The sequence below is a fragment of the Pseudorasbora parva genome, chromosome 14 (assembly GCF_024679245.1).
Source record: "Pseudorasbora parva isolate DD20220531a chromosome 14, ASM2467924v1, whole genome shotgun sequence".
NCBI classification, from domain to species: Eukaryota; Metazoa; Chordata; class Actinopteri; order Cypriniformes; family Gobionidae; genus Pseudorasbora; species Pseudorasbora parva.
In genome coordinates this window covers 5,708,117-5,780,205 of record NC_090185.1, presented here as the reverse complement: position 1 = coordinate 5,780,205, position 72,089 = coordinate 5,708,117, and the positions used below count along the sequence as shown (strand labels likewise).

General features: G+C 43.0%; 2 protein-coding genes across 5 annotated transcripts; both read left to right on the top strand.

Annotated features, from left to right (window-relative positions):
* The first annotated feature begins 4,508 nt into the window (after positions 1–4,508).
* Positions 4,509–9,119, top strand: LOC137040809 (uncharacterized). The gene is made up of 6 exons (XM_067416579.1): positions 4,509–4,530; positions 6,956–7,309; positions 7,520–7,810; positions 8,053–8,346; positions 8,585–8,881; positions 8,974–9,119. The coding sequence occupies exons 1-6, from the start codon at positions 4,509–4,511 to the stop codon at positions 9,117–9,119; spliced, it is 1,404 nt and encodes a 467-aa protein (XP_067272680.1).
* A 25,312-nt stretch (positions 9,120–34,431) lies between these two features.
* On the top strand, positions 34,432–71,239 carry LOC137039949 (uncharacterized). Of its 4 annotated transcripts, XM_067415305.1 has the most exons (6): positions 34,432–34,714; positions 36,040–36,366; positions 36,538–36,828; positions 69,711–69,995; positions 70,231–70,324; positions 70,361–71,239. In XM_067415305.1, exons 1-6 carry the CDS (start codon positions 34,657–34,659, stop codon positions 70,407–70,409), a joined length of 1,104 nt encoding a protein of 367 aa, XP_067271406.1. In that variant the 5' UTR covers positions 34,432–34,656; the 3' UTR covers positions 70,410–71,239. The 4 variants fall into 4 exon arrangements, with proteins under 4 accessions (XP_067271406.1, XP_067271405.1, XP_067271408.1 ...); XM_067415304.1 differs by having other exon boundaries at positions 34,443–34,714; positions 70,231–71,239; XM_067415307.1 differs by lacking the exons at positions 69,711–69,995; positions 70,231–70,324; positions 70,361–71,239 and adding exons at positions 42,142–42,438; positions 42,667–42,935 and having other exon boundaries at positions 34,522–34,714.
* Positions 71,240–72,089: the final 850 nt, after the last annotated feature.

The following is a 72,089-nucleotide window of genomic DNA, read 5'->3' as shown; positions in this document are numbered from 1 at the left end:
TGCACGGGATGGAGCTTTTCCCGAAAGCTCAGGACAGGAAACTCTGAAATGGCCCAACTGACCACAGTACAGGCAGCGGCGCTCCTTCATGCGCCGATCACGTTCAGAAAGTGACAGCCTGGACGTGGATAGGCTCTGGGGTTTCTTGGGAAGCTTGGGTTGGGAGTTGTGCAGGTATGAGGGTGGAAGATTTACGAGCACAGTCTCTCTCTCTAATTCTATTGTCCAAGCGGATCGCCACCTCAATTAGAGTCTCGAGAGTACCAACAGGATCTTTGGTAGCAAGCTCATCCTGGATGGTCTCTGAGAGACCGTTCTGGAAACATACAATGAGAGCCTCTTGATCCCAACCACTAGCTGCTGCAACAGTGCGGAACTGGATGGCATAGTCCGCCACGCTGCGTTTACCTTGTTGGATGGATAACAGCCTTTTTGAGGCCTCACGTCCCTGGAGGGGATGATTGAATACGCGTTTGAACTCCTCCACAAAGGCAGAGTAACGGTTACAGAAGGGACTTCGGGCCTCCCAGATGGCTGTGGCCCAAGAGAGGGCTGTTCCAGAGAGAAGGGTGATAATATAGGCTATCTTAGCCCTGTCTGAAGGGAAGGATGATGGTTGTAACTCAAAAGTGAGAGCACACTGTGTCAGGAAGCCGTTGCAGGCACTAGGGTCTCCTGAAAAGCGCTGAGGAGGAGGTAGCCGGGGTTCAGATAACAGGTTAGCGGTAGGAGGTGCTGGCTGAGGTACTTGGGCTGGAGCTATGGCTGGATCGGCTGGTAGGCGACGAAAAATCTCTTGGAGGGATGTGAGAATGTCAGATAGCAGGCTATCGTGTTTTGCCATCAAGGTCTCATGTTGGGCTAAGGCAGCCTCCTGACGAGCAACTGCACCACGAAGGTCCTGTGCCTGGGATGAATCTGCTGGGTCCATGTCTCGCTCAGTGTTTCTATCAGGATCCCGGGAACAGGAGTAGTGTGAGAACTGAAACAGTCAAAAAGAGGTGAACACAAATGCAGAAAGCTAGATGACAATTCTCGGGGGAATGTTAGCGAATCTTTATTTTGACGAAAAGGCAAGTCCAAAACATTCCAAAAAATATAGCCTCCAAAAAAAATCCCAATAAGGTATTAGGCATACAAAAAGTTCTCAGGAGGGGGGAAAAAATGCAAAAAGTAAAGAGCAATGTCAATAGTTCCAAAAGTTAAATCCCAAAAGTTCACAATGCACATCCAAAAGGCATTCCAAAAAGTTAACCAAAAGATCGTTGAGTAATTGCCAAAGTTTCAAAGAAAAATTGTAAATCAAAATAAAGCAGAAGAACCATACCAGATACAAAATGTAGTTTCTTCAGATCATCAAGAAAGCACAGCATGAAAGTGACCTAGACTTGGTCATGACACAGGAAACACTGAGCAGAGTACTCAAGACCAAGGTGACTTAAATACACAAACAGGAAACAAGGCACAGGTGAAAACAATCTGACATAATGACAGTGACTGAACAACAAGAAGAGATGCAATGGGGGCCTCTAGTGGCTAAAAATGTCCATAACCCTGACATATTCTTAATACAGTCAAACTCTCCACTATACAGGACACAAATCTCTTTTAAAACCCAAGATCTCTGGGTAGAGTAAGGTATGCCATGCTTTTTAAAGTACTGTGGACCAATAACTGACCTGTACAGTAAGCTGTTTAAAATGTGCATTCTCCCAATCAACTTTGAGCATCTGGATGGCGAAATCAAACATGTCTTGTGGAGTATGCATTCATTTGTAATTTTAACTCTTGGAAACGGAGCATGTGTATCAGGAAATGGCTTATCTTTAGGGCCAGAATTCATTTGAAAATGTAAGATCAGCAAAAACTTGTTTCATGATGCTAAAGGAGATGTGTGAGCGGAAACTAACTGAGGTTGGGGGAGGATTCACACTTAACCTGATAAATATCACAGTTAATTTGTGTATTAGATCAATCTTTCAGACATTTGAAGAGTCACTATTGTGGGCTTTTAAGTGAACCGATGAAGAAAATGTTTCTCAGATTAGTTTTGCTCTGTTCGTGTTTGTGGCGTCTGGATGGTGAGTTTTAAATGTGTTTTTATGGCTTCAGTTGTTTCTGTTCTGGTATCATGTGATAAATTACTGGTTAAATGAGTTAGAGAAGATTAACATTCACTGTTAGTGTCAGCAAAGGTGGCTGTATAGAAGCGTACGACTCAGGAAATAACTCAAAGAACAGTCTTTACTCAAATAATCCACACAATACACAGGAGAATCATGTGGAGAAACACAAGCACATAACGTAGACGATACCGGACGATGAGCTGAACAGAACTCAGGGTTTAAATAACAGGGAGATCATGGGAAGAACAGAAACAGGTCTAGGATTAATGAACTAATGATAGAGAACACAGGCCAATGGAAACAGAGAGAAAACTAAACCAGGGGCTCGTTCTGCGTACGTCACCATCTCAGTTAGCTGGATTTGATTGTTGACGATTTAGCACAATCTTGTATGGTTTGGTTCTTCGATGCTCATCCTGGGCTTGCTGTCATAGCAATAGGTCCGTAAACTTAAACAAGCTCAGGAGCTTATTTCATGTAAACAGGATTAGATTGTATTTTTTTAAGCAGCATTGATAGTTAAAATCTGTCCTAGCCACTGCTGCGTTATTACAAGATTTCCTTACTGAACTAGGGGCAATAATCATTTAATAATAATAATAATAATAATATAATAATAATAATAATAATAATAATAATAATAATAATAATAATAATAATTCATTAAAAAAATATATTATATTATTATAAAATATTGTATTATATTGACATCATATTGTAATGTCTAAAGAATGACAGACAAGGAAGGCTCTGTTCTTGAACTTTAATCGGAACGAAGAAAAACACAGTCACACACAAGCGCACCCATCTAACTCTCTCGCTTTTGTTCCCACCCCTCTGAACTCTCGGTGTTAACCTCATCGCTGCCGGTGAAAAACAATACAGCAATTTTACAACTATGAAGAGTATGTGCGCTACAATATAATGTTGTGTAGTCTATAATATAGACACAGCCACTTGATGGATATATTTATTTTTGGTGGAATCATTACTGTAGTCAGGTTCGTGGTTTTTAACTTTCTTGTGGGGAAGGAAGAAGGCGGGGTCGGTATGACTGGGACTAGTAACACTTTTATTTCTCAAACACAACAGGTAAACACAAACACGCACGAGGGCTTAAAACTCTGTCTCTCCAACACAATCTCACAACTTGTAAACTCTTCAATATATCGTCTCAGGCTCAGGGTGATCAACTAATCCCAGTCCAAACTCTCTCTCTCTTCCTCTCCTCCCGCAGCGGCTTTTGTGCTGTCTCTCCAAGGCAATTACTGCAATTAGACACAGGTGTTATTCATTTGCACTTGACCAACTTACTCCCCGCTCTGGCCCGTACCTTCTCTCCCGCTACAGACCTCGTGAAACCACGCCCCCTCCGCCACAATTACTTTATAATTTTGTTGGAGTCTACAGTTAATCTGAGCCGTGCATTCATTTGAGTGCTTATAGATATTATGGTATGGCTTGATGCAGGTAACTTGATCGTGACCCTTAAGAAACTTTGATAAACGTAACAAATCTGCTTCAAATATAAAATTTATATAAATTATTGGGAATCATATTTTAAAACGGTACACATTTCATTTATCTATTATAACTGGGGTAGTTTTGGTTGCTTGGCTGTTTCCTTATAAAGGTCCAACAGTTTGGTCAAGTTTTTCACCAGGTGTCTTTTTTTAAGTGGTGGTAAAACACATTCTTTCAAAGGCTATATTGTGTTTGTGGGGTGCACTGTAACGTGTTCATGCTTCGGTTTTAAACAATTGCATTATTTTTCATTTTTTACCTTTATTCTACAATGCTCTGTCCCTCCTTGTAAAAATGGTCTGATGGTTTCTGGGTTCTATGAAGCCAGTCCCTCAAAAATACGCAATGGGCTCAGATTGGTTAGCTGGCCCAACTGTGTTCTGATTCGCTAACCGGCTAGTGCAAGTGTTAGTTGATCGGTAAGTTATCACGAGCTGTGGGCGGGAAGCCGCCATTGCATGTTTTCAACACTTACAGAGACTCGAAGCCTGCGTGATTTACAACACAAGATCATCCACTTCACCTGATATACACTCACCTAACGGATTTTTAGGAACACCATACTAATACTGTGTTTGACCCCCTTTCGCCAGAACTTAATGCCTTAATTCTACGTGGCATTGATTCAACAAGGTGCTGAAAGCATTCTTTAGAAATGTTGACCCATATTGATAGGAGAGCACCTTACAGTTGATGGAGATTTGTGGGATGCACATCCAGGGCACGAAGCTCCCGTTCATCCCAAATCCCAAAGATGCTCTATTGGGTTGAGATCTGGTGACTGTGGGGGCCATTTTAGGACAGTGAACTCATTGTCATGTTCAAGAAACCTATTTGAAATGATTAAAGCTTTGTGACATGGTGCATTATCCTGCTGGAAGTATCCATCAGAGGTCATAAAGGATGGACATGGTCCGAAACAATGCTCAGGTAGGCCGTGGCATTTAAGTGATGCCCAATTGGCACTAAGGGGCCTAAAGTATGCTAAAAAAAAACATCCCCCACACCATTACACCACCACCACCAGCCTGCACAGTGGTAACAAGGCATGATGGATCCATGTTCTCATTCTGTTTATGCCAAATTCTGACTCTACCATCTGAATGTATCAACAGAAATCGAAACTCATCAGACCAGGCAACATTTTTCCAGTCTTCAACTGTCCATTTTTTTGTGAGCTCATGCAAATTGTCGCCTCTTTTTCCGATTTGTAGTGGAGATGAGGTATCCAGTGGGGTCTTCTGCTGTCGTAGCCCATCCGCCTCAAGGTTGTGCGTGTTGTGGCTTCACAAATGTTTGCTCCATACCTCGGTTGTAACGTTATTTTAGTAAAAGTTGCTCTTTTATCAGCTTGAATCAGTCGGCCCATTCTCCTCTGACCTCTAGCATCATCAAGGCATTTTCTCCCACAGGACTGCTGCATACTGGATGACCCTTTTCACACCATTCTTTGTAAACCCTAGAAATGGTTGTGTGTGAAAATCCCAGTAACTGAGCAGATTGTGAAATACTCAGACCGGCCTGTCTGGCACCAACAACCATGCCACGCTCAAAATAGCTAAATCACCTTTCTTTCCCATTCTGACATTCAGTTTGGAGTTCAGATTGTCTTGACCAGGACCCCACCCCTAAATGCATTGAAGCAACTGCCATGTGGTTGGTTTTTTAGATAATTGCATTAATGAGAAATTGAACTGGTGTTCATAATAATCCTTTAGGTGAGTGCATGTAATGTGACATTATGTGAGGGAACAGGGTCGAAAATGGTTGTGTTAGTTGATCGGTAAAGTTATCACGGGCTGTGGGTGTCCGCTCCACCATTATATTAGAACACTGACAGAGCCTGCTGGATTTTCAAGACAAGATCATCCACTTCACATCCAGTTCAAGGTGATTGGGACACTCTTTGGCATTGAGATGACTTGGGAAAAGTGTCCCAATCACCCTGAATCCACCTTATGTGACATTTCGTGAGGGAACATGGTAGAAAATGATTGTGTTACTTAATCGGTAAAGTTATCACAGGCTGTGGGCCTCCGCGCCGCCGTTATATGTTTAAACACAGTCAACGTGCTAAAACAATTGATCCCTAACTCCCCTGTCCCTTGGAAGGCTGAACAAAGTGGACCTGCAATCCGGATAAAAATAACAGCATTTCGCCGTGGTTCCCTACCGGCCATTTGCTGTAGACCTTAGAAAATGATTTCTTTGAAAGCAAATATCTCCCTTTGCTTTAAACTTTGAACGTTGTAACTTTGCAGATGTTGTTTATGCTGAAACAGCAACATTACACACTAGCTAAAGTTAGAAAAGTGAAATCGTGTTTTACCACCCTTTTAGTTATATGATTGTGGCAAAGGGGGCGTGGTTCTGCGAGGTCTGCAGCGGGAGAGAGAGCTCAGAGCGGAGCGGCAGGTAAGTAGGTCAAGCACAGATGACGAACACCTGTTTCTGATTGCAGTAATTGGCAGGGAGAGAGCGCATTTAAGCCGCAGCCGGGAGAGAGCTGGGGGAGAGTGTTGGACTGGGACTTCGCATGCACAGCAGAGAAACTGAGAGACTGACACAGAGTGTCTGATTAAGAAGGAGAGATCCATATCGGGGAGAAACTGAGTTATCACACACACACATGTGTGTTTGTTTTTGTTTTGAAAAGACTTAATAAAGATAGCGAGTCCCAGTCAAAGCCGACCCCTGTCTTCTTCCTTCCATATACAACGAACTTTACTACAATGATGTTATTTCGTTGCTGTCTTGCCGCCAGTCAGTTGCTGCATTGCTGAACGTGGTTTCGAGTATCGATCATCTGCCCTCTTTAGAGAACATGAGACCACGCAGTAATCTCAGATAACTTAATCCAGATATGTTAATCCAATCCACAAATTAGTTTGAAGAACCAAATTAGCCAGAGATCATTTATCAGAATTAAAAGATCTGGGATCTGTCAAATCATCTCAGATGTTTTAGGTGACGTACGAAGAACTGACCCTGAACAGAACAAACACGTTACAGTTCGTCTCATATAGAAATAATTCAATCGTTATTTTACTGTCAGATCAAATTAAATCTCATTAAATAAAGTAATATAAATATGAAGTTCAGATACTCGACAGCATTAGTCTGAGTGTGACATTAAACATTAAAGTAAAAGTGTCTTTAGTTATTGTTCCATATATAAATCTATTTCTCTTTTCATTCATCATCTTTTGTCTTTGTGCTGCTGCAGAATATCATAATCTTCACATTTAAATGAAAAAAAGTATTTTAGTGAATCTTCATCAAACCAATATCAAGTGATTTTAAAGCTTTATTCTGTGAAAAAAACATTTCAGAAGTGTTCGGTAGTGATCATGTTCATTCAGTGTCCGGGAAAAGAGGAGATTCAGTCACTCTAGACTCTGATCTCACTGAAATGAAGGATTATGATCTGATTGAGTGGTGGTTTGAATACGCTTTAATCGCTGAAATCAATAAACGGGCCGACAGCTTCTCTGTATATGATGATGTTCTTGATGGGAGATTCAGAGACAGACTGAAGCTGGACAATCAAACTGGATCTCTGACCATCACAAACACCAAAACTGAACATGATGGACATTATAAAGTACAGATGAGCGGTGTGAGGGAGAGGTTGAAGAATTTCCATCTCACTGTCTTTGGTGAGTTAAATATCAGATTCTCCTGTTTTAGATTTGAATCAGCACAAAGATTTAATTATTAATCCAAACTCTATTTTGCTTCTGTTGTTTAATGATGATGTTCATGTAAAATTTTGTTTTTGTTTGTTTTCCGCGTGTGTGTGTGTGTGTGTGTGTGTGTGTGTGTCCGTGTGTGTCCGTGTGTGTGTGTGTGTGCGTTTGATGATACAGTACAAATATCAGTGAATGAGGGAGATTCAGTCACTCTAGACTCTGATCTCACTGAACTGAAGGATGATGATCTGATTCAGTGGAGATTTAACACTTTAATCGCTGAAATCAATAAACGGACCGACCGCTTCACTGTATCTGATGATGATCTTGATGGGAGATTCAGAGACAGACTGAAGCTGGACAATCAAACTGGATCTCTGACCATCACAAACGTCACAATGAAACATGCTGGAGAATATTATCTAAAGATCAACAGAGTGAGGGTTAAATTCTATCTCACTGTCATTGGTGAGTTCAAAAACATTTACACCTGTTTTTTAATGACAAAAGTTAAATTAACTGAAACAAGATTTTGCTTCTTTTTTGTTTGTTTTACAATATTATTTCAAATGTATGTTAAACTATTTAATTTAATAAACCATTATAATCTGTTTATCTGACTCTCTCTCTCTCTCTCTCTCTCTCTCTCTCTCTCTCTCTCTCTCTCTCTCTCTCTCTCTCTCTGTGTGTGTGTGTGTTTCGTGATTCAGTGTCAGTGATGGAGGGAGATTCAGTCAATCTAGACTCTGAGCTCACTGAATTAAAGAATAATGTGATTCAGTGGAGATTTGGAGATCATAACACTGTAATCGCTCAAATCAATTATTGGACTGACAGAGTCTCTGTATATAATGATGATCTTGATGGGAGATTCAGAGACAGACTGAAGCTGGACAATCAAACTGGATCTCTGACCATCACAAACATCACAACTGAACATGCTGGAGATTATAAACTAGAGATCAGCTGGAGACGGCGTTCTTATTTTCGTTTCACTGTCTATGGTGAGTTAAATATCAGTTTAATTTTTTTATTTTTGTTTATTTATATAACTAGATCTAAAGAAGCATCTTATCGTGACTAATTCCTTTTTTACATTAACATCAGGTTTATATTTCACTTTCTCTATCAGAGTTTTAAATGCTCTACTTTTGATCAGTTTTGTTCCTCTCGATGTTTCTTCCTCGTCTGCTTGAATATCTTCATTCATCCTCATTTCTCTTTATTCTCTCATGTTTTCAGCTCGTCTGCCTGTTCCTGTCATCAGCAGTAACTCTTCAAACTGTTCTTCATCTTCATCATCCTCATATTGTTCACTGGTGTGTTCATCAGTGGTGAATGTGAGTCATGTGACTCTCTCCTGGTTCAAAGGAAACAGTTTATTGTCCAGCATTAGTGCGTCTGATCTCAGCATCAGTCTCTCTCTACCTCTGGAGGTGGAATATCAGGATAAAAACACCTACAGCTGTGTGCTGAACAATCCCATCAGCAACCAGACTCAACATCTGGACATCACTCAACTCTGTCACACATGTGCAGGTACGACAGCACGGCTGATATTAGTTGATGTCAGCGCTGATATTAGCGTTTATTGATTGAGCTGATCTCAGTTTGATGTTTTTATTCCTCAGTCCACTGCTGTGGTCCCACTGAAGCTGTGATCCGATTGGTCCTCTCTGCTCTGGTGGGCGTGGCTACTGTCATGCTTGTGGTTTATGAGATCAGATCCAGAAGAGCTGAACGAGATCAAGCTCATATTCACACATCAGGTTCATGATTGATTTGTCATTTCTCACAATCTGAATATTTTAATATTTGTGAGATTTTATTATTTTAAGGATAATCTTTTTCAGGAAGTACTGAAATCTAAAGCAGAAAGCTGAACTTGAAAGATTCTTCAAGTGTGTTTTTGTCATAATAAATACTGATGATTATTTCTGCTCTCTTTAAGTCTTAGATTTGTAAATATAAAAACTGATGTTAATATTTCTCTCATATAAGAGTCACACAGATCTCACTTCTACTTCTGTATATCTGTCATATATTTGCTTGCCTTTATCAATAAAGTTTTCTCACTCTGAGGTTCAAGAGTCTCTCCATGTTTTATTACATTTATTATGTCGAGCGGCTCCTGCAGGAATACAGACTTGATGTGTATTCTAACAATTTCAGCAGTGCCCCATATAAGCTTTACATTATAAAAATAATCGTTTAACTGAAAACGAAGAATGGAATAAAGACCAAGCTCAGATGATCTAAGGGGCCGGGCAAAGCAGTAGGAGTAGAGTAGATCAGACCATTTCAATACAGTGTAGCTCCCGCGTCATCTTCACACACGTGTTGCGGTGCTCACGTGAACAGCCTCGGCTGCCATGGGACGGAAAGCGCTTGCGCCGTTTAAAGCGGAAACTGATACCCCTTTCCACCAAGGGACCAATCGATCTGGAGTCACAATGTTACATTTAAAAGAACTGTATGTAAGAAATGTATTTTAATTAATCATAAAATGGCCCTGAGATGTCACTAGACATTAAGAAATCATGTTAATTTCAAATACTTATATCACTGACAACAGTAGTCCGGCCAGAGTATTGTTATCTAAAAGTTGTTGTTGCAGCCCTCAACTGATGTTGATGTTGACATGTTGTGTTTTGGCCTGAAGCTCCGCCCTCAACCTATGGACCAATCATGAAGTCAGTAGTGTTTGGACATCCGGGTTGCCAGATCTTCTCTAGTTAACACAGCTGCAGATCTACAAATGTTCCTGCTGATCCTGCAGCCAATCTGGCAACCTCGAGTAAGGGGGAGGGGGTGATTGCAGTACCAGTTTTTGGCCACAATCTTACATACACTTCCTTTAAGTGGCACAGTACTGATGGCAACACGTTCACTTTGAAACACCACACCTGGCAAAGGTTAACGTTGATTGAATAGCTTGTGACATCAACTGGACATTTTGTCATCCTTTGTTTCCTTTTATGTGAATGGTTGAAGCCGTTTCTGTCGCCACTAGAGTAAAAAAAAACGAAATGGAAAAAATAAATGTTGTTTTTCTGCTGCAGCACATTCGCATTCAGTCTGGAAGCACTCATTACACAAACAGCTGATCAAAAAATAAAACCATTACGCAAATTATTAGCACATCAAAATGGCCTTAAGTCTTATTTCCTCTACCTGTTCAATAGGCACACTCTTTACAGACAGATATAACTTAGGTTTACATTTGATCCAAACATAATACTTTTGGTTTTTGTCAAGTTTAAAACATACTTATTAATCCATACCCACTCTATGACACGCTACCCAACTGTAATTGTCATTAATTGACACTCATCATAAATTGATCATATATTCATCAAATATTGATTCAGGCCTTGACACTTCTCTGTTTCTTAAGAAGAAAAGACCAAGGTAAACTCACATGTTTTAACTAGACTCTCGAAAGAGTTGCTTTACTCAGAGTTGCCAAAATACCAAGGTCTGCGCTCACAAAAACACCCCACCCCACTCCTCGCCCTTGTCCCACTCCTCGGTTTTATTTTTTGATGGAACTTGTTATAAACACAAGTTCTGCCAGAAAGACTCGGGAGAATTAATGCTGTAACAATAAAAAAAATTTAGGAGCTCAGCAAGCAATCAAGTTCTTTGGCGTAGGCCCCATTTGTGATTCGCATTCCGAGGGTACAGAATCTGCGTAGCCCGCCTGAATACAGAGGCAGGGGCGCAACCCCCACCCCCCGAAGGGAAGGGGGCCATCTGGTGGTGGTGGGGTGGATGGAGGGAGAGACATCCTGAAGTCTTCAGGGTAGAGGGGAGATCCCGTCTGGTGGTGTTGAGGATGATATGAAAGCTTGGATGGTTGTGTAGGGGGGGATGGAGGAAAGGTCCCATTATGGTGGTGGTTGGGAGGATGGTGGTGCTGAAGCAATAGTCTCTGCGAACTCAAACATGAGTAAGTACAAACTTTATATGCTCCGGTAAAGGATGTGATTTGATAGATGAGAAGGCAATTAGTGACGTAACAATTGAGTCTTCCTGGCAGAACTTGCGCTGGCTTCATTTCCACAAGTTGTTATAAACACAGATTGCCCAAACACCAAATCTCTCTGGTAACCACATGCAAACTTCTCTAAAAATGAACTTTTACAGGTTACTGTGTTTTCTCATTAACATTGACTGATGAATTTTGTTTTAATAATATAAGCAAACACAAATGTTATTCACTGTTTTTGGTGTCAAAATAGTTGTTGCAGTATTTTTCTTTGTGTTATCTGCAGAGAAATGTGGTTTGATCTGTTGGGTGGATAAACAGCTTCTGCTGGATGTTTAGGAGAATTTAGATAAACTCCTGCACATGACTTTAAGAGTGCATGCTTTCACTGCCTGATTATAATGCGTTTTGAATCTTCCACAGCAAAAAGATATGATCAAATCTGATTTTTTTTTTACTTATGTTGCAAGAGTGCCGTTTTTCTGAACATCAGCATGATTGCAAATGTGATAATGATTTTATGCAACAGTTCAACAAACAAAAAGTTAACACTGAGTTACATTTAGACACAATATTGCCTGTTCCCTTTCGAAAGGGAACTCGCGCTGCATCAGCTGACGCTACGGGGAACGCCTTCAGCGTGACAGGTGTCTGAAATCGCTATCAAATCACAATCCTACTGACCGTCGGCAGCTGGTGATGTCATCACCGTGCGACCAGGAAGTATAAAAAGGCACCGTGCCAACATGACAACATCCTTTCGTCTTCAGGGACTGTTTTGTCTGGTTCGCTGGAAAGTCGTAAAATGAAGTGCACACGCAAGGTTAAGGGAGCGTACAGGAAGTGCGCTGATTCGTGTCCCAGGTTTCTTACGCCTGAGGACACACACACCCTTTGTGTGCTCTGCCTGGGGGAAGAGCACGCGAGGGAGGTTCTCGAGGGGGCCTCCTGCGCGAACTGCGAGCGTTTTCCAATGAGGACGCTCCGCTCTCGCCTGGCCTTCTTCTCGAGGGAAGAAGAGCCAGCTTCTGGGAGCGGCCCCGCTCAAGCTGAGGCTGAGCGGTGCCGTCTGTTCTGGGGCTCCCAGATGGACCTGGCTCATCGTCTGGAGAGTACAGTTCTCGCGGATGATCAGCCAGGTCGCGAGAGCAGGCTGACGGAGGAGGAGTCGGATGGAGACTCCTCCTCGTCGTCAGCCCATGCTCTTCCGGTCGATCAAAGGATGGCTGTGGATGAGGGGGAAAATGAAGCTGAGGCTGAATCCTCCCAGCCATCCTGCCCCGTGTATGGGGAGCTGTACGATGTAATGGGGCGCGCGGCGCTGAGACTTCAGCTGCCGTGGCAGAGAGCCAGGGGAGAGGCCGCCTGCCCAGACAGATTGGGCGATCGTTTTCTCCCCGACCATAGCCGCCCAGCTCCCGGGAGCCTTCCATTCCTCCCCGACCTTCACGAGCAGGTCGTGGGGGCATGGAAGAAACCCTACTCGGTGCGAATCCATTGGCATCAGCGGTTTAACTTCGCTGATGTCGAGGGATTGGCCGAGGCAGGGTATGTGTCGATGCCGCCCATCGACGAGACGTTCGCGAACTATCTCGCGTCTGGGCGGCCATCGACACTAAGAGCTCCTGCCCTGCCGTCTAAACCATTAAAGACGACCTCGCGTCTTAACGGCAGGGCATACACGTCGGCGGGTCAGGCGGCGGCGGCCTTGCACACAATGGCGGTGTTGCAGGCCTATCAGGCCGATCTGCTGAGGGACCTCGATCAGGGGGAGGGCCTACCCCCTGATGCGATGGCTGAGTTGCGCCGCACCACGGATCTCTCTCTCCGGGCGGCCAAACACACAGCAGTCGCCATCGGACGGTCGATGGCGGCTATGGTCGCCACGGAGAGGCATCTGTGGCTGAACCTGGCGGACATCGGGGGGAAAGAAAAGGCTTTTCTCCTTGATGCCCCGGTCTCGCCCTCTGAACTTTTCGGCACCTCCGTCGAGGCGGTGGTGGGAAAGTTCAGAGAGGCGAGGGCGCGCTCAGCGGCATATAGAACGTGTATTCCGCTGAGGTCCAGGGCGGCGCCCAGGCAGGAGGGTGTCCCTGGCCCTTCGAGATCCGAGGATCATCAATTGGGCCAACGCAGCAGCGTAGCCTCTCGGGCGCCCCCTCCGTGGAGGAGTAGGACGCAGAAGAGGCGGGACACTCGCAACAGGAGGAGGGACATCGGGGAGAAGAGCCGCTTCCAGCGCCGGAAGCGGGGTGGTGAGTCTCCTCCCCCGAGGGCGCAGAAGTGATGTAAATGTGTCCCCTCCTTTGTTTTTCTGTTGTGTTTCTTTTCTCTCCCCGGGCGCGCTTCACACCAGGCTGCGCGGGCCGATGATGAGCGGATGTGAGACTCTGACGGCCTGCCAGGCCGGTGTGTGCTCTGCCCGCACAGTGCATCGTCTCTGGGAATAGCGGGATTTTGCGGCCGCCTCCTCGGCCTTATTTGAGAATAAAGCGCCCCACCCTCAGGTTAGTGCGCCGAAGCATGCATGTTACATGAAGCGATGAGGCACTGAAGACAGCGGGTGAGTCCCCTTTTAGGGCAAACATTCTTCTTTTTAATGCCGTATGTTTGGACTCTATGCTTCCTTGAGGGATATTTTGTCTACAAAGATGAAGAAAAGTGTAAAAGTTGGAGAAGTGGGCCTGTAGTTCCCCGTTAAAGGTGGCTAGAACGATGTTTGTATAAACACAGTGTGTTTATGTAGGCTGTATGTTTGCTAGTGTAGCAACAGTAGTTTATAAGGCTGTTTTCTCTTCTGGATATGTGTATTATGAGCAGTTGAGGCCACCGCACATGCCACGGGCATGTAGCGGCGATATAAACTGACGTATGTTCTCCTGGCGAACTTTTTTAGCTGTAGCCACCTCTGGGTAGCGTTGGCACCTCTGCTAGTGAAATACCTAGATGAATTTGTGAGGTTAGGCTAGCGCATGAACTGCAGTAAGGTCTGTCCCAGTCCTTTTTAGGGCCGTTGTTGTGGGATTATCAGACCGATGCTAGTGCATCAAGTTGGCCTTGGCTGTTGATGGGATGATGGTGTCTAGAGGCGCTGCTTGAGAGACTGCGCCGTCGCAGAAGGCTGCTATGGGCCGCTGGGGCGGACCGACTATAGAAGGCTGGCTGGCGGGAGACGCCAGCCGAGGCAGTCTGGGCAGTTAACTCTGGGTCAGGTGGTAGGCCTCAGTAGGCCTCCCTGCGGGTGAGTCCCCAGGTAGTGACTGGATACCCAGTCCTCATCAGCCAGCAGACAGCCACTGTCAGCCCGAATTTAAGGGCTCGCTGAGTTTCAGCACGCCTCACATGGCGTCCCCTGAGGGGGTGACCTAGGGTTCCGACCATTGGTTGACAGGATCTAGGCCGCTTTAGGCCTCCTGTAGGGTGAGCCCCGGTTCCCAGGTCTTGCAACAGTGTGCGTGGGTGCTAGCCAGGCGGCTAGCATAGTCTGCTATCAGGGACGGGCCGCTTCAGGCCGTCCTATGGTTGTTTCCCGGCCCTGCGGGGTTTCCGGTGGGATTTGCCATCGGATAAGCACCGTATGTAACCAATCTAATAGGGTACTGCCATTCGGCAATAGGCCTCTCCGGGCCGCCCTAAAAAGACCGGACTGTACGTAGGCATCAATCAGGCCTCCCTGGAGGCGAGCCCCGGGAACACAACAGCTCCCAACAGTTTGCACCTTGGCTGGCAGGAAGTAGGCCGCTCTAGGCCGCCTGAGGGTGAGCCCCCGAGCTGGGACGCTCGGTAGGCCAGTGTATTATGCTGTCAGGCCTTTTTGGGAGGGATTCCCGGACCAGGTCCCGGTGACAAGCTAGCTATTAGCATGGGTGGCTTCTGGTGCTATAGCCTCATGAGCCCCCTGAGGAACCAGTAAAGCCACCTGCCTGCAGGCCGCCTGAGGGTGAGCCCCGAGCTGGGACGCTCGTTAGGCCAGTGTATTATGCTGTCAGGCCTCTTTGGGCCTTTTTGGGAGAGGATTCCCGGACCAAGGTCTCGGTGACAAGCTAGCCATTAGTGTGGGTGGCTTCTCGTGTTATAGCCTCATGAGCCCCCTGAGGAACCAGTAAAGCCACCTTCCTGCGGCTCTTCACAGCTAACAGCAAACAGCTAACACTAACGGTGCTGGGTGGAGGCACCTCATGGCCTCCCTGGAGGGGAAACGGTTCCTTGGAACGGGAACGTATAACTGGCTTTGGGCTGACAGCTAGCGGCTGCCCGCCGGTGGGTCCCGGCATGAGCCGGTATAACTCAAGGGCGGGCTCATGCCCTAGCACAACGAGACTCAGTTTCTGCTGCGCAATCCCTTCAGGACAGGGGACTGGCGAGCCTACAGCATGGGTTACCTACCAAGCTGGCTTAAGAGCTCCCCTCATTGAGGGTCGTCTGCGAGCTTACGGGCCGCTTGAGTCTGATCAGACGGGCAGGCCCCCCTCGGGTCCTCCCGGGTAGATCAGTCCATAGGCCTTTTTTAGGCCTCCTGAGCACCCCTGTAATAAATGTGCTCAGTAGATCCTAGGATCGAGCAGAAGAGACTCCCCTCGATGGCAAGGGTAAGAAGCACTAAGCTGAGTACTGCTCTCCAGGATTCCCGTCTCCGAGTTCCGGTCTGAGGAGGACATTGCCAGTTTGCAGTCCCTCAGTCTGGATGCTCATAAGTAGAGCGATGTCCGGAGGCTCTGTTTTGACTGACAGGGTTGGCCAAGCTGGGGTGTCCCACAGAAGTGATGCCAGGTGAGGCCTCCCTGGTGGCATTCGGTGAAGGTTGTTCCCGAATTAGTGACGGCTGGTGGCGCCCTCGGGTCCCCTAGCCACATTCCCTTAAGGGACTCCTTCCTTCGAAAGTAGTAGGTCCCAGGCCCTCGAGCAAGCCGAGAGTAGGAAACCTCAGTTAAAAACTTGTTTAGGTTCTCTCTTAGGCATATAGCTTGGGCTATGACCATAGGGAATGATGTCACTGGCAGCCTGTGGGGCTAGAGGGGGAGTGGTTCAGACTTTCCGCGAACACTCGTCCAGGCAGTTCTCACTGCCAGTAAGGGGCGTGCACTCCCCTCAGCATGGCGGCGTGGGTATATCGTTCCCCGTAGCGTCAGCTGACGCAGCGCGAGTTCCCTTTCGAAAGGGAACGTCCCCGGTTACGTATGTAACCTTAGTTCCCTGAGAACAGGGAACGAGACGCTGCGTCACATGGCCATGCTTCAAGGTGTGCCTGCCCACAGTCCCTTCAGACGAAGCGGATGTTGTCATGTTGGCACGGTGCCTTTTTATACTTCCTGGTCGCACGGTGATGACATCACCAGCTGCCGACGGTCAGTAGGATTGTGATTTGATAGCGATTTCAGACACCTGTCACGCTGAAGGCGTTCCCCGTAGCGTCAGCTGACGCAGCGTCTTGTTCCCTGTTCTCAGGGAACTAAGGTTACATACGTAACCGGGGACGTTTTTGCTCTTTCACAACGAATATTGTTCCAAACAAATCCACAAAAGAGCAGTTACACATCTGACACACACACACACACACACACACACACACACACACACACACACACACACACACACACACACACACACACACACAGTGGTGTTTCAGAAAGTTTGTGATCCGAATTGTCTTCTTGCTGATTTGCAGCAAAATGAGAAAAAGAAAAAAGATTATGGAGGGGTAATGGTTAAGGAGACATAGGGATGAACAATTGTGTTCTGCGAAAAGAATTTGATGTAAATAAATAATTTTGCAATGTTCTGCTGCTGCGGCTGGACAAGCAAATATTTGTGCTTGCTTTGTTTCTGTTTGATAGAATTGTAAAAATATTTATTAAAATACTGATATTCTGGTCTGGAACTCTTCCCTGAACCTCCTGCTGCCCTGTATCTTGCTCTCCTTTTGGCACATGAACACATCACATAAACACAGCAGGAGTTTGAATCACCGACAGGTCCAGATATTAAGCATGCCAAATATCTCACAGGCGTCAGTGACTTGTCGGTGATTCTCTTAGATCATGTCTTTGAAAATGAACTCTGCATGATTGTTACTCGTGTGCACAAGCACCGATTTGCTTATGATTTTGGACATTTGTCTGCAATTTCACAAAACCTGTCAGAGAGTCAAAATCGGGCCTAAAATTAACTCGTGTGAACTCTGCATTAGCTCCAGTTCTGGCAGGTCATGTTAGTCAAGCTCTCCACATCTGCCTATAGGAATACAACACCTATCATCGCATTCCTATATATATATATATATATATATATATATATATATATATATATATATATATATATATATATATATATATGGTTCATTCAGTATTATCAGCAGCTTATAGTGTTTTTCTGGCGCTAATTACCCTCCTCCATCCCCAGCTACTCCTATCATCCAGTCAAGGCTGGGCTTTCTGATTTTCCTCTTGAATCAGATTCATTTCTTCAATTATGTTGTAATTATTGTCATTACAGTTTTTATCTATCTCTATGACAATTTTGTCAATACTTTAAAACATGAGGAGTGGGACATGGGCGAGGAGTGGGCTGAGGAGTGGGACAAAAGCGAGGAGTGGGACAAGAGTGAGGAGTAGGATGAGGGCAAGGAGTGGGGCAAGGGTGAGGAGTGGGGCACCGGTGAGCAGTGGAAGAAGGGTGAGGAGTGGGAGAAGGGCGAGGAGTGGGACAAGGGCAAGGAGTGGTGATGTGGTGGGGTGAGGAGTGGGACAAGGGCAAAGAGTGGAACGAGGGAGAGGTGTGGGACAAGGGTGAGGAGTGGGACAAGGGTGAGAAGTAGGACAAGGGCGAGGAGTGGGACGAGGGCGTGGAATGAGGCAAGGAGTGGGACAAGGGAAAGGAGTGGGATGGGTAAGAAGTGGGACAAGGGAAAGGAGTGGGATGGGTAAGGAGTGGGACAAGGAAGAGGGAAACGGAAAGGAGTAGGGCAGGGGTGAGAAGTAAGACAAGGGCAACGGCGAGGAGTGGGACAAGAGTGAGGGTGAGGAGTGGCACAAGGGTGAGGGCGAGGAGTGGGGCAAGGAGTGGGGTGAGAAGTAAGACGAGGACGAGGAGAGGGACAATGGCGAGGAGTGGGGTGAGGAGTGGGGCAAGGGTGAGAAGTGGGACAAGGGCAAAGGCAAGGCGTGGGACAAGGATGAGGGCAAGGAGTGGGACAAAGGTGAGGGCGAGGTGTGGGACAAGGGCAAGGAGTGGGCCGAGGAGTGGGACAAGGGCGAGGAGTGAGGCATAGGTGAGGAGTGGGACAAGGGTTAGGGCAAGGAGTGGGACAAGGGTAAGGAATGGGACAAGAGTGAGGGCAAGGAGTGGGAAAATTGCAAGGAGTAGGACGAGGGTGAGGAGTGGGACATGGGCAAGGAGTGGGACATGGGCAAGGAGTGGGACAAGGGCAAGTAGTGAGGCAAGGAGTGGGGCAAGGAGTAGGACAAGGGTGAGTAGTGGGACAAGGGTGAGGAGTGGGGCATAGGTGAGGAGTGGGACAAGGGTAAGGAGTGGGACAAGAGTGTGGAGTGGGACAAAAGCAAAGAGTAGGACAAGGTGTGAGGAGCGGGACAAGGTGCGAGGATTGGGACAAGGGTGAGGAGTGGGACGAGGGCATGGAATGGGGTGAGGAGTGGGACATGGGAGAGGAGTGTGGTGAGAAGTGGGACGAGGGCGAGGAGTGGGACATGGGAGAGGAGTGTGGTGAGGAGTGGGATGAGGGCGAGGAGTGGGATGCAGTTGAGGAGTGGGATGCGGGTGAAGAGTGGGTGAGGAGTGGGATGAGGAGAGGGACGAGGGCAAGAAGTGGGACAAGGGAAAGGTGTGGGACATGTTCTAAGCCTAACCTTATAGGCTAAAGTCAAAGTAAACAACTGTTTATATTGTGAATTGAAACACAAATATATCCCCTGTATTTTATTCCATTGGTATAGAGAAACCGTCTAGGAATTGTTCAGGTGTTGGTATTCTTTTTTTATTTATCTGGTAGGTCCTACAGGGTGTCATGGAGAGGTGAAGTGTCTAAGTCACATCATCTAGCTACTGGGGTTCCACAGGGCTCAGTCCTTGGACCACTTCTCTTCTCCATCTACATGTCATCATTGGGTTCTGTCATTCAGAAACACGGCTTCTCCTATCACTGCTATGCTGATGACACTCAACTCTACTTCTCATTTCAACCAGATGATCCTACAGTCAGTGTTCGTATCGCTGCCTGTCTGACAGACATTTCTGACTGGATGAAAGAGCATCATCTTAAACTCAATCTTGCAAAGACAGAATTACTTGTTTTCTCAACCAACCCAGCACTTCATCAAAATTTCTCCATTCAGCTTGGTTCATCGACCATAACTCCATCAAGGACAGCAAGAAACCTTGGAGTTGTGATTGATGACCAGTTAAACTTCACTGACCACATTACTGCAACAGCCCGGTCCTGCAGATTTGCTTTATACAACATTAGAAAGATTAGACCCTTCCTATCAGAACATGCTGCACAACTCCTGGTTCAAGCTCTTGTTCTCTCCAGACTGGATTATTGTAATGCTCTTCTGGCTGGGCTTCCAGCATGCACTATCAAACCCTTGCAGCTGATCCAGAATGCAGCGGCGAGAGTGGTCTTTAATGAGCCGAAGAGAGCGCATGTTACGCCTCTCTTCATCAAACTGCACTGGTTGCCAATGGCTGCTCGCATCAAATTCAAGGCACTAGTTATCGCCTACAAAACAACCTCTGGCTCTGCACCAATATACCTAAATTCACTTGCTCAGACTTACACACCCTCCAGAAGCTTGCGTTCTGCGAGCGAGCGGCGCCTCGTGGTTCCATCCCAAAGAGGCATGAAATCGCTCTCACAGACATTTTCCTGGACCGTTCCCACCTGGTGGAATGACCTGCCGATCTCAATTCGTGCTGCCGAGTCTGTAGCCATTCTTAAAAAACATCTTAAGACACATCTTTTCCATTTGCACTTCACCAATACAGAATAGCACTTACTGATCACCACAGCAACGACCAAAAGCGCACACTCCTGGATCATATCTACGTCTCTCATCCGGATTTGTGCCTTCAGGCGGGTATGTTACATAGTTATCAGAATCCAGTGTTCTGTATATTGCGTACGTGAGTTTTTGTTGTAGATGGCTATTGCTGCGCGTTTAGCTAGAATACAAAACCAACCCATTGGGCCACTGAATCTGCATTAACGACAACAGCTGGGGCAATAGCCTTAGTCCTAATGGGTTGTTATCATAGCTATCAAAATCCAGTGTTCGGCACTTTGCGGACGTGAGTTTTTGTTGTAGATGTCTGTCTTAAAAAAAAAAAAAAAAAAAAAAAATTGTTGTGTATTGTCCTAATTAATTGAGATTTCTTACAGCTCTTACAGGTTTTTGGCCTTGTCTGTTCCGTTGCTTCTATTACTCTCCCCTTTTTTGTAAGTCGCTTTGGATAAAAGCGTCTGCTAAATGATTAAATGTAAATGTAAATGTAAATTTACATGACCATAAACAGTAAATGAGGGCCTCTTTGGACTGATCTAGTGTGGAAAAGGAACAATATAGAGCAGGGATTCCCAAAGTGTGATGCGCGCACCCCCAGGGGTACGCAAGCTGCCACCAGAGGGTGCGCGAGAGGAAAAATGTAATGGCGTTTTTTTTTTTTTTAAATGGGATTTTCCATACAATAATAAAAAAAAATTAAAGCTGCGAGCAGCATTTAGCGGGGTTCAAGCCATTTAAGGTCTTTAAGCATTTGACGCCTTTTGCATGGAAGGTTTTTAAGCACTGAATGAATTTGAGAGATATCAGGTGAAATGAAATGATTAACTGACAAAATATGATTATAAATATTATAGTAGTGACTTTATAAAATCTAAATATGAATTATAGAACAATATTAATCAATTGTATGACAAAATAACTATTTTACTTTGCTAACTTGATAAACATGTTGCTAGGTGGTTGCTAGGTTGTTCTTGATGGTTGTTATGGTGTTGCTAGGCAGTTGTTAACTGTCACTGATGGTTACTATAATGTTTATAGAGTTCTTACTATGTTATTTGCCTGATTTAACACTTAGCTAATCACTGCTAGCATGTGTAGCATGTTGGAAGTGCTGTTTGCTAGCATGACAAACAGACAGACAGAGACACACACACACACACACACACCACCTATTTTTGTGAAGTTTTGAGTTTTCGTTCAGGATTAATAGGCTTTTTAGCATGTTTTACCACAGCTATTCTCTAAATGATCCTTTTATAGCTACCCAAAGTGTAAAGGTCAACATGTTTTTGATAACTATTGATCAGGAGAGTCCAGAGAATCATACTGCTGTGGTTTGGTTCCGATCAGGCAAGAAAAACCAAGGACTAGTTTGCAAAACGAGGTTTTTAACATAATTGTGAATATTTAAATAAAGATTTGATTGACAGTATTGGTTATAGAGGCAAAGTTGTTCAGTATGAGAAGATCTATCATAATATATGCATATTATGTGGCTGTTTTAACCCCACCTGATTACAGAGATTCACCATAGGGAATACATGGTTTTCAAAGCTTTTTAACACTTATAGCGCCCCCTATACTCCGATCTCCATAAAACTTTGCATGTGTCTTCAACATGTTATGCCACATATACCCTACAATTTTCGTGAAGTTTTGAGTTTTCCCTTAGGATTTATAGGCTTTTGAGTGTATTTTGCCACACCTCTTTTCTAAATGGCCCTGTTATAGCCATCCAAATGCAAGAAATCAACTTTTTTTTGATAATTATTGATCTAGAGAGTCCAGAGAATTGTCCTAGACTGGTTTGGTTCTGATTGGGCAAAAAACCAGGGACTAGTTCGCAAAAGTAGGTTTTTAACATTATTGCAAATATTTATTTAACGATTTGATTGACAGAAATAGTTCTAGAGGCAAAGTTGTTCAACATGAGGAGATCTATCATATGATATGCATATTTTGCCGATGTGTGCAACACCACGTGATTGCAGAGCCATAAAACTCGTTAGCGCCAACTAGTGGCCGATTTCTTTCAAAATTCTTACAGACCTCTAGGACCATGAGTCAAACATGCCTACTGAGTTTCGTTCCGATCGACCTCCGTTAACCCTGTCTAATAGGTGCTCAAATTTCATTGGCCGATGGCGGCCATGTTTTTTGAGATACGCCAATGTTCTCATAGACAGACATGGTACCTTGGGCCAAGACACTGCTTACCAATTTTCAAGTCAATCGGACTAGCGGTCGCGTGGTTATAGCCCTTTTTGTGTTTTTTCCATGTTATAGCGCCACCAAGTGGCCAATCGTCGCAATTTTTTTATCGTGACCAAAGACTGAGCCCATACACATGTGTACCAAGTTTGGTGAAGATATCTCATTTCTTGCTGGAGTTATAGCCTCTTTAGTAAAATAGGCTCCGCCTTAAATGTACATTTCCACGCCCCTTTTCGTTCATGAGTCAAAATTTCAACTTTTTTTTGATAATTATTGATATTCAGACTAGAGAGAACATTTTGGCACTGGTTTGAATCTGATATGTCAAAAAACCAGGGACTAGTTCGCAAAAGTGGGTTTTTGACAAAATTCAAAATGGCGGGAAAATTTGCATACCGGAAATGAAATCGGAGATATACGTTTTTTTCGCCAAGGTCTCAGCTTTCCAATGATATAAGACACTTGACCCTTAGGACCAACGGTTTAGGAGTTATGAGCCATTTTGCGCTTTTGGTTGCTGTAGCGCCACCTATTGGCCAATCTGGCTCATAATTTGATAACCTCTCCTCGATTTTTGGACTACCTATTGACAAAGTTTGAAGTCTCTAGCCCTTACGGTTTGGTCTGCACGATGAGTTTTACGGCAGAATAATAATAATAATAATAATAATAATTAAAGCTGCAAGCAGCATTTAGCGGGGTTCAAGCCTTTAAGGCCTTTAAAGCACATAGGCATTAAAGACATTAAGTTTTATTTAGCAAGATTTTAAACACTGAAATAATAGATGGAAAAGTCCATTCACAGCCAATATAGGCAATTTACCATAGGAAATGCATGGTTTTTAAAGCTTTTTAACAGTTATAGCGCCACCTATAGTCCGATCTCTTTAAAACTTTGCATGCTTCATCAGCATGTCATGCCACATATACCCAACAATTTTCGTGAATTTTTGAGCTTCCCTTTTGGGTTAGCGCCAACTAGTGGCCGATTTCTTTCAAAATTCTTACAGACCTCTAGGACCATGAGTCAAACATGCCCACCGAGTTTCGTTCCGATCGACCTCTGTTAACCTCATCTAATAGGTGCTCAAAATTCATTTGCTGATGGCGGCCATGTTTTTTGAGATACACCAATGTCCTCATAGACATACATGGGGCCTTGGACCAATACACTGCATACCAATTTTCAAGTCAATCGGACTAGCGGTCGCGTGGTTATAGCCCTTTTCATGTTTTTCTCACATTATAGCGCCACCAAGTGGCCAATCGTCGCAATTTTTTTATCGTGACCTCAAATTGAGCCGATACACATGTGTACCAAGTTTGGTGACGATATCTCATTTCCTTCTTGAGTTATAGCCTTTTTAGCAAAATAGGCTCCGCCCTGAACGTCCATTTTGAAGCCAATTAGCAAAAATGAATCGAAATTTCAACTTTTTTTCGATAACTATTGATAATTAGCCACCAGAGAACATTTTGACACTGGTTTGGTTCCGATCGGTCTAAAAACCAGGGACTAGTTCTCAAAAATAGGTTTCAGACATACTCCAAAATGGCGGACATTTTAAGACGAAACAAAAAAATTCCCGCTTACAGTTTTTTCGTCTTGGCCCAAGGATTTCAAAAGTATAAATCATTTGAGTCTACGACCACCGGTTTATGAGAAAAGCTCACAAATGTAAAATTTTTTGGTTTTTTGCGCTATAGCGCCACCTATTGGCCGATTGGGCTCATATTTTGATAACCTCTCCTCGATTTTTGGACTACCTTCGGGTAAATTTTCAAGTCTCTAGCCCTTACGGTTTGGGCTGCACAACGCGTTTTATCGGAGAATAATAATAATAATAATTAAAGCTGCGAGCAGCATTTAGCGGGGTTCAAGCCATTTAAGGTTTTTAAGCATTTGACACCTTTTGCATGGAAGGCTTTTAAGCACTGAATGAATTTGAGAGATATCAGGTGAAATGAAGTGATAAACTGACAAAATGTGATTTTAAATATTATAATAATGACTTTATAAAGTCTAAATATGAATTGATCAGGAGAGTGCAGAGAATCATACTGCTGTGGTTTGGTTCCGATCAGGCAAAAAACCTAGGACTAGTTTAGAGGCAAAGTTGTTCAGTATGAGAAGATCTATCATAATATATGCATATTATGTGGCTGTTTTAACCCCACTTGATTACAGAGATGGAAAATACCATTTACAGGCAATTCACCATAGGGAATACATGGTTTTCAAAGCTTTTTAACACTTATAGCGCCCCCTATACTCCGATCTCCATAAAACTTTGCATGTGTCTTCAACATGGTATGCCACATATACCCAACAATTTCCGTGAAGTTTTGAGTTTTCCCTTAGGATTTATAGGCTTTTGAGTGTATTTTGCCACGCCTCTTTTCTAAATGGCTCTGTTATAGCCATCCAAATGCAAAAAATCAACTTTTTTTTGATAATTATTGATCTAGAGAGTCCAGAGAATTGTCCTAGACTGGTTTGGTTCCGGTCGGGCAAAAAACCAGGGACTAGTTCGCAAAAGTAGGTTTTTAACATAATTGCAAATATTTATTTAATGATTTGATTGACAGCAATGGTTCTGGAGGCAAAGTTGTTCAACATGAGGAGATCTATCATATGATATGCATATTTTGCCGATGTGTGCAACGCCACGTGATTGCAGAGCCATAAAACTCGTTAGCGCCAGCTAGTGGCCGATTTCTTTCAAAATTCTTACAGACCTCTAGGACCATGAGTTAAACATGCCCACTGAGTTTTGTTCCGATCGACCTTCGTTAACCCTGTCTAATAGGTGCTCAAATTTCATTGGCCGATGGCGGCCATGTTTTTTGAGATACGCCAATGTTCTCATAGACAGACATGGTACCTTGGGCCAAGACATTGCATACCAATTTTCCAGTCAATCGGACTAGCGGTCGCGTGGTTATAGCCCTTTTTGTGTTTTTTCCATGTTATAGCGCCACCAAGTGGCCAATCGTCGCGATTTTTTTATCGTGACCAAAGACTGAGCCCATACACATGTGTACCAAGTTTGGTGAAGATATCTCATTTCTTGCTGGAGTTATAGCCTCTTTAGTAAAATAGGCTCCGCCTTAAATGTACATTTCCACGCCCCTTTTCGTTCATGAGTCAAAATTTCAACTTTTTTTGATAATTATTGATATTCAGACTAGAGAGAACATTTTGGCACTGGTTTGGTTCTGATATGTCAAAAAACCAGGGACTAGTTCGCAAAAGTAGGTTTTTGACAAAATTCAAAATGGCGGAAAAATTTGCATACCGGAAATGAAATCGGAGATATACGTTTTGTTCGTCATGGTCTCAGCTTTCCAATGATATAAGACACTTGACCCTTAGGATGAACGGTTTAGGAGTTATGAGCCATTTCGCGTTTTTGGTTGCTGTAGCGCCACCTATTGGCCAATCTGGCTCATAATTTGATAACCTCTCCTCGATTTTTGGACTACCTATTGACAAAGTTTGAAGTCTCTAGCATTTACGGTTTGGTCTGCACGATGAGTTTTACGGCAGAATAATAATAATAATAATAATAATAATAATAATAAAAATCAGCACAAATACAATAGGTGTTCAGCACTTCGTGCTTGAACCCCTAATAAAAATCAGTACAATTACAATAGGGTTTCAGCACTTCGTGCTTGAACCCCTAATAATAAAAATCAGCACAAATACAATAGGTGTTCAGCACTTCGTGCTTGAACCCCTAACAAGATGATCTCGGAAGATTTGGTTTCAAAGTGAAATGTAAAAGTAAGTGAGTTTGTCATTGTGTGTTGTGTTTTTCATTAAGAAAAATAGGCTAATGAACCCACAGTTCAAGCAACCCGCCCCCGAATCGGTACTAATTCAAAACTGAAACTAAAATCTGCTTGGCCGCAAAGAGCGCGCATTTACTGACGAGCTGTCATTCACGGTGTGCGCGCACTGGGGCGGTTTCAGTTTATGTATATGGAAGCTTAACTTTCATAGGAATTCATTGAAAGTACTCCCTTTGCTCGGCTCCGTTATCTCGGCGGCCTATTGCTGCAATGTTTCTTTTATGCGGCTGAAAATAACCGTGCTTTCTGTTACTGAGCATGTGTCTGTCACATCCTCTTAAAAGTGGAAGCTTGTGCGTAGCTTTGTTGCATTATATTGAAATTTTTTTGATGTTGTTATTGTCATTCGTGTTCTGGTTATTTGCCCATGATTAAACAATCTTTATATGGCGATAAAACAAAGGTGTTTTTTTTTTTAAGTGGGTATTGGGGGTGCGCGAACCCGTTCGGGACATAAAAGGGGGTGCGCAGGTAAAAAAGTTTTGGGAACCGCTGATATAGAGCAACACAAAGAAAGTACGAAAAATGCCTGCACGAGGTAAAGGAAGATGAGTACCAGGACAAGGGAGAAGAAGATGAGTACCAGGACAAGGGAGAAGAAGATGAGTACCAGGACAAGGGAGAAGAAGATGAGTACCAGGACAAGGGAGAAGAAGATGAGTACCAGGGCAAGGGCGAGCGTTAGGGCGAGGAGTGAGCACGAGGAGTGGGGCAAGGGTGAGGAGTGGGATGAGGGCAAGGAGTGGGGCATGGGATGAGGGTGAGGAGTGGGACAAGAGTGAGGGTGAGAGTGAGGAGTGGGACGAGGATGAGGGCAAGTTTTTTTGAAAATGCTTGAACTTCTTTTACACACAAGCTCATTCAAGACCAAAATTATGGATTTTTACTGCCAAATTTATCAATTCTTTAACACTGTATGTCAGAACAGATAACACCATATTCTAAACCTAACCTTATAGGCTAAAGTCAAAGTAAACAGCTGTATACATTGTTAATTGAAACACTAATATATCCCCTTTATCGGAATTCTTCAGGTGTTCCTCTTTGGACTGATCGTGTGTGGAAAGGGAATAATATAGAGCAAAACAAAGAAAGTAAGAAAAATGCCTGCATGAGGGAGAGGAAGATGAGTACCAGGACAAGGGAGAAGAAGATGAGTACCAGGGCAAGGGCGAGCAGTGAGAGTGAGGAGTGGACCGATGGTGAGGTGTCGGATGAGGGTGAGGAGTGGGATAAGGGCAAGGAGTGGGGTGAGGGTGAGGAGTGGGGCAAAGGAGTGGGGCGAGGGTGAGGAGTGGGGCAAGGGTGTGGAGTGGGGCAAGGAGTGGGACGAGGGTGTGGAGTGGGGTGAGGAGTGGGACTAAGGTGAGGAGTGGGACAAGAGTGAGGGCGAGAGTGAGGAGTGAGACAAGGACGAGGGAAAGGAGTTTTTTAAAAATGCTTGAACTTCTTTTACACACAAGCTCATTCAAGACCAAAATAATGGATTTTTAATGTCAAATGATTTTCCTATGATTTAGGGCATTGTGGGCAATTTTGCAAAACCTGTTTGCGAGCCAAAATCAGGCCTAAAATCGGGCAGTGTGAACTCACCATTAGCATCAGTTCTGGCAGGTCACGTTAGTCAAGCTCTCATCGGCTGACAGCTGATCCACATCTACCTATGGGAATACAACAATTTCACTGCATTCATATATATATATATATATAACGGGCCCATTTCCGATCACGTGATCGGATCGGGACATCCCGTCCCGATCCAATCACGTGATCGGAAACGGGCCCGATCACGTGATTTCAGACTCGATCGGAATCGGACGTTACATCCCGATCAGGACTCGGATATATATGTATATTCTGGGGTGAGAGACAAAGTGAGCACTTGCACCACGGTTCATCTCACATCTGATGATGCAATAATATAGGTTGTAACTTGAAAATAATGCTTTATGTAGGCGGCTATGTTTCTGTAGATGGATACACGTGCTGGCTCCTCAGTAATACATTACAACAGGGCTAATAAAAGAAAACCGTGGGCAAAACGGTCTATCTGTGTAAACTTTGTTCAATTCATGCGAGTGCTGCCGTATTGTCATTGAATATGAGCAGTCATTTTCACTGTCATGTGTAGAGAAGACGCGAATGAGAGCGCGCGCGCTGATCTGTCTCTGTGCATCATCCGAAAGCGCGCACTCGTCTCACAGCGTGCAAATATTGAGTTCTCTTTCAAGTCTTGTGGTTAAACGGACCAACTCACACAAGAAGTATGTCAACATGTCCATCTTGATGAGTATCCAAGCAGACATATAGTCTGAATATGCTTTAAGAGGACTTTATGCAGCCGAGAAAGACGACGCAGAGCCTTTCATTAGGTCTTAAAGGGGCAGTAGCCGTGCTGTCTGTTTAATGTCAAAGAAAAGATAAGGAATCAAATCACCCACTTCTCTTGATTGAATAGCTTTTGTAAGGATTAGTCTTTAATTTAAACAGTTAAATATGCATTTTACATTTGATTAGCCTACTTTATTCAATTTCTCTACCTAAAAACGAATGTTACACCTATAAAAACCTGAAAAGCATTGTTACTTACACTTCAGTCAAATTACACTTCAAATATTTTTTCCCCAAAGTTAATTTATGTCATTGTAGGCAGTTATCATCACGATGATTTCATTTCAAGTGTTCGTTTTTTAAATAAGTTTAGTTTTAGTTAGTTATTTGATGCTATAAAAACGGCTGTGTGATGTCATGATTGACAGCTGAGATCGACATCATCTCTGAGTGAAGAAATTGTCACTAAGGCACTAACAGACTTTTTTCGGGATTATTGGGAGCAGATTATTTAATTTAATTTCCATAACTGTTTATTTCACACCAACATAATTAATTGTTCTGCATCTGCAACTCCGATCCAGGAATTTTTAAATTTTAATGTTGCACTAAAATCCAAAAGTGAAGAATTGATGTTATTTATTACTTGATTGTTCAAGCTACCTCACAGAAGTGCTCTGTTTGTTAGAGTTAAAATAAGGTGAATAAAATAAAAAATATTGTTTTTTTGCTCTTCTTTATTTTATTTTTTTATGTATTATAGAAGTATCGGATCGGGACTCGGTATCGGCAGATACTCAAAATCAAATGACTCGGACTCGAGGGCAAAAAAACCTGATCGGGACATCCCTAATATATATATATATATATATATATATATATATATATATATATATATATATATATATATATATATATATATATATATATATATAACAGCAAACATTAATAGGGAAAGAAAAGGGTTAACAATATTACTTTGAAACAAGTTTTATAGCCTACATAAGATTCCATATTTTCTGCTGAACTTTTATTAGACTCCAGGACAGGTCGAAAGAAAAGTGTGTTTTTTCACTGAGCTCATTCTCTGCAGTCTGAGCTCGATGCACTGCAAGCTCACTCTCGCTCAGATAAATCATTTACACCATCACCGCTTATGGTAGCTACATGTATTTTATTGAACTAAATACATTACAATTGGCTAAAACGAATATGCAGGTTACTTTTCTGAATAAGAGCGCTTCCGAGTTCGTGTTCTTCACAATGTTCACGAGAATTGTGGCACAGTGCGGCGCACACACACAAAATATCAGCAGTTCAAAAGAGAGCGTGCATCTTTTAAAGGGCCGCACTATATTCCTACTCATGGAATATGGACGTCCTCCAGGTATGGTGTGCGCTCTCAGGTCCGCATGACAGCTTTCACATTACTAATTTTTCATACAAACTGTGCCCCACTGTTCTGAATTAAGCTGCCAGTGTAAAAACTCCCTTTATTAATATTCTTAAAATGAGAGAAATCACAGCTTATTCTGAATTTTTAAGTTTAGGCTTAAGAGACATGAACTAGTTCTTTGAAAAACATCTGTGACCTTTGATACATGTCTAGTCTTCATTCTCTGAGTAGCCTATGGTTTCACTAATAATAAACGTACATTTGCATAAAGCATGCATGTAATTGTCCATGCCCATGTTGATTAGAGTATTAAAACTTAAAAACATATAAATTTAAGGTACATTTAGAACTGATAAAAATGTGTGATTAAATTGCGATTAATCACGAGTTAACTCATGACGATTAATCAGGTCCTTCTAAAAAATGTGCATATTGTGATAAAAGTTAATTATTTTCCATAATGTAATGATAAAAATGTAACTTTCATATATTTTAGATTCATTGCACACCAGCTGAAATATTTCAGGTCTTTTATTGTTTTAATACTGATGATTTTGGCATACAGCTCTTGAAAACCCAAAATTCCCATCTAAAAAAATTAGCATATTTCATCCGACCAATAAAAAAAAAGTGTTTTTAATACAAAAAAAGTCAACCTTCAAATAATTATGTTCAGTTGTGCACTCAATACTTGGTCGGGAATCCTTTTGCAGAAATGACTGCTTCAATGCGGCGTGGCATGGAGGCGATCAGCCTGTGGCACTGCTGAGGTGTTCTGGAGGCCCAGGATGCTTCGATAGCGGCCTTAAGCTCATCCAGAGTGTTGGGTCTTGCAACTCTCAACTTTCTCTCCACAATATCCCACAGATTCTCTATGGGGTTCAGGTCAGGAGAGTTGGCAGGCCAATTGGTCACAGTAAAACCATGGTCAGTAAACCATTTACCAGTGGTTTTGGCACTGTGAGCAGGTGCCAGGTCATGCTGAAAAACCAAATCTTTATAAAGCTTTTCAGCAGATGGAAGCATGAAGTGCTCCAAAATCTCCTGATAGCTAGCTGCATTAACCCTGCCCTTGATAAAACACAGTGGACCAACACCAGCAGCTGACATGGCCCCCCAGACCATCACTGACTGTGGGTACTTGACACTGGACTTCCGGCATTTTGGCATTTCCTTCTCCCCAGTCTTCCTCCAGACTCTGGCACCTTGATTTCCGAATGACATGCAAAATTTAAGCAACAGTCTAGTGCTGCTTCTCTGTAGCCCAAAAGTGGCTTGACCTGGGGAATGCGGCACCTGTAGCCCATTTCCTGCACACGCCTGTGCACGGTGGCTCTGGATGTTTCTACTCCAGACTCAGTCCACTGCTTCCACAGGTCCCCCAAGGTCTGGAATCGGTCCTTCTCCACAATCTTCCTCAGGGTCCGGTCACCTCTTCTCGTTGTGCAGCAATTTTTACCGCACTTTTTCCTTCCCACAGACTTCCCACTGAGGTGCCTTGATACAGCACTCTGGGAACAGCCTATTCATTCAGAAATTTCTTTCTGTGTCTTACCCTCTCGCTTGAGGGTGTCAATGATGGCCTTCTGGACAGCAGTCAGGTCGGCAGTCTTACCCATGATTGTGGTTTTGAGTAATGAACAAGGCTGGGAGTTTTTAAAAGCCTCAGGAATCTTTTGCAGGTGTTTAGAGTTAATTAGTTGATTTAGATGATTAGGTTAATGGCTCGTTTAGAGAACCTTTTCATGAGATGCTACTTTTTTTAAATAGGAATTTGGGGTTTTCATGAGCTGTATGCCAAAATCATCAGTATTAAAACAATAAAAGACCTGAAATAGTTCAGTTGGTGTGCAATGAAGCTAAAATATATGAAAGTTTAATTTTTATCATTACATTAGGGAAAATAAGTTTACTTTATAGTTACAAAGAATTGTTATTGCAGATTCCATAGACATCAGTGTATATTTTAAACAATAAATGTATTGTTTTGCTAGTACTTATGTGTATTTAAATGCCTAAAAAATACATTATGTTATAGAAAACACTGAACAGTTGTTGTATATGATGAGCGCTGAGTGTGTCTATCTCTGGGTCAGTGTGAAAGCGCATTTGAATTTAGCAGTTGATCACATGATGCGCTGAACATTCTAATCACACCGGTGTGATCATACGCATCGAACGGTTAATTTAATAAATCATTATAATCTGTTCATCTGTGAAAAACCCTGTTTCTGTTTGTTCTGTGTGTGATGTTCTTGATGGGAGATTCAGAGACAGACTGAAACTGGACAATCAAACTGGATTCATGGTAATATAACACAAGTATAGCATTACACATCTCTGTTTTCAATAAAATAAAATAAAAACCTTTGACAGATACAGATGTAGGATGTTCATAACTGTGGAATTCGGTCGTCATCAGTCTGTGAACGTTTCTCCTTTTGAGGTTTCATTCAGCAGGTATAAAACTAGTTCAGTAAACATATTTTTAAATTGAAGTTAAAGGGTTAGTTCACCCAAAAATGTAAATTATTTAATGAATTACTCCCCCTCATGTCGTTGGACACCCGTCAGACCTTCGTTCATCTTCTGAACACAAATGAAGATATTTTAGTGTAAAGCTGAGAAAGGCTTCAGAAAGGCCTCCATTGGCATTCAGTACATTCCAACTCACAAGACCCATAAAGGCACTAAACACATCGATACAAAGCCCATCTCCCCACAGTGGCTGTACAATAATTTTACAATGCGACGAAAATAGTTATTGTGCGCACAAAAATCAAAATAATGACTTTATCCACCAAGTTATTAACTTGAACTCGGCGCATGCGCGAGAATATGACGCAGCTCCACCGTTCATGACCCAGGAGAGGAGGAGCGAGACCTGCACGGAAGACAATAACTTGGTGGATAAAGTCATTATTTAGATTTTTTTGGTGCACAAAAACTACTTTCGTCGCATTGTTAAATTATTGTACAGCCTCTATAGTGAGATGGGCTTTGTATCGATGTGTTTAGTGCCTTTATGGGTCTTGTGAGTGGGAATGTACTGAATGCCAATGGAGGCCTATCTGAAGCCTTTCTCAACTAAAATATCTTCATTTGTGTTCCGAAGATGAACGAAGGTCTGACGGGTGTTTTTTTCAGGTCGGACCTTTCAGAAAGTTCTTTTCCTCATGACATGAGGGTGAGTAATTAATGAAATCATTTTCATTTTTGGGTGAACTAACCCTTTAAGTTGGGTCATCTAAAAATAATAGTTCAAGCTACTTTGAAGAGGGAAATTCAGTGAATGTTAAAAAAAAAAACTAGTTGCGAACTAGTTGCTAAATAATAATTAATTTAAGTCATATAATTTTGTTTTTTCACAGCAATTTTTTGTAAATTTTCATTTGAAGGAAAACTGAAACAACAGCAGATGCACAGTTGGGAAAATGAGGTTATCAGAGAAATGTTATTGAAGTATATAAAGCATTAGATTCAAAATTATAACATTACAGACATGAATGTCAACATCAGAGTGAATATCCACGCCAGGGGCACATTAAACAAACTGATTTCCCAGAAATATTCTGACATGTTTCCCAAAATTCACTATGGTCACATTTTCTGTCGTTGCCAATAGAGTTCAATGGAGCTTTCAACTGTTGTTGACTAACAATGATTCTGGGAAATGCCCCCTGTTGTCCATTTCTCGTAATACACTTCACCAACTGGAACATTTTCACTTAAGGGTGTACTCACTTTTGTTTGCAGAGGTTTAGACATTAATGGCTGTGTGTTGAGTTATTTTGAGGGGATTGCAAATTTACACCTTTGTCCAAGCTGTACACTCACTACTTAACATTGTAGCAAAGTGTCCTTTCTTCAGTGTTGTCCAATGAAAAGAGATAATGCAATATTTACAAAAATGTGAGGGGTGTACTCACTTTTGTGAGATACTGTATATGTATGTTGAATAATATTTAGAATAGAGTTGAACAAGAGGAGCAAAAGAAGCCAATATAAGGAACGACATCAGTAAATAAGCCCTGGAGCAAAACATGATCTGCGTTTTGGACCGTACATGGAATGGCGATTTTGAGTGACCTGATTACCACATAGTCTCAGTGAGCTTTTTTATTTACATTCTGCATATACACAGGATTATTTAAGCATTTTCACACTTTTGGAAAACATTTAAAAACACTGATATTGTCTGGGAAGACACAATATCAATCCTGTTTATTTCTGCTTGATTTACACTGGTTTTGACTTGAACTTTGTTCACTGTGTGTGTCATTTGAACTTTGCCAGTTTTTAAGTTTGAAAATGTAAGATCAACAAAAGCTTATTGATTTTCATGATGTAAAAGAGGATGGACGTCTGAGAGTAAACTGTGACAGAGGTCAGGGGAGGATTCACACTCAACCAGATAAATATCAGATCAATCTGAGTCAAGATTAGATGAGATCAATCTTTCAGACATTTGAAGAGTCACTATCGTGGGCTTTTCAGTGAACCGATGAAGAAAATGTTTCTCAGATTAGTTTTGCTCTGTTCGTGTTTGTGGCGTCTGGATGGTGAGTTTTAAATGTGTTTTTATGTCTTCAGTTGTTTCTGTTCTGGTATCATGTGATAAATTACTGGTTAAATGAGTTAGAGAAGATTAACATTCACTGTTAGTGTCAGCAACGGTGGCTGTAGTGAAGCGCACGACTCAGGAAATAACTCAAAGAACAGTCTTTACTCTAATAATCCACACAATACACAGGAGAATCATGGGGAGAAACACAAGCACGTAATTTATATTAGCTGGCCTTAACTACTATGTACTAACATTGTAATTAATAATTTGATATAATGCACATATTGTGTACATACATGCTTTTACATTGTACTTACATTTTTAAAAAATACCTGCATGTAATTACGTCTGTAAATAATTTCTGTAGTTACATTTGTAATTATACATTTGGCACTTCCCTTACACCTAACCCTACCCTTAAACTGACCCACACCACCACACCTGACCCTAACTCTACCCTTAAACTGACCCACACCACCACACCTGACCCTAACCCTACCCTTAAACTGACCCACACCACCACACCTAACCCTAACTGTACCCTTAAACTGACCCACACCACCACACCTGACCCTAACCCTACCCTTAAACTGACCCACACCACCACACCTGACCCTAACTCTACCCTTAAACTAACCCACACCACCACACCTGTCCGTAACTCTACCCTTAAACTGACCCACACCACCACACCTGACCCTAACTCTACCCCTAAACTTACCCACACCACCACACCTGTCCCTAACTCTACCCTTAAACTGACCCACACCACCACACCTGACCCTAACTCTACCCTTAAACTGACCCACACCACCACACCTGACCCTAACTCTACCCTTAAACTGACCCACACCACCACACCTGACCCTAACTCTACCCTTAAACTGACCCACACCACCGCACCTGTCCCTAACTCTACCCGTATCCAACCTCAATATCAGCAAAAGGGCTTTGCAATACAATTTAAACACAGTAAGTACATTTTACTTATTTTTTGATGTAAGTACACAGTACTTAAGGCCACCTAATGTAGTTGGTAATATAAGGGGGGCCATCAGATCAATTTAAATCTGATTAAATATGAAGCTCAGATTTTCGACAGCATTAGTCTGAGTGTGACATTAAACATTAAAGTAAAAGTGTCTTTAGTTATTGTTCCATATATAAATCTATTTCTCTTTTCATTCATCATCTTTTGTCTTTATGCTGCTGCAGAATATCATAATCTTCACATTTAAATGAATAAAAGTATTTTAGTGAAGCTTCATCAAACCAATATCAAGAGATTTTAAAGCTTTATTCTGTGAAAAAACATTTCAGAAGTGTTCGGTAGTGATCCTGTTCATCTAGTGTCCGTGAAAAAGGGAGACTCAGTCACTCTAGACTCTGATCTCACTGAAGTGAAGGATTATGATCTGATTCAGTGGATGTTTGGAAACACTTTAATCGCTGAAATCAATAAACGGGCCGACAGCTTCTCTGTATATGATGATGTTCTTGATGGGAGATTCAGAGACAGACTGAAGCTGGACAAACAAACTGGATCTCTGACCATCACAAACACCAAAACTGAACATATTGGACATTATAAAGTACAGATGAGCGGTGTGAGGAAGAGGTTGAAGAATTTACGTCTCACTGTCTTTGGTGAGTTAAATATCAGATTCTCCTGTTTTATATTTTAATCAGCACAAATATTTAATTATTAATCCAAATAATCAAAATCTGTTTGTTTTCTGTGTGCGTGCGCGTGTGTGTGTGTGTGTGTGTGTGTGTGTGTGTGTGTGTGTGTGTGTGTGTGTGTGTTTGATGATACAGTAAAAATATCAGTGAATGAGGGAGATTCAGTCACTCTAGACTCTGATCTCACTGAACTGAAGGATGATGATCTGATTCAGTGGAGATTTAAAACTTTAATTGCTGAAATCAATAAACGGACCGACAGCTTCACTGTATATGATGATGATCTTGATGGGAGATTCAGAGACAGACTGAAGCTGGACAATCAAACTGGATCTCTGACAATCACAAACATTACAATGAAACATGCTGGAGATTATGATCTAAAGATCAACGGTGTGTGGGTTGAATTCTATCTCACTGTCATTGGTGAGTTCAAAAACATTTGCACCTGTTTTTTAATGACAAAAGTGAAAATAATTGATACTTATTTTACTTATTTTTTTGTTCCCTTTCAGTCGGTCACTTTCGACGTACATCAGAACTGAACCGAAGAATGGGATCTGACTTTAGAGACCAATGCTACTTCGAGTGTTTAAAAATGAGCCAATGAAATTTGCCATGCGATCCACGCATTCCATGCTCCGCACCGCAGCGCGTGTATAAAATAGGAAGTGGAATGGTAGATCAGCACTTTCTACTTCAGTCAGTCGGTCGGCGCTCTAGATGCGCGGTCGAGACTATGAAACCCCAGATGGGGTCGAGTCCCTTCGCCTGTTCCCCGATCTAGTTCATTTCTAGTGTTACTGGAAAAGGGCTACTTTGGCTGATAAGCGCTGGTTGCCTGAGGATTACAGTGGGAATTCCCCACCGGGTAAATCCCTACGGGCCCCCACTCCTCTATCGGATCAAAAGCATGCTGAGACTCTGTTCTTGGGTGGTACGGATTCTCTCATGAGAACACGACCACGTCAGGGCATTGTTCGCCTTGCCTTCTTCATAGAGGCTTGAGCGCTCAGTGCGCTGTGTGCCGTTCTGACGGCCACGTTCGCATGCCTGCTGGTAGTTAAAGATGGAATCGCTGATCCTAAAGAGAAAGGGTCTTAGCGTTTCATTTTTGGCTCTGGCAGAGGACAGATGTCAATTGCTGCATCGGAGAGAGGGGAATATGGAGCGCCATAAGGGCCATAATTCAACAAAAAAAAAAAATGTTTTCCCTCTCTCACTGTCCTCTGTCCTGCACACACGGGGGTAGTCCCAGCCAAGGGGTTGTGCAGGAACTGCGTGCGGTGTTGGACCTCGCCCTAGGGGTGGCGAAAATCGCTGCACGCTCCCTGGGTCGGGCGATGTCCACAATAGTGGTCTAGGAACAGGGGGCTAACCTGGCAGATATGCGTGAGAAAAGCCTGTCTGTCGAGCTGGCCTCCTCGGCGACGCCATCAAGAACTTTGCCCAGCAGTTCTTGGTAGCCCAGAAGCAGACGGAGGCGTTGCACCAGGGTGCCGACGACCAGCTGCTCGGTCGTCGGTCACAGCGCCTCTGCCGGCTTGTCGCCGAGGGCATCCCCTCCTGCGTCCGCCTCCACCCTGCTAGAGCTGAGCAGCAGCCTCTACTGGAGGAGCAGGGTGCCGGACGCGAGTGAGGCGCCCAACCCGTCCAGGGCCCGCTAACCGGCAGGCAAGCGCAAGGGGACGCGGCCCTGAGACGGGCCGGCTAGGGAGAACAGGAGCCCCGGGGGCCCTGACTGGTTAACGGTTCTGCCACTGGCTCTCCGGAGTCCAGCGGTACCCACATGTTCAAAAGCAGTTTCCTCTCTCTCTGGGCCCCAAGAGGGTCAGGTTGGTAGTGTGCGACACCCCCGGGCCTTGCCGCTTCTTTCCTCCCCTCCCCTCGCCAGCGGGCAGTAGTGTGGGCACCGAGACCGCCTTCGGGCCTTCTCACTCACACTCTGCCCCAACCTGGAATACTCAGATAACCCTCCGGGCCGCCATGGGGCCTCCCGAGTCGGATCTGAGTGCTCCACCTCCCTGCCTCCGGGCAGCAGGCAGCAGAGTGGGCACTGAGGACACCTCCGGGCCTTCTCACCCACACACTGCCTTACACTGGAGTACACAGTCAACACTCCAGGCCGCCCCTGGGCCTCCCGAGACGGGGCTGAGTACTCCACCTCCCTGCCTTCGGGCCGTGGACAGCAGAGTAGGCTTCACGGACGCCTCCGGGCCTTCTCACCTACCCTCTGTCCAAACCAGGAGTGTTCAGGCAACACTTTGGGCCGCCTCCGGGCCTCCCGAGTCGGGCCAGAGCACTCCGGTTCGCTGCCCTACCCCAGGCATGTCTGTGGTGCCGTTGGTCCCGCTAGCACGGTCTCTGGGGGTCTGGCTAGGTCTTCCCAGGCCGTCTCGCTGGCTCATCCGTACCATCAGACTCGGCTACGCAAATCAGTTTGCGCGCCGGCCGCCCAAGTACAAGGGCATCCTCTTCACCTCCGTGCGAAGCAGTGATGCTCCTGTCTTGAGGTCAGAGATCGAGGTCCTACTGGCGAAGGACACGATCGAGCCGGTTCCTCCAGCCGATATGAAGACGGGGTTCTACAGCCCCTACTTCATTGTGCCCAAGAAAGGGGGTGGGTTACGACCGATCCTGACCTGCGTGTCCTGAACCGGGCCCTGCACAAGCTCCCGTTCAGGATGCTAATGCAGAAATGCATTTTTCAGTGCATCCGTCCTCAGGATTGGTTTGCAGCGATCGACCTGGAGGACGAGTACTTCCATGTGTCTATTCTCCCTCGACACAGACCGTTCCTACGTTTTGCATTCGAGGGGAAAGCATATCAGTACAAGGTCCTGCCCTTCGGGCTGTCCCTGTCGCCCCGCGTCTTTATGAAGGTCGCGGAGGCAGCCTTTGTTCCGCTCAGAGAACGCGGCGTTCGTATCCTCAACTACCTCGACGATTGTCTGATTCTAGCCCAGTCGAAGGACCAGTTGTGTGAACACAGGGAGCTGGTGCTCAGTCACCTCACCCGGTTGGACCTTCGGGTCAACCGAGAGAAGAGCAAACTCTGTCCTACACAGAGGATCTCTTATTTCGGTGTGGAGTTGGACTCAACGAAGAGCGAGTCCAGTCAGTGTTGAACTGCTTGAATATGTTCAAGGGCAGGACAGCGGTCCCACTGAAATTCTTTCAAAAGCTCCTGGGGCATATGGCATCTGCAGCCGCGGTAACGCCGCTCGGATTGCTTCATATGAGACCGCTTCAACGCTGGCTCAATGGCCGAGTCCCGAGGTGGGCGTGGCAGAGCGGTCAGTACCGGGTCCCAGTGTCTCCTTACTGCCGCCAAACCTTCAGCCCGTGGTCCAAAACTTCGTTTCTCCAGGCCGGGGTGCCCCTAGAACAAGTGTCCAGGCATGCTGTGCTGTTCACGGATGCCTCGGCCACCGGCTGGGGGGCCACGTACAACGGGCATGCAGCTGCAGGTCTGTGGACGGGGCCGCAATTGCATTGGCATATCAGTTGCCTCGAGTTACTGGCAGTACATTTGGCTCTCCGCCGCCTCAAGGGGCCGCTGCGTGGCAAGCATGTACTGGTCCGTACGGACAGCACCACGGCCGTTGCGTACATCAACCGTCAGTGTGGTCTACGGTCCCGTCGTCTGCTCCAACTTGCCCGCCACCTCCTCCTGTGGAGTCAGAAGCAGCTGAGGTCGCTTCGGGCCATTCATGTCCCTGGTGCGCTGAACCAGACAGCCGACAAGCTCTCTCGTCAGCCGACACTTCCGGGAGAGTGGCGACTCCACCCCCAGGTGGTCCAGCTGATTTTGGAACAGTTCGGAGCTGCACAGGTAGATCTGTTTGCCTCTCCGGACTCGACCCATTGCCAGTGGTACTATTCTATGACCGAGGGTACCCTCGGCACAGATGCACTGGCACACAGCTGGCCCCGGGACCTACGCAAATATGCGTTTCCCTCAGTGAGCCTGCTTGCACAGACACTGTGCAAGGTCAGGGAGGACGAGGAGCAGGTCTTGCTAGTTGCGCCCTACTGGCCCAACCGGACCTGGTTCCCAGAACTATCTCTCCTCGCGACAGCCCCTCCTTGGCCCATTCCCCTGAGGAAGGATCTGCTTTCTCAGGGACGGGGCACTCTATGGCACCCGCGTCCAGACCTCTGGAATCTTCATGTCTGGTCCCTGGACGGGACGTGGAGGATCTAGATCGACTACCACAAGCTGTCGTAGATACCATCGCTTCGGCTAGAGCCCCCTCTACGAGGCGCCTCTATGCTCTGAAGTGGAACCTGTTCGTTGAGTGGTGCGCTTCCCACCGGGAAGACCCCCGAAGGTGTTCGATTAGTGTCGTGCTTTCCTTCCTGCAAGATGGGTTGGAGCGAAGGCTGTCTCCCTCCACCCTCAAAGTATATGTTGCCGCAATAGCGGCATACCACGTTGCAGTAGAAGGTAAGTCCGTGGGAAGGCACGACCTAATCGTCAGGTTCCTTAGAGGTGCGAGGAGACTAAATCCTCCTACCTCGATACCCTCTTGGGATTTAGCTCTAGTGCTGAGAGCACTTCAGAGCCCTCCCTTCGAGCCTTTGGCATCTTGTGAACTTAAGATATTGTCAATGAAGACAGTGCTCCTGACCGCATTGGCCTCTATCAAGAGGGTAGGGGACCTGCATGCATTTCCGGTCAACGAATCATGCCTAGAGTTCGGGCCCGGTAACTCTCACGTTGTCCTGAGACCCCGGTCCGGATATGTGCCCAAGGTTCCTACCACTCCCTTTCGAGATCTGGCTTTGCTGTGTTCGGTCCGCACTCTTCGCGCTTATATCGACCGGACCCAAAGCTTTCGGACCTCAGAGCAACTTTTCGTCTGTTACGGAGGCCAGCAGAAGGGAAAGGCTGTCTCCAAGCAGAGGTTAGCCCACTGGATAGTGGATGCTATAGTCTTGGCTTACCAGTCCCAAGACGTGCCTTGCCCGTTCGGTGTAAGAGCACACTCCACTAGGGGTGTTGCTTCTTTCTAGCACCATGCCCTCAAGGGGCCGTGGTCCGCAATATTCTATCTCCCGAGGTAGGCACGCTTTTCCAGCGTTATCCAGAGATAGTCATTCTTAGTGGGTCTTGCAGAAACAGCAGTGACTGTCCTTCCTGCTTGGAGCCCTGGCTTCCGTACCATACTAGACGGTACAGTGTGCTCAAGCAGGATGCTGGAAGGGCCAGCATCCTGGCGTTTTCAATAGGGATCCCATTCGTCGGTTCAGTTCTGACGTACGTCGAACGTGACCGACTGAAAGGGAACGTCTCGGTTACGTATGTAACCCTCGTTCCCTGAAGGAGGGAATGGAGACGTACGTCCCGTCGCCAGGTGCTGTGCTTCTGCTGGGAGTCCGGTCACTAGTCGGCTCCTCAGCAGGAAAAGCGCTGATCTACCATTCCACTTCCTATTTTATACCCGCGCTGCGGGGCGGAGCGTGGAATGCGTGGATCGCATGCCAAATTTCATTGGCTCGTTTTAAAACACTCGAAGTAGGATTGGTCTCTAAAGTCAGATCCCATTCGTCGGTTCAGTTCTGACGTTACGTCTCCGTTCCCTCCTTCAGGGAACGAGGGTTGCATACGTAACCAAGACATTTGTTTTATGATATTATTTAAATTTTAAATGTTAAACTATTTAATTTAATGAAGCATTATAATCTTTATTATTTATCTTTATTTCTGTTTTTTCTGTGTGTTTGATGATTCAGTGTCATTGATGGAGGGAGATTCAGTCACTCTAGACTCTGAGCTCACTCAAATAGAGAATAATGTGATTCAGTGGAGATTTGGAGATCATAACACTGTAATCGCTCAAATCAATTATGGGACTGACAGAGTCTCTGTATATGATAATGTTCTTGATGGGAGATTCAGAGACAGACTGAAGCTGGACAATCAAACTGGATCTCTGACCATCACAAACATCACAACTGAACATGTTGGAGATTATAAACTACACATCAACTTTTGGAGACGGCGTTCTTATTTTCGTTTCACTGTCTATGGTGAGTTAAATATTTGTTTAATTTTTAATTTATTTTAATTTTTATAAATAGATCTAAAGACATATCATAATTCCCTTTTTACATTAACATCCGGTTTATATTTCACTTTTTCTATCAGTTTTAAATGCTCTACTTTTGATCAGTTTTGGTTCCTCTCAATGTTTCTTCCTCGTCTGCTTGCATATCTTCATTCATCCTCATTTCTCTTTATTCTCTCATGTTTTTCAGCTCCTCTGCCTGTTCCTGTCATCAGCAGTAACTCTTCAAACTGATCTTCATCATCATCATCATCATCATCATCATCATCATCATCATATCTTAATTTGTGTTCCGAAGATAAACATGAGGGTAAATAATTCATGACAGAATGTTAATTTTTTGGGTGAACTGTCCCTTTAATAACTGTGAAAACATGTTTAAAAGTCAAATATATTTAGAGGAAGATTTAATGGCACAATATTGCTGATTAAATTGTTGATTTTGATATTTGGAATGAATTTTGGGTTTGTATGTTCCATTGACTTGTAGTTGATTAATGTAGTTTTGTATTTTTTACTTGTTGGGACCCCAGTAAGAGTAGCCACTGCCTATTTTTTCTTTCAGTCAGTTGTTTTGCATTGGTGTTTGAAAAAGTAAGAACAGTGTTGTGGTAAAAAAAAAATGTGCTCATTTCTTAATAACTGACAAACTTCTTCCCATATCTCGGTTTTGACCACTTCAGCCTAAGTCTTATTTCCTTATTTTATAAATATACGGGAATTGACGTGAAGGAGACCACAGATGCTTTAGCAAGCTTTAAAATAAGACAGGATAATAGAGGTATCATATAGTAATTCGTATTATTATAATGAATGCATGACAAAAACAATGGGATGAAGAATGTAAAGGACGTCATTTGTACAAGATAAAACAAGTAGTAGCTAATATGAAATCATCTGGAAGAACATCTAGAGAGCAAATTATAATATCTAGAATGAGGTTAGGACATACTGGGTTAAATAAAACAATGTATTTATTGAGAAAGCATCCCTCAGGTATGTGTGATTGTGGAATGGAGGAAGAGTCAGCATGTTTTATGTCTTTGTATTAAGTGTGAGACACAGATAATAAGATTAAAAGATGATTTATAGAAACATGGGGTGAGTGTGCTGAATCTAAAGAATATATTAAATGAACAACAGATAAATAAAGCAGTATTCATTTTTCTGAAAGCAACTGGATTAATAAATAGAATTATTTGTATTTATTTATTTTCCTCTTTATTTAATTTATTTGTATATCTGGCCCACACTCCAGTACAGTAGGTGGCGGAAATGCACCTAAATTGTTAGTTTCCACTCGCCAAAGGAAAATTTGAAGAAGAAGAAGATTGTCTCTTGTATTATCCCCTGCACCATTGATGGTGAGTTCCATGGTTCATGTCAAGTCTCTGTTTATTTGTCTGTTTTATAAACTGTGTTTGGGTTCATCGAAGCTCGCCTCCAGTGGACTTCTGTTACAGACTTTATAAATATATAATAATATAAAATAGACATCGTCCTCTATTAGACTGATAGCTTTAAAACCAATGTACAGTGTAAGTAAATCTGTAACATTTCAGTTTGTCATATAAAGGCTTTTTTGAGACGTTGGGTCACTAAAATGTTTTTTTTTTTTCTAAGCCTTGTTTTAGTTATAGCTTACATAGAGTAGAGTTAAGCTATGATGATTATTGTATGAGCTCATCATGTTTATTAAGAAGAAAAGACCAAGGTAAATGCTTTAAGAGTGCATGCTTTCACTGCCTGATTATAATGCAGTTTGAATCTTCCACAGAAAAAAGATATGAGATAAAACCTGAATGTTTTTTTTTGTTTGTTTTACTTATGTTGGAAGAGTGCCGTTTTTCTGAACATCAGCATGATTGCAAATGTGATAATGATTTTATGCAACAGTTCAACAAACAAAGAGTTAACACTGAGTTACATTTAGACACAATATTGCCTGTTTTTGCTCTTTCACAACGAATATAGTTCCAAACAAATCCACAAAAGAGCAGTTACACATCTGACACACACACACACACACACACACACACACACACACACACACACACACCGTGGTGTTTTGTTAGTGAATGAATCTGTGTTTTTGAACAAATAGGGTGAGTCAGTGATTATTGTGATTTAAAGATAGAATTGAAAAAATTCAGATTTGCAAGATAAAATGTCCAAAAAAGGAACAGATCAAGCTTATGTCGAATTCACACTGCACGATTTTCAAACCTGTCAGATCGCTGCTCTTTTCACACTGTATGACTATCTAGGGTAGCATTCAGTCACTGCTGTTAACACTGACTGATGGATCGGTGACAGGAGGTTTCACACTGCATGACTTTACAATAGGAAGAGTCACTGAGAACTCTTTCCGGTGCGCAAAACACGTTTCACAACCAAACACGTGATTTTACAAGGAAATGGAAGATCACACATGCGTCAGACCAGAGTTCTCGCGTGAGACTGGAATTATTAAAAATGATAAACTACAGAAAGTTTGCAATCCAAATTGTCTGTGCTGACTTGCAGCAAAAATGAGAAAAAGAAAAAAGATTATGGAGGGGTAATGGTTAAGGAGACACAGGGAGCAACAATTGTGTTCTGCGAAAATAATTTGATGTAAATAAATAATTTTGCAATGTTCTGCTGCTGCGGCTGGACAAGCAAATATTTGTGCTTGCTTTGTTTCTGTTTGATAAAATTGTAAATATATCTATTAAAATACTGATATTCTGGTCTGGAACTCCTCTCTGAACCTCCTGCTGCCCTGTATCTTGCTCTCCTTTTGGCCCATGAACACATCACATAAACACAGCAGGATTTTGAATCACCGACAGGTCCAGATATTAAGCATGCCAAATATCTCACAGGTGTCAGTGACATGTCGGTGATTCTCTTAGATCACGTCTTTGAAAATCAACTCTGCGTGATTGTTACTCGTGTGCAAAAGCACCGATTTGCTTATGATTTAGGACATTTGTGAGGGCAAGGGGTGGGACAAGGGCGAGGAGTGGGACAAGGGCGAGGGGTGGGAAAACGGCGAGGGCAAGGGGTGGGACAAGGGCGAGGGAGAGGAGTAGGGCGAGGGGTAGGGCAAGGGCGAGGGGTGGGACAAGGGTGAGGGCGAGGGGTGGAACGGGCGAGACTGAGGAGTAGGGCGAGGAGTGGGGCGAGGGCGAGGGGTGGGACAAGGGTGAGGGCGAGGGGTGGGACATGGGTGAGGGCGAGGAGTAGGGCGAGGAGTAGGGCAAAGGCAAGTGCGAGGAGTAGGGCAAGGGCAAGGGCGAGGAGTGGGGGGAGGGGTGGGACAAGGGTGAGGGATGGGGCGAGGAGTAGGGCAAGGGCGAGGTCTAGGGCGAGGGCGAGGAGTAGGGAAAGGGCGAGGAGTGGGACAAGGGCGAGGAGTTGGACAAGGGTGAGGGCAAGGAGTAGGGCAAGGGCAAGGGTGAGGATTGGGGCGAGGGCGAGAAGTGGGGCGAGGGTGAGGAGTGGGACAAGGGTGAGGAGTGGGACAAGGGTGAGGAGTGGGACAAGGGTGAGGAGTGGGGTGAGGACAAGGAGTGGGACATGGGCAAGGGCAAGGAGTGGGACAAGGGCGAGGGTGAGGAGTGGTACAAGGGCGAGGGCTAAGGACTGGGACAAGGGCGAGGAGTGGGACAAGGGCGAGGAGTGGGACGAGGGCGAGGAGTAGGACATGGGCGAGGAGTTGGACAAGGTCGTGGAGAGGGACAAGGACGAGAAGTGGGACAAGGGCGTGGAGAGGGACAAGGACGAGGAGTGGGACAAGGGCGTGGAGAGGGACAAGGGTGAGGGCGAGGAGTGAGACAGGGACAAGGGTGAGGGCGAGGAGTGGGACAAGGTCGAGGGCAAGGAGTGGGGCAAGGGTGAGGGCAAGGAGTGGGGCGAGGGTGAGAGTGGGACAACACAAAACACACCGATACAAAGTCAATCTCACTACAGTGGCTGTACAATAATTTTACAATGTGACAAAAATAGTTATTGTTCGCACAAAAATCAAAATAACAACTTTATCCACCAAGTTATTGATGTGAACTCGACGCATGCGTGAGAATATGACACAGATCTGCCGTTCGAATACATGACCCAGAAGAGGAGGAGCGCCGCTATCGCCTGAGTCCACGTCCGAGACCTACACGGAAGACAATAGCTTGGCAGATAAAGTCATTATTTAGAATTTTTTGCGCACAAAATTATTTTCGTCGCATTGTAAAATGATTGTACAGCCACTGTAGTGAGATGGGCTTTGTATGGATGTGTTTAGTGCCTTTATGGGTCTTGTGAGTGGGAATGTACTGAATCCCAATGGAGGCCTATCTGAAGCCTGTCTCAGGCATCAGCTTTCAACAAAAATATCTTCATTTGTGTTCTGAAGATGAACGAAGGTCTTACGGGTGTCCAACAACATGAGGGTGAGTAATTAATGAAATAATTTTCATTTTGGGTGAACATACCCTTTTAGTTTGGTCAACTAAAAATAACAGTTCAAGAAACTTTGAAGAGGGAAATTCAGTAAATGTGTTTCTGTTGTTGCCAATAGAGTTCAATGGACCGTTCAGCTGTTGATGACTAACAATGATTCTCGGAAATGCCCCCTGAATTTTTTGAAACTTTTTCACTTTTGTTGCCAGCGGTTTAGACATTAATGGCTGTGTGTTAAGTTATTTTGAAGGGAGGGCAAATTTACACCTTTGTCCAAGCTTTACACTCACTACTTTACATTGCAGCAAAGTGTCCTTTCTTCAGTGTTGTCCCAAGAAAAGAGATAATACAATATTTACAAAAAATGTGAGGGGTGTACTCACTTTTGTGAGATACTGTATATGCATGTTGAATTATATTTAGAATAGAATTGAACAAGAGGAGCAAAAGAAGCCAATATAAGGAACGACGTCAGTAAATAAGTCCTAGAGCAAAACATGATCTGCGTTTTGGACCGTACATGGAATGGCGATTTTGAGTGACCTGATTACCACATAGTCTCAGTGAGCTTTTTTATTTACATTCTACATATACACAGGATTATTTAAGCATTTTCACACTTTTGGAAAACATTTAAAAACACTGATATTGTCTGGGAAGACACAATATCAATCCTGTTTATTTCTGCTTGATTTACACTGGTTTTGACTTGAACTTTGTTCACTGTGTGTCATCTGAACTTTGCCAGTTTTTAAGTTTGAAAATGTAAGATCAACAAAAGCTTATTGATTTTCATGATGTAAAAGAGGATGGACGTCTGAGAGTAAACTGTGATAGAGGTCAGGGGAGGATTCACACTCAACCAGATAAATATCAGATCAATCTGAGCCAAGATTAGATGAGATCAATCTTTCAGACATTTTAAGAGTCACTTTCGTGGGCTTTTCAGTGAACCGATGAAGAAAATGTTTCTCAGATTAGTTTTGCTCTGTTCGTGTTTGTGGCGTCTGGCTGGTGAGTTTTAAATGTGTTTTTATGGCTTCAGTTGTTTCTGTTCTGGTATCATGTGATAAATTACTGGTTAAATGAGTTAGAGAAGATTAACATTCACTGTTAGTGTCAGCAACGGTGGCTGTAGTGAAGTGCACGACACAGGAAATAACTCAAAGAACAGTCTTTACTCTAATAATCCACACAATACACAGGAGAATCATGGGGAGAAACACAAGCACGTAACGTAGACGATACCGGACGATGAGCTGAACAGAACTCAGGGTTTATATAACAGGGAGATCATGGGAAACAGAAACAGGTCTGGGATTAATGAACTAATGATAGAGAACACAGGCCAATGGAAACAGAGAGAAAACTAAACCAGGGGCTCGTTCTGCGTACGTCGCCATCTCAGTTAGCTGGATTTGATTGTTGACGATTTAGCACGATCTTGGATTGTTTGGTTCTTCGACGATCATCCTGGGCTTGCTGTCATAGCAACAGGTCCGTAAACTTAAACCAGCTCAGGAGCTTATTTCATGTAAACAGGATTAGATCGCGTCTTGAGGTGATATTTAAAATCTGTTCCAGCCAGCGATACTTTATTACAAGAATTCATTACTGAACCAGGGGCAATGATGATTTTAAATAATAATAATAATATAAAAGCTTATTTGAAAATTATATTTTAATGTTGTGTAAAAGGTGCATATAATACTATAGACACAGTCACTTGATTGAGAGATTTATTTGTGATGGAATAATTACTTTATAATTGTACTCAAGGTTTATACACGTTGTACACTTAATCTGCGTCGTGCATTAATTTGAGTGATGACAGATATTATGGGATGGTTTGATGCAGTGCAAGAGGTGCAGATAATTTGATCTTGACCATTAAGAAAGTTTAATTAAAACTGTCAAGTAACTGCTTCTTTTTTTTTCCTTTGTCAAGTTTTTTTGCCAGATGTCTTTTTTAATTATATGATGAACTAATTGATAAAGTAATATGTAATTGTGGTTATGAGTTTTGAATTAATTTTGAATTAATTAATAGTCATGTGCCCCAACAAGTAAAGTCATAACATAATGATACCTTTATAAATCATTAGCTAATGATGAATTAAAGCAGACGACTGGAAGCTGAAATGCATGGCTTTGACCCCTTGTGGTAATTAACACGTTAATTAAAAAAATTAGTTAGTATAATGTTATTAAGGAATTAATACATTATGACATATTTAACTAATAACAATTTAATGATTATTTAATCTATTAATCTTGATGAATGTTCATTAGTTGCTGATGCAGTAATCATTAATAAATTGGTTAGTTCCCTTTCGAAAGGGAACTCGAGCTGCGTCAGCTGACGCTACGGGGAACGCCTTCAGCGTGACAGGTGTCTGAAATCGCTATCAAATCACAATCCTACTGACCGTCGGCAGCTAGTGATGTCATCACCGTGCGACCAGGAAGTATAAAAGGGCACCGTGCCAACATGACGCTATCCTTTTCGTCTTCAGGGACTGTTCTGTCTGGTTCGCTAGAAAGTTTAAGTTGTAAATGAAATGCACACGAAAAAGTAAGGGGGCGTATAGGAAATGCACTGATCCGTGTCCCAGGTTTCTCACGCCTGAGGACACGCACACCCTTTGTGTGCTCTGCCTGGGGGAAGAGCATGCGCGGGAAGTTCTCGAGGGGGCTTCCTGCGCGTACTGCGAGCGTTTTCCGTTGAGGAAGCTCCGCTCTCGTTTGGCCTTCTTCTCGAGGGAAGAAGAGCCAGCATCTGGGAGCGGTCCCGCTCATGCAGAGGCTGAGCGGCCCTGTCTGTCCTGGGGCTCCCAGATGGATCTGGCTCATCGTCTGGAGAGTACAGTGCTCACGGATGATCAGCCAGGTCGCGAGGGCAGGCTGACGGAGGAGGAGTCGGATGGAGACTCCTCCTCTTCGTCAGCCCGTGCTCTTCCAGTCGATCAGAGGATGGCTGTGGATGAGGAGGAAAAAGAGGCTGAGGCCGAATCCTCCCAGCCATCCTGCCCCGTGCATGGGGAGCTGCTGGATGTGATGGGGCGCGTGGCACTGAGACTTCAGCTGCCGTGGCAGAGAGCCAGGGGAGAGGCCGCCCGCCCTGACAGATTGGGTAATCGGTTTCTCCCCGACCATAGCCGCCCAGCTCCCGGGAGCCTTCCATTCCTCCCCGACCTTCATGAGCAGGTCGTGGGGGCATGGAAGAAACCCTACTCGGCGCGAATTCATCGACATCAGCGTTTTAATTTCGTTTAATTTAATTTTAATTTCTGAGGTCCGGTGGCAGCCCAGGCAGGAGGGTGTCCCTGGCCCGTCGAGATCTGAGGATCATCGGCTGGCCCAACGCAGTAGCGTGGCCTCTCGTGCGCCCCCTCCGTGGAGGAGTAGGACGCAGAAGAGGCGGGACACCCGCAACAGGAGGAGAGACATCGGGGAGAAGAACCGCTTCCAGCGCCGGAAGCGAGGTGGTGAGTCTCCGCCCCCGAGGGCGCGGAGGATGTAATGTGTGTGTCCCTTCCTTTAGTTTCCTTCTCTCCCGGGCGCGCTTTACACCAGGCCGGGCGGGCCTATGATGAGCGGATGTGAGACTCTGACGGCCTGCCAGGCCGGTGTGTGAGAGCGCCCCACCCTCAGGTTAGTGCGCCGAAGCATGCATGTTACATGAAGCGATGAGGCACTGAAGACAGCGGGTGAGTCCCCTTTTAGGGCAAACTTTGTTTGTTTTAGGGCAAACTTTTTTTTTCTTTCTTTTCAAAGCCGTATGTTTGGACTCTATGCTTCCCTGAAGGATGTTTTTTTTTTGCAAAAAATGTGTAACAATTGGAAAAGTTTGGGCCTGTAGTTCCCCTGTAAGGCGACTAGAACGATGTTTGTGATAAACACAGAGTGTATATGTAGGCTGTATGTTTGCTAGTGTAGCAACAGTAGTTTATAAGGCTGTTTCTCTTCTGGATATGTGTAATATGAGCAGTTGAGGCCACCGCACATGCCGCGGGCATGTAGCGGCGATGTAAACTGACGTACGTTCTCCTAGCGAACTTTTTTAGCCGTAGCCACCGTTGGGTAGCGTTAGCACCTCTGCTAGTGAAATATCTAGATGATTATGTGAGGTTAGGCTAGTGCATGAACTGCAGTAAGGTCTGTCCCAGCCCTCTTTAGGGCCTTCGTTTGTGGGATTATCAGACCGATGCTAGTGCATCAAGTTGGCCTAGGCTGTTGATGGGATGGCGGTGGCGTCTCGCGGTGGCATATCGCCCTGGCAGTTGCCCCGGGCTCCTGTTGGTAGTCCCGCAGGAGCTTTTATCCCTATCCGGCCTCCCTGCAGTTCAGGGTCGTCCGGCCAATGCCCACCCCCCTCGGAGAGCATGGGTTGGTAGGATGCTCCCCTGGAGCTGAAACACTGTCACGGCTGACGCCCTTGCGCGGACGATGGACCGCTGGACGACCAGATGGCCGCCCTGGAGGCAGGTGGCGTAAGTTGTACTCCTCTCGCTTTAGAGGGTCCAAGGCGTTTTATGCTGAGTGCACTGCTGTGGGCATTGTGTTTTAGGTCCACGCTGGTAGGCGCTGCCTGGGAGACTGCGCCGTCACAGAAGGCTTCTACGGGCCGCTGGGGCGGACCATCTATAGAAGGCCGGCTGGCGGGGAGACGCCAGCCGAGGCAGTCCGGGCAGTTAACTCTGGGTCAGGTGGTAGGCCTCAGTAGATCTCCCTGCTGGTGAGTTCCAGCAGAAACTGCAGCAGAAACCTTGTCAAAAGTAGGCCCCTTACGGCCTCCCTGGGGATGAGTCCCCAAGTAGTGACTGGATATCCAGTCCTCATCAGCCAGCAGACAGCCACTGTCAGCCCGACTTTGAGGGCTCGCTGAGTTTCAGCACGCCTCAGATGGCGTCCCCTGAGGGGGTGACCTAGGGTTCCGACCACTAGGTGACAGGATCTAGGCCGCTTTAGGCCTCCTGTAGGGTGAGCCCCGGTTCCCAGGTCCTGTAACAGTGTGCGTGGGTGCTAGCCAGGCAGCTAGCATGGTCTGCTATCAGGGGCAGGCCTCTTCTGGCCTTCCTAAGGTCGTTTCCCGGCCCTGTGGGGTTTCCGGTGGGATTTGCTATCGGATAAGCACCGTCTGTCACCAATCTAATAGGGGACTGCCATTCGGCAATAGGCCTCTCCAGGCTGCCCTAGAAGCCCGGACTATACGTGGGCATCAAACAGGCCTCCCTGGAGGCGAGCCCCGGGAACACAGTAACCTCCGACAGTTTGCACATTGGCTGACAGGTAGCAGGCCTCTCCAGGCCGCCTGAGGGTGAGCCCCCGAGCCGGGACGCTCGGTAGGCCAGTGTATTATGCTGTCAGGCCTTTCTGGGCCTCTTTGGGAAGGGATTCCCGGACCAGGTCTCGGTGACAAGCTAGCCATTAGCATAGGTGGCTTCTGGTGTTATGGCCTCATGGGCCCCCTGAGGAGCCAGCCACCTTCCTGCGGCTTTTAACAGCTAGAATCAACGGTGCCAGGTAGAGGTGCCTCTTGGCCTCCCTTGGGGGGGAAACGGTTCCCTTAAGCGGGAACGCATAACTGGCTTTGTGCTGACAGCTAGCGGTTGCCCGCCGGTGGGTCCCGGCCTTGGCTGGTATAACTCAATGGCAGGCTCATGCCCTAGCACGACGAGACTCCGTTTCTGCTGCGCAGTCCCTTCAGGAAAGGGACTGGCTAGCCTACAGCATGGTTTACCTACCAGGCTGGCTTAAGCGCTCCTCTCATTGAGGGTCGTCTGCGAGCTTACGGCCGCTTGAGTCTGATCAGACGGGCAGGCCCCCCTCGGGGCCTCCCGGTTAGATCAGTCCATAGGCCTTTTTTGGCCTCCTGAGCACCCCTGTAATAAATGTGTTCAGTAGATCCTAGGATTGAGCAGAAGAGACTCCCCTCGCTGGCAAGGGTAAGAAGCACTAAGCTGAGTACTGCTCTCCAGGCTTCCCGTCTCCAAGTTCTGGTCTGAGGAGGACATTGCCAGTTTGCAGTCCCTCAGTCTGGATGCTCATGAGTAAGAGCGATGTCCGGAGGCTCTGTTTTACAGACAGGGTTGGCCAAGCTGGGGTGTCCCACAGAAGTGATGCCAGGTGAGGCCTTCCTGGTGGCTTTCGGTGAAGGCTTTCCCGAATAAGTGACGGGCTGGGGCGCTCTCGGGTCCCCTAGCCACATTCCCTTAAGGGACTCCTTCCGTCGAAGTAGTAGGTCCCGGGCCTTCGAGCAAGCCGAGGGTAGGAAACCTCAGATAAAACTTAATAAGGTTCTCTCTTAGGCATATAGCTTGGGCTATGACCGTAGGGAATGATGTCACTGGCAGCCTGTGTGGCTAGAGGGGGTGTGGTTCAGACTTTCTTCGAACTCTTGTCCAGGCAGTTCCCACTGCCAGTAAGGGGCGTGCACTCCCCTCAGCATGGCGGCGTGGGTATATCGTTCCCCGTAGCGTCAGCTGACGCAGCTCGAGTTCCCTTTCGAAAGGGAACGTCCCCGGTTACGTATGTAACCTTAGTTCCCTGAGAACAGGGAGCGAGACGCTGCGTAAGATGGCCATGCTTCAAGGTGTGCCTGCCCACAGTCCCTTCAGACGAAGCGGATAGCGTCAAGCTGGGGCAACAGCCTTAGTCCTAATGGGTTGTTATCATAGCTATCAAAATCCAGTGTTCGGCATTTTGCGTACGTGAGTTTTTGTTGTAGATGTCTAAAAAAAAAAATGGTGTACTGTGCTAATTAATTGAGATTTCTTACAGCTCTTACAGGTTGTTGGCCTTGTCTGTTTCGTTGCTTCTATTACTCTCCCCTATTTTGTAAGTCGCTTTGGATAAAAGCGTCTGCTATATGATTAAATGTAAATGTAAATGTTGGCACGGTGCCCTTTTATACTTCCTGGTCGCACGGTGATGACATCACCAGCTGCCGACGGTCAGTAGGATTGTGATTTGATAGCAATTTCAGACACCTGTCACGCTGAAGGCGTTCCCCGTAGCGTCAGCTGACGCAGCGTCTCGTTCCCTGTTCTCAGGGAACTAAGGTTACATACGTAACCGGTGACGTTCATCATTAGTAATACATTAACTCATGATTATCTGTGCATTAATTAAGCATGAATTAATGCATATTAGTGCACCCTTATTGTAAAGTGTTACCAAAATAATTAAACTGTTATTTTGCTGTCAGATCAAATTAAATCTGATTAAATAAAGTAATATAAATATGAAGCTCAGATATTCAACAGCATTAGTCTGAGTGTGACATTAAACATTAAAGTAAAAGTGTTTTTAGTTATTGTTCCATATATAAATCTATTTCTCTTTTCATTCATCATCTTTTGTCTTTGTGCTGCTGCAGAATATCATAATCTTCACATTTAAATGAATAAAAGTATTTTAGTGAAGTTTCATCAAACCAATATCAAGTGATTTTAAAGCTTTATTTTGTGAAAAAAAAAAAACATTTTCAGAAGTGTTTGGTAGTGATCCTCTTCATCTAGTGGCCGTGAAAAGAGGAGATTCAGTCACTCTAGACTCTGATCTCACTGAAGTGAAGGATTATGATCTGATTCAGTGGAAGTTTAGATACACGTGGAGGTCTGGATATAATAACACTTTAATCGCGGAAATCAATAAACGGACCGACAGCTTCACTGTATATGATGATGATCTTGATGGGAGATTCAGAGACAGACTGAAGCTGGACAATCAAACTGGATCTCTGTCTTTGGTGAGTTAAATATCAGATTCTCCTGTTTTATATTTTAATCAGCACAAAGATTTAATTATTAATCCAAAATCTATTTTGCTTCTGTTGTTTAATGATGATATTCATGTAAAAAAAAAAATGTTTGTGTGTGTGTGTGTGTGTGTGTGTGTGTGTGTGTGTGTGTGTGTGTGTGTGTGTGTGTGTGTGTGTCTGTGTTTGATGATAAAGTTCAAATATCAGTGAATGAGGGAGATTCAGTCACTCTAGACTCTGATTTCACTGAACTGAAGGATGATCTGATTCAGTGGATGTTTGGAAACACTTTAATCGCTGAAATCATTAAACGGGCCGACAGCTTCACTGTATATGATGATGTTCTTGATGGGAGATTCAGAGACAGACTGAAGCTGGACAATCAAACTGGATCTCTGACCATCACAAACATCACAACTGAACATGCTGGAGATTATAGACTAGAGATCAACTGGAGACGGCGTTCTTACATTCGTGTCTATGGTGAGTTAAATATCAGTTTAAAATTGTTTTTTTTTTTTACGACTAGATCTAAAGAAGCATCTTATCATGACTAATTCCTTTTTTACATTAACATCAGGTTTATATTTCACTTTCTCTATCAGAGTTTTAAATGCTCTACTTTTGATCAGTTTTGGTTCCTCTCGATGTTTCTTCCTCGTCTGCTTGAATATCTTCACTCATCCTCATTTCTCTTTATTCTCTCATGTTTTCAGCTCGTCTGCAGTAACTCTTCAAACTGTTCTTCATCTTCATCATCATCATCATCATCATCTTAATTTGTGTTCTGAAGATAAACATGAGGGTAAATAATTTATGACAGAATGTAAATTTTTGGGTGAACTGTCCCTTTAATAACTGTGAAAACATGTTTAAAAGTCAAATATATTTAGAGGAAGATTTGATGGCACAATATATAGTAAATTGTTGATTTTGATATTTGGAATTAATTTTGGGTTTGTATGTTTCTTTGACTTGAATTTTTATTGTAGTTGATTAATGTAGTTTTGTATTTTTTACTTGTTGGGACCCCAGTAAGAGTAGCCACTGCCTATTTTTTCTTTCAGTCAGTTGTTTTGCATTGGTGTTTTAAAGTAAGAACAGTGTTGTAGTAAAATTTTTGCACATCTCTTAATAACTGACAAACTTCTTCCCATAACTCTGTCTTAAAAAGACAGCGAAGTCTTATTTCCTCTACCTGTTCAATAGGCACACTCTTTACAGACAGACAGATATAACTTCGGCTTACATTTGATCCAAACACAATGCTTTTGGTTTTTGTCAAGTTTAAAACCAACTTATTATTCCATACCCATTTTATGACCATTGCAATTGTTCACCCAAAGCAGAGACAATTGCTTAATTGCTGGTAAATGAAATGGTGCATCATCTGCATTCATGATTGTCCTTGCACACAAAACAAGAGGAATATATGTATATTTAAAACACAAAACCTAATAATGGTCCCATGTCGCTTATTTTGTAATTTCACTGTCATGTTTCATTTCCTGGTCTTGTCATGTGCTTCCCCAGTCTCATGTGTTATGTTCCTATTGGTTGGTTTAGTTATCTGTCATATTCTGATTGGTTCTCTTGTTTCATGTGTCTTGTTCTCATTTTGTTTTTTTGTCATATGATCCTAATAGACCTGTATATATAGCCATCTCTTTTCCATTGTCTCTTGTTGGATATGATCCCCTGCACCATTATTGGTGAGTTCCATGGTTCTTGTTCATGTCAAGTCAATGTTTATTTGTCTGTTTAATAAACTGTTTGGGTTAATCTACGCTCGCCTCCAGTGGACTTCTGTTACTTTATAAATCTATAAAATAGACATTGTCTCCTATTAGACAGATAGCTTTCAAAGACATTTCAGTTTGTCCAGTATTAATTTATGATACAATACATATAAAGGCTTTTTTTTCTCTCTGGTTAAAGAGACGTTAGGTCACACACACAAAAAAAATTCTAAGCCTCGTTTCAGTTATAGCTTACATAGAGTAGAGTTAAGCTATGATGATTATTGTATAAGCTCATCATAAATTGATCATACATTGATACAGGCCTTGACACTTCTCTATTTCTTAAGAAGAAAAGACCAAGGTAAACTCAGATGCTTTAACTAGAGTTTCAAAAGAGTTACTGTACTCAGATTTGCCATAATAGCAAGGTCTGCAATCCAACAAAACAGATCTTGTTATAAACTCAAGTATTTGAGACTCTGAAGCTTAAGATGGCGATGCGCATTGATGCAGCGGCTCGAGGCTCCCAGCTACTTTGCACCTTTTTGTGTTTATGTATTTTTTATCTTGTCTTTTTCTGACACACTCATGCATAAGCAAGTCAATCTACAACCGTCAAAAATCGATAGGCATCGGTTTCTAAGCGAAAATGGAAATGGTAAGAAAGCAGATGTCCGGCAGCCCTGATAGCCCGGCAGCCTCACCGACCCCCGCTACATCCTATCTTCCTCATGAATGCTAGATCTCTGGCAAACAATATGGATGAGCTGTGGTCATTTATCACTTGCAATCATCTGATTTGTGAGTCTTGTAGTTGGTTGTTAGTGAAACTTTTTTACACCCGCAAATCCCGATGCTACAGTGGAGCTAGCGGGCCGCACCATTCGCCGCCATGACCAAACCGAAGCCTCCGGTAAGATCAGAGGAGGTGGACTTTGTGTTTATGTATTTGAAGATTGGTGCTTAGACAGTAGAGTAATCGACACCTACTGCTCACTGGACCTAGAGGCCATGTCTGTACAATGCCGTCCCTTCTATCTATCACGGGAGCTAACGGTAGCCATTGTGACTGTTGTTTACATCCATCCAAATGCCAGCATTAGCCGGCACTCAGCCAGCTTCAGCAATGATAACAAAACAACAGAGGGCTCATCCGGATGGCATTCACATCATCGCGGGGGACTTTAATAAAGCATGCCTTAAAACTGTTCTCCGCAAATTTCATCAGCACGTTAAGTGTGCTACTAGGGGAGAAAATACATTAGATCATGTTTACTCCAATATTAAACATGCCTACAGAGCGTCCCCTTCCCCCACCTTGGACAATCAAAGCAGTTCTCCCTACTCCTCTTCCAGGCCTATACCTCCCTCAGGAGGCAAATAAAATCAGCCACACTGACCATCACAACATGGCCTGAAAATGCGCTCATCCAGCTGCAAGATTGCTTTGCCTGCATGGATTGGAGTATTTTTGAAGATCAGGACCTGGACACGCACACCGAGTCTGTCCTTTTCTACATCAAGTGGTGTATTGAAAATGTCACAGCGGATAGATGCATCCGGATCTTCCCAAACAGGAAGCCCTGGATGACAAGTGAAGTCCAGACCCTGATCAGAGCTCGTAACTCGACATTTAGGGCGGAAGACAGAGCTCTCTACAGCAGGGCTATTCAAATCTTACCCTGGAGGGCCAATGCGCTGCAGAGTTTAGCTCCAACCTTAATCAAACACACCTAAACATGCTAATCAATGTCTTCAGGATCATTAGAAAATCACAGGTGGGTTTGTTTGATCAGGATTGGAGCTAAACTCTGCAGCGCATTGGCCCTCCAGGGTAAGATTTGAATAGCCCTGCTCTACACTACTGCCAGAACTGACCTGAGGAGAGGCATTAAACAAGCCAAGGATTCCTATAGAGGAAAATAGAGGGACATTTGATTGATAAAAACCCACAACAGATGTGGAGGGGCATCCAGGCCTTAACCAACTACAAAGGCCGCCCCCCTCCTACATCCTCTAGCAGCAGCACCCTGGCAGAGAAGTTAAACTGCTTTTTTTGCCCGGTTCAAGACCACCACCACCACACACCTGCAGTCACTGTGTCCCCCCTGTCTCCAGAACTCCACCTCTCTCTCAGAAGCATAAGGTGAGGAAGAACTTGAGAGCAGTGAACCCCAGGAAAACTGCTGGTCCCGACGGCATCTCTGGAGCGGTGGTTAAAGGGTTAGTCCACCCAAAAATGAAATTCATGTCATTAATGACTCGCCCTAATGTCGTTTCACATCCCTAAGACCTCTGTTCATTTTCAGACACAGTTTAAGATTTTATATTTAGTACAAGAGCGTATGCAAGTGTATGCACACTATACTGTCCATGTCCAGAAAGGGAATAAAAACATAATCAGTTAATGAGAATTTCTTGAAGCATCGAAAATACATTTTGGTCCAAAAATAACAAAAACTATGACTTTATTCAGTTTTTTCTTCTCTTCCGGGTTTGTTTTCAACCCTCAATAAAGATTCGAATGGTTATGAATCAGCGTATTGTTCATGATTTGGATCGCTAACGTCACATGATTTCAGCAGTTTGGCAGTTTGACACGCGATCTGAATCATGAATCAATACATGAGAAAAAAAAATACTGATTTTATCCTCATATCTTTTTTCTGTGGAGAATAAAAAACGCATTATAATCAGGCAGTGAAAGCATGCAATCTTAAAGTCATGCGCAAGAGTTCATCTTAATTCTCCTAAACATCCAGCAGAAGCTGTTTATCCACCCAACAGATCAAACCACATTTCTCTGCAGATAACACAAAGAAAAAAAACACTGCAACATCCATTTTGACACCGAACCCAGTGAATAAAATTTATGTTTGCTTATATTATTAAAATACAACATTCATCTGTGAATGTTAATGAGAAAACACAGTAACCTGTAAATGTAATGGTTCATTTTTAGAGGAGTTTGCATGTGGTTACCAGAAAGATTTGGTGTTTGGGAAATCTGATGAGGAGTAGAGTAGAGTAGGGTAGAGTAGAGTAGAGTAGAGTAGAGTAGAGTAGAGTAGAGTAGGGTATAGTAGGGTAGGGTAGAGTAGAGTAGAGAAGGGTAGGGTAGAGTAGAGTAGAGTAGGGTAGGGTATAGTAGGGTAGGGTAGGGTAGGGTAGGGTAGGGTAGGGTAGGGTAGGGTAGGGTAGAGTAGAGTAGAGTAGGGTAGGGTAGGGCAGAGTAGAGTAAGGTAGGGTAGAGGAGAGTAGGGTAGAGTAGATTAGGGTAGGGTAGGGTAGGGTAGGGTAGGGTAGGGTAGGGTAGGGTAGAGTAGAGTGGCCTCTATTGTCATTGCACTGTGGAAGTACCACGAAATTTAGGGTAATCCCACAAAGCCACCCTTGCACCACACAGAAAATAAAAACATAATATACATAAAACATAATAAAAAGTTTAAAATCTTAAGTGTCTATAGTTTTATCAAAGTGCAGGTAGGGGGAGGTGAACTGATTTGTCTTCTCTTCAGAGGAAACTGGAGGTGGAGGCTTATGTATGCGAGTGTCCTTGGGTTCATCAGCCTGCTGGTGTGAGATTTGGTTGACCTGTTTGATCAAACAGGGGTAGGCAGAGTGTGAGGGGTCACTTGTAAAGGCCTTGGTTCTCCTGAGGCAGCAGGATATGGAGATTTTTTCCAGGCTGGGCAAAGGGCAGCCAGTGATCTTTTGGGCAGTGTCCTCAGCCTTGGAACCTGCGTACCACACACTGAAGCAGTGTTAGTACGCCCAACACAGCGGAGTGATAGAAAGCCAGTAGTAGCTTCTTGTCCAGATTGTTCTTCCTGAGGACACGCAAGAAGTGTAGCCACTGCTGAGCTTTCTTAACCAGGGTCCTGATGTTGTAGGTCCAGGAATGGTCAGCAGAAATGTGGGTGGCCAGAAACCTGAAAGTGTCAGGTAATAATGTGGTTGGGTTAGTTGGAGAACACTTGTAGGGCGTACAGCAGAGGGCTTAAAACGCAGCCTTGAGGGGAACCAATGCTGAGTATTATTGTGGAAGAGTGGTGAGGGCAGAGTCTCACAGATTGTTGGCGGCTCGACAGAAAGTTTTAATCCAGATGCAGGTAGGGAAGGGGATCTGTAGCCGTATCAGTTTACTGTAAAGAATGTCCGGAATGATTTTATTAAACACTGCGCTGTAATCCACAAAGAGCATCCTCACATAACTCTTCTTGTTTTCCAGGTGGCTCAGCGCTGTGTGGAGTGTGAGGGCGATGGCATCTGTAGGCCAACAGGTGGGGGTCGAAGGAGGGAGGGAGGCGCTCTCTGATGTGCTAGGAGACTGATCGCTCCAGGCATTTCATGATTTCAGACGTCAGAGCAATGGGTCATCCTCATTTAGGCTTTTTAGGAATAGGGATGATGGTAGAAGCCTTCAGACATATGGGGAAGGTGGCATGTGTCAGGGAAAGATTGGAAACTATGGAAAATTTATTATTTCAATAATCTGATATTTGTAAGTTCTCAGCTTACTGGTATGCATGTAAACACACCCAGCACCCAGCAGGCAGCAGTTGTGGGGCAGCAGTGGCTCTGTGGTTCATGTAAGTTGTCTGCAAACTGGAAGGTTGGTGGTTCAATCCCCGGTTCCACCTGACCAAGTGTCAAGTGTCAAGTGACACCTCTGGGTTTAAAAAGAGTCTGCGTTTGTGATATATGTCCTTATTTCATGCAACATGCTAGCTCGCTCTGTCTGGATGCATTTAAATCTGCTCTAAGTTTGTGTTTTTGTCACCTATCACTCATGCGCACTTCAATAAGCCGACAGAAAGCAGGTTAATGTGTTTACATGCTGCGCAAAATCGGGGTAAGAGTCAAAAAACAGACAACTAACCTCAACTGGGTTTTTGTTCATTAATATTTGTCCTTCGATAAAGAGTAGGAACCCCGGCATCCTGGCCAAATTTGCCCATTGGCCTCTGTCCATTAAGGCCTCCTAATCCCCATATCCTGCTTGGCTTAATCACTGTGTCTCCTTTCCACCAATCAGCTGGTGTGCGGTGAGCGTTCTGGCGCAATATGGCTGCCCTCGCATCATCCAGGTGGGTGCTGCACATTGGTGGTGGTTTGAGGAGATTCCCCCCTTCAATGTAAAGCGCTTTGAGTGCTTAGAAAAGTGCTATAGAAATGTAATTAATTATTATTATTATTAAGTGCTCCTGTCATCGGTGTATGAACCGGTGAATGTGAGGCAAAATGTAAAGTGCTTTGGATGGCCATAGCGTCTGTTGAAAGTGCTATATAAATGCATGTCACGTTTTATAGGTCTGTGCCCAGATAGCAAGCATGTTTGGGCCACATGTGGGTATTATCTGGCACATATGGCCCAGATATGGCATGGCTGAACAGATATGGGCCAGAATGTGACCATATTTGTTTTGCCATAACTTTAAAATCAAAAATCGAACGAGTCATTGATTGATGATTTAAAACTCCGGACTAGTTTTCTTGCATGCGTCAGTTTTTAACGCGCGTGTATTATATCTCTAGATCAATAATTATCAAAAACACCATATTCTAAACCTAACCTTATAGGCTAAAGTCAAAGTAAACAGCTGTATACATTGTTAATTGAAACACTAATATATCCCCTTTACAGGAATTCTTCAGGTGTTCCTCTTTGGACTGATCATGTGTGGAAAGGGAACAATATAGAGCAACACAAAGAAAGTAAGAAAAATGCCTGCATGAGGTAGAGGAAGATGAGTACCAGGACAAGGGAGAAGATGAGTACCAGGGCAAGGGCGAGGAGTGAGAGTGAGGAGTGGAGCGATGGTGAGAAGTGGGATGAGGGCGAGGAGTGGGATAAGGGCAAGGAGTGGGGCGAGGGTGTGGAGTGAGAGTGAGGAGTGGACCGATGGTGAGGAGTGGGATGAGGGCAAGGAGTGGGACAAGGGTGTGGAGTGGGGCAAGGAGTGGGACGAGGGTGAGGAGTGGGACTAAGGTGAGGAGTGGGACAAGAGTGAGGGCGAGATTGAGGAGTGGGACAAGGACGAGGGAAAGGAGTTTTTTAAAAATGCTTGAACTTCTTTTACACACAAGCTCATTCAAGACCAAAACAATGGATTTTTAATGCCAAATGATTTTCCTATGATTTAGGGCATTGTGGGCAATTTTGAAAAACCTGTTGGCGAGCCAAAATCAGGCCTAAAATCGGGCAGTGTGAACTCACCATTAGCATCAGTTCTGGCAGGTCACGTTAGTCAAGTTCTCATCGGCTGACAGCTGATCCACATCTACCTATAGGAATACAACAATTTCACTGCATTCCTATATATATATATATATATATATATATATATATATATATATATATATATATATATATATATAATTTCAGTCAGGACCACTTAGAGAATTAAATTTATTGACAATCTTTGATTTGGCGAAAGGCTTAGGCTCAAAGATGCTCGTGCTGCCATACTAGTCAGCTCGAGATACATCCTTGAAGCAGAATCCCCCCAGCCTTCATAATAACCAAAAGTTTCTTAGCATATGTTACAGAAAATATAAATGGTAACAATAAGAGTTCTACACAGAATCCAATACTCGATAATGAAGATACTAGGAGGTGAAGGGGTGGAGGTGGGTGTAAATGTCTGTGCGACAGACTGAGGAACATGAGTTTGAATGAGCTTAAATACTATAATTGATTAGAATAGGTGGAGTAACAAATCAGCTAAGTGCAGTGGTGGAATGTAACGAAGTACAAATACTTCGTTACTTTACTTAAGTACATTTTTCACGTATCTGTACTTTACTTAAGTAGAATAAATAGTGCATACTTTTTACTTTTACTTCCTTACATTTTGCAGCAATTATTATACTTTCTACTCCACTACATTTCTACAACGTTTCGTTACATTTTCGTTACATTTTCTGATCAGTTTCAGGGCTCGAGATTAAGGCTTGCCCGGATAATAATATATAACGTTATAGGCTAATGAATTGACGGTTGTGCTGTTGAGGCTCGCACCGCCTCTCGAGGAGAAATGGAAACAAATCAGCCCCGCCCACACAAAGAAACTCAGTAACATACTGCATTAAAAATTCAAAATGTTTAGTTTTTATATTTTATAACAGTTAAAAAAACATCACATGACATGACCAACGAGTGTAGTTTTCCTGAATACCATCACGACAGAAAATGTGACACTGATTTCATTTGACAGTTCCATAAACAATTAATTAACATCAAGTCACTTACATTTTTTTGATTGCTTTATTGCTTTTGTTCTATTTCAGCAGCGAAAATATTTCCAAGATCAGATTTCCACATCCGAACCATAACGAACTGCACAGCAACAGTGCGTTACTGAATCAAAGATTCAATGCCCTATTCATAAACGACTGCCTCATTTATGAACGAATCAGCCGTTTGAACGAATCGACTCAAAGACTCTCTCATAAGGATACACCTGCCGCCATCTACTGGTGGTTTAGTTAACTTTTTTTAGTTAAAACAATCTCAGAGCATTATTGAGTGCAGTTGTAATTTTTCAGTGTTAATTATTTAATTTGATTGGTAACAACCCTATTGTATCTTATTCTAATTTAATTTATTAATCAAATTTAAGAATATAACGGGGAAAGCTGAAGCAAAGCCTATGTTTAATTAGAGTTGGGGAAAATGTCCTTTATAAAAGGTAAAAATATCATAAATATGAAGATTTAAATACATCAAAGTTGATGAGAATGTTGCTTCAGAAAAATGACATTTAACTTTGCAGATAACCAGAATTGTAAGTCTAAATGTAAACTAGGCAACAGATGGTAAGAACAATTACATTAACCCAAAACTAACTCAATTAAAATGCCACCGCTCATACTGTTTTCTTCTTTTTAATTATTAGAATTAGATATTAAGAGAATACATTTTTATGCAAGTACTTTTACTTTTAATACTTAAAGTGCATTTAAAATCAGGTACTTTTTACTTAAGTAGGGTTGTCATTGTAGTACTTCTACTTTTACTAAAGTAAATATATTTCTGGTTACTTGTACTTTTACTTTTACTTAAGTACTGAGATTCAGTACTTCCTCCACCACAGGCTGAGTGTCAGCTGATAACGTTTAGCGATCAGTGTTCTGCCTGAACTACGCTTGAATTCCATTCGATCACTCAAGCTCCATTTCAGTCAGGACCACTTAGAGAATTACATTTATTGACAATCTTTGATTTGGCAAAAGGCTTAGGCTCAAAGATGCTTGTGCTGCCATACTAGGCAGCTCGAGATACATCCTTGAAGCAGAATCCCCCAACACAATAACGTTGTTGAATTCTTTGTGTCAGATTGCGTAACTACTAAAGACAGCGTGTCTAAGAGGAGCGCGGCTCCTGAAATCATTGGAGGTAGCGTACCTCAAAAGGGTAGGGAACGCCCCTTGACTAATGTCAGAATCTGATCATGCGTGATCAGAGGAATAGAGAAGCCAGACTATACTTGATACATAGGACACTCTGAATTTATTTACAAACCCCCAACAAACATGAGACTTAAAATTACCAACGAGCGTTGCATGCGGGAAAATTCCTGAAGCATAAGAATGGAGAGATAAAGTTGTATGTTGCTGGTTCTCAATCGCTTGTAGCCTTACAGCCATGTTAGATGAGGCATTTTGAATTGCCGATAGGGCAACTCAAAGGCTGTAAATGTCTGTGTGACGGACTGTTGAATTCTATGCTTTGGATTGCGTAACTCCTAAAGACAGCGTGTCTAAGAGGAGCGCGGCTCCTGAAATCATTGGAGGTAGCGTAACTCAAAGGGGAAGGGAACGCGGTTCCTTGATTAATTTCAGAATCTGATCATGCGTGATCAGAGGAATAGAGAAGCCAGACTATACTTGATACATGGACACTCTGAATTTGTTAACAAACCCCCAACACACTTATGTGAGACTTAACATTACTTTATACTTTACTTTACTTTATTTATAAAAGGACCATGTACAATTTTTAACATAAATGTTTCCATTTCATGTATTGTACCGGATTTAGCTCAAAGCTAATTTTCACCTGCAGTCCTTTGGCAGGTCAACATAAACAATAAAATAACATACCCAATACATATATACACAAATACAAACAATTAAACAGCAACCATGTCAATGTTTACAAAGCTGATTACATTCTAAAAAAGATTTCAACTGCATTTTAAAAATTCCAATAGATTTAAACCCTTTTATACCTTCTGGCAAAGCATTCCAGTTAGTCGTAGCTTTCACAGCAAAAGACGAGAGTCCAAAAGCAGAACGACGAAAAGGAAAAGCACAATTCCTCATAGATGATCTAGTAGATCTTTCAGAAATATTAGGACGGAAACCAACAAAATCACTGAGAACCGAAGGAGCCAAACCATTTACAATTATATAAACCATACACAATTTTTAAAAAGCACAATTTTCAAAACTCAATCATTTATATTTCTTCAAAATGCTACAATGATGAAAATGTTTAGGTTTTTTATCGAAAGTTTTCAAAGTTTGTTTATATAGGGATTTTAAAGGCTTCACCAGCTTGACCCCAACATGTGAGACAATACGAAATATGAGAAAGTATTGTGGCATGCATAAAAGTGTTGGCTACATCAACAGAAAGACAATGTCTAATTTGTCTGAAATTTGCTAAATTACATTTAATATTCCTCACCATTTTCTTTACATGTTTTTTAAAGCTAAGATTTGAATCCAATATTACACCAAGATAATTGAACTCATTGACTAACTCTATCTTTTCACCATTTATACAAATATCCACTGGTGTTTGGACCTTTGTTTTTGAAAAAAAAACATTCCTTTAGTTTTACCAATATTCAACTTCAAACATGATTTCTCCATGTGTAATTCGTTCCATGGAAACATGTAGCTTTTCAGCTGCTAGCTCTGCGGTTTTTGCATGCGTAAAAATAACAGTGTCATCAGCATACATTTGCACTTGTATCCCATCACACTGAAGCGGGAGATCATTTACGTAAAGACTGAATAATAAGGGGCCTAATACTGATCCTTGGGGTACACCCATGTATAATGCAAATTACTAGACTTAACCCCTTTAATTTTTACACAGTGTTCTCTGTTTGATAAATACGAGGATATCCATGCTAGGGCATCAGATGAAAAGTGGAAATAGATAATTTTGAAAGTAGAATTTCATGATTAACGGTATTAAAGGCTTTACGCAGATCTAAAAATATGGCACCAACTAATCCCCCTTTGTCAATTTTAGATTGCTCTTAAATGTAATGTAGCTGTTTCAGCAGAACAATTAGCTCTAAAACCAAACTGCATACAGTGTAACCCAGATTTCACTGTTTTCAGATAGGATGTCAGTTGTTCAAAAACAATCTTTTCTGCAACCTTTGAGAGTACTGGTAATATACTTATCGGTCTATAATTACTAACTTCATGATGATCTCCAGATTTAAAAATAGGAGTAACAACAGCTTGTTTCCATGCATTGGGAAATGACAAATGAATTAAATGAGTAATAATAGGAGTTAAAATATCTTTATGAGTTTTTACAAACATAGTATCCAATTGATGGACATCTTTACATTTTGAATTTTGTAATGAACTATTAAAAATAGTAGCAATTGCATAATTATCTTCAACGGTCTTTCCCTTAACTCGTAGCTTAAAATCTTCTTTAAAAGTTGGCTCCCTCCAAAAAAGCATGTTTACATTTTTCCAAATTAGCTTTCAATGCATAGAAAATAGTTATTGTGCGCACACAAATCAAAATAACGGCTTTATCCACCAAGTTACTGACATATGGTCACATTTTCTGTCGTTGCCAATAGAGTTCAATGGAGCTTTCAGCTGTTGTTGACTAACAATGATTCTGGGAAATGCCCCATGTTGTCCATTTCTGGAAATACACTTCACCAACTGGAACATTTTCACTTAAGGGTGTACTCACTTTTGTTTGCAGAGGTTTAGACATTAATGGCTGTGTGTTGAGTTATTTTGAGGGGATGGCAAATTTACACCTTTGTCCAAGCTGTACACTCACTACTTTACATTGTAGCAAAGTGTCCTTTCTTCAGTGTTGTCCAATGAAAAGAGATAATACAAAATTTACAAAAAAAATGTGAGGGGTGTACTCACTTTTGTGAGATACTGTATATGCATGTTGAATTATATATAGAATAGAGTTGAACAAGAGGAGCAAAAGAAGCCAATATAAGGAACGACGTCAGTAAATAAGTCCTGGAGCAAAACATGATCTGCGTTTTGGACCGTACATGGAATGGCGATTTTGAGTGACCTGATTACCACATAGTCTCAGTGAGCTTTTTTATTTACATTCTACATATACACAGGATTATTTAAGCATTTTCACACTTTTGGAAAACATTTTTCTGCTTGATTTACACTGGTTTTGACTTGAACTTTGTTCACTGTGTGTCTCATCTGAACTTTGCCAGTTTTAAGTTTGAAAATGTAAGATCAACAAAAGCTTATTGATTTTCATGATGTAAAAGAGGATGGACGTCTGAGAGTAAACTGTGATAGAGGTCAGGGGAGGATTCACACTCAACCAGATAAATATCAGATCAATCTGAGTCAAGATTAGATGAGATCAATCTTTCAGACATTTGAAGAGTCACTATCGTGGGCTTTTCAGTGAACTGATGAAGAAAATGTTTCTCAGATTAGTTTTGCTCTGTTCGTGTTTGTGGCGTCTGGATGGTGAGTTTTAAATGTGTTTTTATGGCTTCAGTTGTTTCTGTTCTGGTATCATGTGATAAATTACTGGTTAAATGAGTTAGAGAAGATTAACATTCACTGTTAGTGTCAGCAACGGTGGCTGTAGTGAAGCGCACGACTCAGGAAATAACTCAAAGAACAGTCTTTACTCTAATAATCCACACAATACACAGGAGAATCATGGGGAGAAACACAAGCACGTAACGTAGACGATACCGGACGATGAGCTGAACAGAACTCAGGGTTTAAATAACAGGGAGATCATGGGAAGTTTTTTTGCCAGGTGTCTTTATTAATTATATGATGAACTAATTGATTAAGTAATATGTAATTGTGGTTATGGGTTTTGAATTAATTTTGAATTAATTAATAGTCATGTGCCCCAACATGTAAAGTCATAACATAATGATACCTTTATAAATCATTAGCTAATGATGAATTAAAGCAGACGACTGGAAGCTGAAATGCATGGCTTTGACCCCTTGTGGTAATTAACACGTTAATTTAAAATTTTAGTTAATATAATGTTATTAAGGAATTAATACATTATGAAACATTTAACTAATAACAATTTAATGATTATTTAATCTATTAATGATGATGAATCTTCATTAGTTGCTGATGCAGTAATCATTAATAAATTGGTTCATCATTAGTAATACATTAACTCATGATTATCTGTGCATGAATTAATGCATATTAGTGCACCCTTATAGTAAAGTGTTACCGAAATAATTAAACTGTTATTTTACTGTCAGATCAAATTAAATCTCATTAAATTAATTAATATAAATATGAAGCTCAGATATTCGACAGCATTAGTCTGAGTGTGACGTTAAACATTAAAGTAAAAGTGTCTTTAGTTATTGTTCCATATATAAATCTATTTCTCTTTTCATTCATTATCTTTTGTCTTTGTGCTGCTGCAGAATATCATAATCTTCACATTTAAATGAATAAAAGTATTTTAGTGAAGCTTCATCAAACCAATATCAAGTAATTTTAAAGCTTTATTCTGTGAAAAAAACATTTCAGAAGTGTTTGGTAGAGATCCTATTCATCTAGTGGCCGTGAAAAGAGGAGATTCAGTCACTCTAGACTCTGATCTCACTGAAGTGAAGGATTATGATCTGATTCAGTGGAGGTTTAGATACACTTTAATCGCTGAAATCAATAAACGGACCGACAGCTTCACTGTATATGATGATGATCTTGATGGGAGATTCAGAGACAGACTGAAGCTGGACAATCAAACTGGATCTCTGACCATCACAGACACCAGACCTGAACATGCTGGAGGTTATGAGGTACAGATGAGCGGTGTGTGGGTTGAATTCCTTCTCACTGTCATTGGTGAGTTCAAAAACATTTACACCTGTTTTTTAATGACAAAAGTGAAAATTTATACAACATTTTACTACTTCTTTGTTTTATGATATTATTTAAAATGTAAATGTTAAACAATTTAATGTAATAAACCATTATAATCTGTTTATCTTTATTTCTGTTTGTTCTGTGTGTTTGATGATTCAGTGTCAGTGAACAGAGGAGATTCAGTCACTCTAGACTCTGGTCTCACTCAAATAGAGGATGATGATCTGATTCAGTGGATGTTTGGAAACACTTTAATCGCTGAAATCAGTAATCGGGCCGACAGCTTCACTGTATATGATGAAGTTCTTGATGGGAGATTCAGAGACAGACTGAAGCTGGACAATCAAACTGGATCTCTGACCATCACAAATATCACAACTGAACATGATGGAGAATATAGACTAGAGATCAACCGGAGATGGCGATCTTACATTTGTGTCTATGGTGAGTTAAATTTCAGTTAAATATTTTTTTTTTTTTTTTTTTAACTAGATCTAAAGAAGCATCTTATCGTGACTAATTCCTTTTTTACATTAACATCAGGTTTATATTTCACTTTCTCTATCAGAGTTTTAAATGCTCTACTTTTGATCAGTTTTGGTTCCTCTCGATGTTTCTTCCTCGTCTGCTTGAATATCTTCACTCATCCTCATTTCTCTTTATTCTCTCATGTTTTCAGCTCGTCTGCCTGTTCCTGTCATCAGCAGTAACTCTTCAAACTGTTCATCATCTTCATCATCATCATCATCATCATCATCATCCTCATCCTCATCCTCATCCTCATCATCATCATCATCCTCATCCTCATCATCATCATATCTTAATTTGTGTTCTGAAGATAAACATGAGGGTAAATAATTTATGACAGAATGTTAATTTTTTGGGTGAACTGTCCCTTTAATAACTGTGAAAACATGTTTAAAAGTCAAATATATTTAGAGGAAGCTTTAATGGCACAATATTTCTGATTACATTGTTGATTTTGATATTTTGAATGAATTTTGGGTTTGTATGTTTCATTGACTTGTAGTTGATTAATGTAGTTTTGTATTTTTTACTTGTTGGGACCCCAGTAAGAGTAGCCACTGCCTGTTTTATCTTTCAGTCAGTTGTTTTGCATTGGTGTTTGAAAAAGTAAGAACAGTGTTGTGGTCATGGGCGTTGCTAGGCCCTTTTTAGGCGTCATTGGTCTGTCACCGCTCGTCAATATCAAAATATTTGATAAAACCAATCAAATCATAGTAGGCGGGCTTTATGGTCACACAGAAACTGCTGAGGCTGAGCGCAAATTTTAGCAGCGCAACTCGACGTCAAAGTAAGATAAATGTAAGCAGCTAAACTAAACATTCATGTTTGACAGCTGCTGCTTTAAGTCAGAAATGTTAAACAAAAGAAAAAAATATTTTGGCAAATGTAAGAAACTTTTGTCTAATTTCGCCATTTTTAACTGGAAATATGCCTATGTTGATTCATGTAGGCCTTAACGAACAAGAATTATTAACAAAGCCATTTTCATCAGATTAGGCATAAGATTAATAATGAATGTGTATATATTTTAAATTAATAATTCTATTTGTAACATTCAGTAAATAAAATAAAAAAATCAGCTTTTTCCAGCCTGTATTGGGCATTAGTAATGAATGTGTTCATATTGTGAATTTAATTAATAAACTTTAATAAACAGTAAATTAACGTGTCTAAGAAAATTATTCATGAAACACACACACATATATATATATATATATATATATATATATATATATATATATATATATATATCATTTTGTCAATATGTAAACCGTATGCTTACTTTATTCACTGACAAAAAGAGAGATATGGACATAAGACATTATCTATTTTTTTGGCCTTCAGAACATCTTGAAATGCATGTAGATCATAGAAATCAAAATTTTCTCAGGGGAGCATGCCCCCGAACCACCCTTAAATTTGGGATCTTTAAACCTGACTTACATTATTGGGTATGATTAATACATGTACAGTCAGTAGCCATGCAGTAATGTGTTAATATTTGCTTTATAAGTAATGTTAAACAGCCAATATCTTCTGGGTATGCATGTTTGTAAGCTATTAGTTAATAGCGCAATTTTGGACCTTTGGATAGTGTTACCATTTTTTCTACAGGCCTATCCTTCACTGGGGGCTGAGCCCCCCTAAAATGAAAATCCTAGAAACGCCCCTGGTTGTGTCACAATTCATCAGTGTGAGTGCTCGTGATCACCACCAGAGGGCACTCCACCACGGACTGTCACTCCATCACAAACTACATTACCCATAATCCTTTCCCCGGACTCATTACACTTACTGTTTACACCTGTGTCTCATCACCTCATTACCTCTGCCTATATATGCCTGGTTTTCTCTGTCATTCATTGCGAAGTCTTGTTTAGTGTCACAACTGTATTTCTGAGCGTTTCCCTGTTTTCATGTATCTTGGTCTTTGATTTCTTGCCTTCTCTGTGGATTACCCTTTTGCCTGTTCATTCTGTTTTGTTTGCCTTTTCGGACTGCTTTCCTGTG

Coding starts and splice junctions, on each gene's coding strand:
- LOC137040809 (XM_067416579.1), top strand. CDS start 4,509: ATGGTGCATTATCCTGCTGGAA. Junction 7,310..7,519: donor TTTCCATCTCACTGTCTTTG/GTGAGTTAAATA, acceptor TTGATGATACAG/TACAAATATCAGTGAATGAG. Junction 8,882..8,973: donor ACTCTGTCACACATGTGCAG/GTACGACAGCAC, acceptor TTTATTCCTCAG/TCCACTGCTGTGGTCCCACT.
- LOC137039949 (XM_067415304.1), top strand. CDS start 34,657: ATGAAGAAAATGTTTCTCAGATTAGTTTTGCTCTGTTCGTGTTTGTGG. Junction 34,715..36,039: donor GTGTTTGTGGCGTCTGGATG/GTGAGTTTTAAA, acceptor AAAACATTTCAG/AAGTGTTCGGTAGTGATCCT. Junction 69,996..70,230: donor ATCTTACATTTGTGTCTATG/GTGAGTTAAATT, acceptor TCATGTTTTCAG/CTCGTCTGCCTGTTCCTGTC.